Consider the following 58,648-nt stretch of genomic DNA (forward strand, 5'->3'; position numbering starts at 1 on the left):
TTTGTCATCATTTGAGCAATCGTGCATATCCAGTGGGGCCCTTTATTGGACCCTTATTGCTGGGTTCATGTTGGAGTAAAGGTTTCTTTTACAGGTTGTGTCTATAAACTAAGCATGTAAGTGAACAAAAACATTGATTAAAAAAAGGGTAAAAATCTCTTAAGTATAAGAAAAAGCTGTTAGTCATACACGGACGCAGGAATGTAGTTATTTTCAATAAAAATTGGACTCCGAACAAGGCGAAATATCTGAGTAGGTTTTAATAGCAAAATTGTTCTTATTTTTCTAACAGGCTAATGGAATGTCCTACCTGGATGTGTCTTGAATATTTTTGCTTCACAGTCCTGCTGCACCAGGCCAAAGTCTCAGAGGTGATGATTCTATTTGCAGTTATTAGTGCAGAACAACTCATGACAAGATTCTCAGACTATCTTCCATGGCTTACTGTAACATTAGCATAACTTCAGACATTTAAACCACTTTTTTTCCAAGAGCCAAAACATGGGATTTCACTAGCTCTCTGTTTTGGGGGGAGGGCAGAAGGAGAATCACAGTCTGGGGTTTGTATTTGCAGCAGGCTAATGAACTGAATAAAAAGTAGGTATTTCAGTAGCAGAACACCTTATGATAACTAACTTAGTGGGAAATGTTAAAGTCATAGCACAGCCCTAGATCAATTTGGAGGAGGGGAAAAGGCGACCGGGAAAATGGAAGGGAAGCAGCTTCAGACTCAATCCTTGGCTTCCAAGATAATGTATTCAGAAAAATATTGCATGAAAAGCCTTAGGTTTTAGTTCTTTCATAGATGTATATTTACCAGTTTTCACAAAGACTGCAGGAATACGATTATAAACAATAAATTAGGACTTCATGTTGCTATCATTTGGCATAACACAATCAGGCAATTTTTCCTTTTAAATATAAGGCAACACAAGCCAACACATAATTTAATCCGTCTTTAGTCAGACTGCTTAACTTTGCTAAAGAGTAATCACTAAAGAACGGTTTATAGTACACTTAAAAGAATTTAAATAATGTCATGGTGTAAGTGTACTATCTTACGCAAGGAATCAGAAAACGTACTCTGCTAAGCTTTGAAACCTAAATATTTGTTACAGCCCAGAACTACACGTCTAAATTAAAAGATACAAATAAATGTTTTCTAATTTTTTCCATTTACGAAAATCTTTAAGAATCTCTAGCCAACTATGACATCACTTCAAAACTTGTAAGTTTGTTGTGTGTTTTTTTTTTTTTTTTTTTTAAATTTTGTATGATGTCTTAAGATTTTAAATCATGCTCATTAAGGAAAGTTCAAGGAGCAAATACTTAAGGCTTTGTTTTTCAAAGGGCTGTGAGGGAGGCCAGTGAATGGCAGAGGCCAGTGGGTTCACTCATACACAATGCTACTCAAACCCACGCTACCAGGCGACATTCATACAGAAATATTACACTTAAAAGTTACAGTGTAGAGCAATATTTTTAGCCAGTGTACATATAAAGAATCAATGCATTTACTTTTTTTTAAATTCCAAACTCAACTGTGATCATTATGTTCAAGTATTAGTCTCACTTACAGAGATGAGAAACTTCCTACTTACAATAAATTTAGCTTCAAAAGAAGGGATGTTTCAATAGACTGAAGAGAATGAGACACTGAGGTTATCCAATAGTTAGTGTTCTATTGGTCACCAACTCATTTAGCTGCTTTAGGTGACGTGGGGAGGGAAGAGAAGTAGTTAGGCACAAAGAATCTGGGAAAAGAGTATTTTAAAAATAGCTTAAATGGTAATTCCCAGATATGAGAACTGTTCTATCATATCTATGGTGGTGCTTTAACATACAAGAATATCGAGTTGTAAGTTCCACCACGGCTCATGGCTAGAGCTTCATTTCATAGCAAATACCTTTCATTTCATTGATGCTGTCGGAACGTGAGAACGCCATGCCAGTCACTATGTGCCCTTACCTTTACAGTGGAGACGGACTTCTAAATATGCTGATCTACCCTGAAATTAATTCTACCTACCGGAGGAGCAACTGAACCCTTTGTGGGGTCGTCAATGGGTCTAGATTCCTGGAATAAAACCTCAATACAGCACTTTGTATCAGGAAATCCAGACTCCTAGCAGCGAGGGGTTCAGACATAGTTAGCTTTAAAATGGTGAAGTGGAAGCAAAGAGGGAAGGAGGCAGCTACTATTGCAGCTATGTACTCTACATCCTAAAACTGCCACTCCCATACCCTGTCCTCAACAATATGTCCAGAAGATCTGAGGGACTTTGGACTCTGGAGATAGACCAAAGTCAAAATGATAAACACAGAACTCTCTGCAAGAGCTAGCAAAAAGCTTCTTCCTATGTTAATGCCTAAATATATAACCCTAGCTAAATCCTTTCAAAGGTAGGCTTCCTTTTCAATTAAATAAGCCTCTAGACAGTGCAAATGGTCAATGTTTAATGCATTTAATGAAACAGGCTTTAGAGTTGAAACTAAGCCCTACTTCCTGACAAATTCTGTTGCTCTTAATCTGCAGAGGACATTTAGATGGAAATGTAAGCATCTATGCTAACTAGCTCTTTAAAGAGCTGGCTATCAGATGCAACTGTGAACCCTGCAGCAACTTAATAGTCCAGCAAGTAGTCACCAAGCAGAAGGCAAAAGCTGAGCAAAGAGGATTCTGTGGTGAAGAAACAGCTGTGGGGTGCAGTAGTGTAATCAAGTTATTTGAAACAAAAGACATGTTATATATTTGATGCCAACAGGAGAAAATGTGGATGTAAAGCTTTTAAATATACATTAAGTCTTGTTTCAATGATTATAATGATCACACAAGTTTGCAAATTAAAAATACTTTGCTTATTAATTAAAATTAAGACTAAACCTCTAATTTTGTCTGTGAAAGTGACTGCAGCCTATCTATACCCCGGGTGCTGAATATGAAGATTTCGACTATCAGTTGGTTCAGGCGCTCGGTTCATGGGAGGGCGATGGACTTTTCCCAGCACAGCCATACTCTGATCTCTGAAGCAAGCCTGCTGGAAGTCCCCACTTAGGTAATCCATGGTCTGCATCACACTATTCTGGCTGGATGAACCAGCTCCGGCTCTATAATGAGCTCCTGCTGCACAATCTAGTGGTGCCCCTGCTGGCTGTCCTCCATGAAAAGGCATGGCAAGGTCCTGTGAGCCAGAGCTGTCACTATTCGGTGTGGGCAGAATGTTATTCCATATGGGCTGGAAATAGTGCCCATTAGTATATGGCAAGGGTCCCTGCAATCCATTCACTGGTGGGGAAGGTGTAGGCTTCTCAATAGGAGGCTTTAAGTTGAAAGACTGGCCCATGCACAGTTCTTGAGGGTAGTTTGAAGTTTTACCAGGAAAACCTTGCCCTGCAATCTCTCTCTGAGGGTGCTTCCCCGCAAGTCCAGTAGGTCCAGCAGCATCGCCACACATTTGCTGGAGATGTGCAAGCTGATGCTGGTTCCATGCAACCGATTTCATTTCATTCTGGTATGCAGATGGCACCCTGTTGATGTTTACCATGGGTACATTAACAGAGGCAGAAGAAGGAATAGCAGCAGCATGATCTACAGGGTTTACTACACAGGAAGGCATGGGAGTAGGAACATTGTGAGTAGATACCCTGGTACTTGCATTGATAAGCAGGTTGCGACTTATGGGGCTAGGGTTTGCAATCTGTCCCTCACATACTGAGGTAGTGCTAATGCCAGCTCTGGCCTGGCAGAACTGGTTAATCTGGTGCACGATGCTGCTCAGGTCTGGTGGCTGGTTCTGCTGAAGAGTGGCAGCCATAGAGAGGGGAATGGTTGAGGTAGACACGGTCACATTCGGCGGCGCATCTGCATCCGGCATCTTTCTGCTTCCATGTAAACCTGGCTGCAGCAAAGTGTTTGCAGGGTGCTGCAGAGTCTGATGTGCCATGGTCTGAGGATGCTGCAGGCTCTGTGGCTGCTGCATATTCTGAGGGTGCTGCAAAGTCTGCGGCTGCGGTATACCCTGAGGGTGTGTTAAGCTTTGTGGCTGCAGCATACCCTGAGGGTGCTGCAAAGTCTGTGGCTGCGGTATACTCTGGGGGTGTGGCAGAGTCTGTGCATGCTGAAGGGCCTGCTGGCGAGCAAGCGCCTGGGGGTGGTTTAAAGTGCTAGGTGCAACGTATGGTGTGGAAGGGGGATTCATCATTGCTTCCGGCAGCAGACGTGTGCGTGTTCCGTCAAAGTCTTTGATCATTCCTTTAGCTGGAGATTTGACTATCGCGAGCAGGCCTGTTTTTGTGGTGGGCTGAGACGGGTAAGGACTATACCTCTGGCCTGAAGTATCAAGTCCATTCACAGTACGGCGTATGTGTTTCCTCTGGGGAACTTTGACGCTGTTTGGAAAAATTTTTATAGTCAGTGGATTGTTGGCAACCTTCTTAGCATAAGCATCCAATTCTGCTGGGGTAGGATACTGTGCAGATCTCATCTTCTGTGTAGTGTCCCCTGTGGAGAAAGAGGGAATCCGTCAGTACTGACCCTGGTAAGAAACCGCTTTCTCTCAGAACAAGCAAGTTATGGTAAAAAAGCATTCAAAAGATAAAAGAGCTGTATCTTCCCAAAACCAGTGGGCAAGCACCAGTTATCTGATTCTCTTCATCAGTGTAAACCAACATGACGCACCACTCAAATTCAGGCAAGACCAGCCTGAAGGCAGTAAAAATTGAACCAAACCATTTCTTAAACTAAGTTTATTCAGAAAATGCTTGTAATTACATTAATCCTCGAAGAGTAATGGACAAAACAGATGTGCCATTACAAACATATCAGATGGCCTGCACCTCGGAGTATTTTCTACTCAGGATAAGGTGGGGGAAATGCCACAGCCTAATGAATATTCTCTGAATTTAAATCTCCCTATCCCCCATTCTTAATCCGTTCTTGGAATCCTGAGCTTCTAGTTTAGGAAACAGAGAAAGCAGTTAGCGAACAGAATGGAAAAATGCACAGAATGTTGGTGTGAGCCCCATATAAAGTCACTTCAACTAAAAACTTCTTGAATTTCAATTTCAGCATTATTCTGAAATTGAGGCATTAAAATTTTTTTAAACTGTCGTCTTTGGCAAATATGCAAAGGTTCTTTGAGAAGTCTTTAGCAATTCTAGTTTCGCCAGGTTATATTGTATAATTCCCATTCTGGCAAAGATGCATTATTTTGTGCCTTTCAACTCTATCCATCCCTACCCAACTAATCTCCATATTCACTATGACGATCAGTTTGGGAGAGTATCCTAACAAAAAACAGTTAAAATCAGGGTACCACAACAGATCCTAAAGGCACAACTATCTACCACATGTGGACAAAATTATTCCAGACAGTCATCCTGTTCCATTTATTCTCATTTAGCAGATATCCACCTGGCTGAAGGTTGAGCACCAGGCTGTCATTTGTTCATTTCAGCAAAGGTTGTCTGAAAATCTAGGAGGGTGGAATGCACTTGTAGATTGCTGTAGTCTCATTCCACGCAGACAGCACACTTCCCTTCACAGCTATACTGGCTGCCTCTCATAAGCTACTGTTTTAAAAGCAATTTTATAAATCTTCCAATATAGGCTTGTGTCTTCCGCAATCCCATTCCCTTTTTGCTTGATTTTTCACCTTGCAGATTTTGTCCACCAAAAAAGCAGCTCCCCTCTAATAGAACAAGACGTTCAGCTCCTACGCATGCTCCTCCTCCACAGTTCCTCCACATGCTACTGCGGTGCTTTGCTGGTAGGGGGTTCTGCAGCTGACTTCTCCAGAGCTCAGCAGGGCCATTACCAGTGCGCTTGGTACCTCACTGTCCCAAGCAGAAGAGACCTAGGAACTACAGAGATCAGGCTGCTACCAGGGAGGCAACTCTCTGCTTGAACATATGCACTTGATTACAGCCGTTTGGAAAACAAACAACAAGAAGTTATCTACCAAGTACGGTTAAGATCTAAGCAGCATTACTAGCTCCCTTTCAATCACTGTCTACAGAGCATATAATTTTAGTCTCTAAAACTGAAGGCAGGGAACTGCTTCTATAAGAAAAGCTGCCCTTGGTTACTAAGGACAATGCAGGAGATGATGGGATAGATACCAAAAGGAGAAGCAGTTATAACGAAATTAAACATATCCTTTGTAAAATGGAAATATTTATAAGCACAGCATGCACTCAGCTATGCCAGCTGGCAGTTTACCTATCCATCTTCATTGGTTCTGAGATGTCTCTCACCATGGTGTTTAAGCACTGGCATCTACCACCCTCCCTAATAATAAGAGAAATATCAAATGAGTATTTCATTAACCTAAACATCCTCTTTGTTCTCGTGTCTCACCTCACCCTGCTATGCAGGTTCTAACTTCTTTTGACTGAGCTCTTGCATTTCTAATGAAGTCAGGAATGTCTCCAAGTTAGGCTTAGCAATGCTACTCCTCTGTTGCCAGGTTTCTGTCAGCAGCTCTCAAAACTTTGTTGACTTTATTTTTGGCAGGTTCTTCTATTCCTTCTGATCTTCTCTGCCTTTTCCAGAGATGCCTACCCTGGAAACATGCTAGGGCCTTGGCTACACTGGCAATTCACAGCGCTGCACTTGCTGCGCTCAGGGGTGTGAAAAAACACACCCCCGAGTGCAGCGCTGTAAAGGGCCAGTGTAATCAGCGCCTGCAGTGCTGCACGCTCTCTCGCAGTGCTGCACGCTATTCCCCTCGGAGAGGTGGAGTACTTACAGCGCTGCAAGAGAGCTCTCGCAGCGCTGGCGGTGCGACTACACTTGCGCTTCACAGCGCTGCCATGGCAGAGCTGTGAATCCGCAAGTGTAGCCAAGGCCTAGGTAATTCTGATGAAAGAGTAACTGATCAGGTTGAAGGGAATCCATGCCTTTCTGCACCATGGGTTATGTGAACTTGGCCAATTTCAGATAGTTTCTACTTAACGCTTCAAGACATCTTTCTTTTACATTCTATGGAAAAACTAGACAAGAATTTCAGAAGTCTAATATCAAACTGGGTAACAAATGTTATTAGTGATATAGTATATTGGATAGTTTGCCACCTTTCCAGTCTTGGGTGTACTTTGACAATGCATTACAAGGGAAGCAGTTAAAATATTGATCACATTTTAATATGCAAAACTGAACAGTTTGCGTCTATCATCTATAGCTCTGAATCCCAGAGTTCCTTAAATAGTTTTACTTTAAGAGTGAAAACAAGCCTCAGTTCAAGTTAAACATGTGCCAAGATGAAACCGGATGTCCCATCTTAAGTAACCGACAAACCATTTTTCATATCCCCTTTGAACAGGCCTCTCTGAAGTGAACAATCGATTCCCTCACTTTCCCCCTTCTCTCCTATGTAATTCTAGTTTACAAAGTCAATGCCTCTCTTGCCCAGAACTAGCTAAAACATCCATAATTTACTTAGGACTGATCAAGAGAACGTATTCCTGAGGCTCCCATACATGACATAAAATGTAATTATGTTACACCAGTAGTTTTTCTTCACAGTAGACTCTAATCTTTGTTGGATCAATTTGGGCAACAAAACAGAGAAAACTGTGAATAAGCCAGAAACAGGAATTAAGGTGTACTCAGGGGACTGAAGAACCAGTACAGGGATTCCAAGACTACAGTGAAGTAGTCATGGGGATTAGGTAGGATAGAAAAAACAACAGATTAGCTCAGTTGACTAAATGAATGGGAAAATATCAAGCATAATTTAAACAAAATATGTGTCTTTGCTGTCCAACATCCCCATCACTTGTGATCAGTTCAGATTTCTGTGCCAGTCCATACAACAATTAGATGTGCACCTCTCAATATCAGAAATATTTTCTTGTTAGCAATGGAATGTGTCTCTGCTTAATTTCAGTACGAAATTAACATTTTTCTTTATGTGCATTTCACATTAGGGCTTTAAACCACAGCTTTCTAACCTACTTATGGTTATGTTTTCATTAAAATTCATTAAAGTATAACAAGCCTTAAGGATCCTTACAATAATCAAATTCAAAACAAAAAAAGAAGAGCTATACCCAATTCCTGGGTAAAGCTCTCAACCGCTGCAATTTTTCTGTAGGTTTAATGAGCCTCCTCAGTCTTTGGGCAGGAGTTAATTTTAGCCTGTGGATTTGTCTTTTAGTCCAGGAATATAAAACCCACACTTAGTCTCAACTGTGGCTACTCCACCATCATCTCAATCAATCTTTTTCTTTTAAGGGCCTGAGGCACCTGTCTTTACAGCATCGGAAACTATGATCATTGCCCAATAAAAAGGCATTTTGCTTTTTTGACAATGCATTCTTTGCCTCAAGTATTTTGATACTGTCTTCGGTATTATACTTAAGAAGCAGAAGTAAAGACAGAATGCAGATAAGAGACCAATGAGAAATCCCACACATGGGTGAAGGACAAATTTCAGGGTTACTCTGTTTCCCTTGAAATCTTACAAAATTGAGTTTTTTTTTTTTTTTTTGCAAAGTCTTTAAAATATATATACACTGTTATCAGTTTCAAAAAAGACACAATATTCACATGTCATCTAGTAGCTCCTCCTCCATACAGTATCCTTAGGAAAAAAGCCCTTAATTTGGAGGTGGACAGAAAAGAAGGAACTATGTAGAGCTTTAAATAGAATGCAAGATCAATGTGATCCAGAGAGCTATATCTAGAAAAAATTCCTCAGGCTTTCTGAACGGCTATTACTAAAGGTTATCTGGTATAGTTATACAGTTTCTTAAGGCTTCTATAAAAAGCATGGGACTATTTCAAATCCTCTTCCCCAGCCATCCCCAAACAACAACAAAAGCCACCCATTGTTCATTAAAAATGCTTATTAACTCAGCTTTCCTTTGGCCAGGAGCAAGACTATTTATGCATATACTGGATTTGGAGAAATGCACCAAATAATCTTATACACATCTGCCGCAGAGGGGGCATCTTGATTTTCAATATAAATCAGAGCTAACTGGAACTGCTAAGCATTAGTGCTGTTTAAACGTCTGCCAGCTACTTTATGTGCTAAATTCTTTTAAACACAGTACCTAAACTCTTCACTAAAGGCTAGTCTACACTAGGAAAATTAGTGAGCAGCAAGCTAGGGTGCAAATGTATAGTGCACTAGCTACTCAGCACTAACTCCGTGTGGACACACTCATTGAGCACTTCTTGGACAGCTTAGCTTAATGCGCTTCCAAAGTGCAGTAAATTATTGTGCACCAAGACATGCAGAGAACAGCGAGAGTAAATGTGGGAGTAGCTACTGCAGGCTTTTTCCCTGTGTAGACAAGGCCTAAATGAGGTTATGGTAGTGCTTTCAGTCCAATGTTAAGCAGTGCCTGGAAAGAGCTGGCAATATCAAGTTAAGAGATGCTAGCCTGTTATCTTTAGAAAATATAGAACTAATGCAGTATGAAATTGGCCCACAATTCAGACCCTCATCTCACCAAACAAATATATTAAAAGATTTCACTAATTTGCCCTTTCAGTATGAAGTTTTCCAATACTCTGAAGTGATCTCCAACCAAGGAAGCCTTTTAACGAATTGTAGGTTTTCTTTGTGAGAAAGTTCTGTCCCCTCCCACACAGTTTTAGTCAGCAATACTTCAATTGAAAAGACAAAATTCAACATATATTATTAAGATGGAAAGTGGGGGAAAAAAAAAAAGGGGGGGGGGGAGAATGCCATGAGCTGGCAGTCTACTTGCATATCACATTGTGAAAGCCCCTTTCTGGGCACATTGTCTTGCTGCAACGACAGAAACCACTGCTAGAAGGGGCTTTGAGAAGTTGCCCAGCCCCTTCCACTGAGACAGGACAAATTATACCTAGACCCTCTCTCACAGGAGTTTATCTAACAGTTCTTAAAACCGACAATGATGGGGATGCCACAAACTCCCTTGGGAGCCTATCCCAGTGCTTAACTATCCAAAAATGTTTTTTCTAATATGAACCTAAATTTCCCTTGCTGCAGATTAAGTACTTTACTTCTTGTCCTACCTTCAGTGGACATGGAAAACTGATCAGTCTCTTTAGAACAGCCCTTAACATATTTGAGGACCGTTATTAGGGCCCCCTCAGTCTTCTTTTCACAAGATTAAACATGCCCAGTTTTTTTTTTAGCCCCCCCATATAGGTCAGCTTTTCTAAACCTTTTATTATTTTTGTTGCTCTCCTCTGGACTCTCTCCAGTTTGTACATATCCTTCCTGAAGCGAGGGGTCCAGAACTGGACATAGTATTCTATCCGAGGACTCACCAGCGTTGAATAGAGCAGGACAATCTCCTCCCGTGTCTGACATAGTATTCTGGGGTGTATTAACAGAAGTGTCCTATTAGCCTTTTTCGCAACTGAACCACAGTGTTGACTCACAGGGCTAGTCTGCACATTCAGAGCTCTCCTGTCAGCATAATAAAACCACCTCCACAAGTGGCAGGAGCTAGGTTGGCAGGAGAAGCTCTCCCGCTGACATAGACCTGTCCACACAGGCACTTATGTCGCTCAGGGGGTGGTTTATTCACCTCCTGAGCAACATAAGCCATAGCATAGTCATAGCCAGAGTCAACTTGTGATTCACTAGACCCCCACATCTTTTCCAACAGTATTACCACCTAACCAGTTATTCTAGATTTTGTAGTTGTGCATTAGATTTTTTCCTTCCTAAGGGTAGTACTTTGCATTTGTCTATACTGACTTTCATCTTGCTGATTTCAAACCAATTCTCCAACTTTCAAGGCTGTTTTGAATTCGAATCCTGTCTTCAAAAAGTGCCAGATTGGTGTCATCTGCAAAATTTATAAAAAGATACTTGCACAATGGAGTGGAGAGTATTAGTGAAAATATTGAATAGACCAGACCCAGAACAGACCCCATGGGATCTCACTAGAAAAAAAACCCCAGCTTGACAGCAAATCATTGACACTATCTTTTAGTTTTGCACCCACTTTATAGTAATTTAAACTAGATCACAGTTCCCTAGTTTGCTTATGAGAATGTCACGTGGGACTGTCAAAACCATTACTCTTAAATCAAGATACATCACATCTACAACTTCCCTATCCACTAAGACAGCAACCCTGTCAAGGGAGGAAATTAGATTGATTTGACATGATTTGTTCTTGACAAATCCGCACTGACCATACTTATAACCCTATTATCCTCTAGATGCTTAAAAATTGATTGTTTGATAATTTGTTCCAGTATCTTTCCAGGTACCAATGTTAAGCTGACTGGTCTATAGTTTCACAGGCCCTCTTTGTTCCCCTTTTGAAAGATAGGTGTTATGTATGCCCTTCTCCAGTCCTCTGGGACCTAATCCATTCGCCATGAGTTATCAGAAATAATTGCTAATGGTTCCAAGATTACTAAAGGAACTAGCTGAAGCACCCTAAATTTCATCAGGCCCTGATGACTTGAATACATCTAAATATTCTTTAACTTGTTCTTTCCCTAGGCTGGCTTGCAGTCCTTCCCACTGCTTGTTAATATTAACTGTGTTAACGCCACAACTGTTACTGCAATTACAAAGCACATTTGGGGAAATTATAAATACTGTGATGTAAGAGACACACGTGTCTCAAGAATTTGTTCTCTCCTGGGAGGCCCCACTTACATAACTAGCAGACGATTACCTTTATTCCTCAACATTCCCGTGCCAAATTGAATTAGCAAGTCATGGACCATAACATATTGTTTAGTTTGACTATAATTGGAGTGTAAATTATTTGATTTGAAAAGGTGATAGCAAGTCCAAAATCAAAAGCTAAACGAAGAGACATGAATTTCCCCCGTGTACAAGTTGCACACACTAGGGACAGGCTAAAGTACATTTCTGTAAGGAGATCTTTATACCCAGTTCTTTAAAAAACACTCTTGGAATAGTTTCTTATTTGCCACCCCAACTGTGGAATCAATTTGTGACTCAAGTGATCTCAGAAGGATGAGGGGAAGTGCGGGGAACAAAGAGAGGATGATTTAAACCATTCCCTTAAACTAACACTGGCATCTGAATAGAAGGTTCACCTGAAATATTAGTGCAAATGTCACAGGAACGAAAGAGGTTAGTGAAAGTGAATTTGTTTTGTTACCGCTGTACTCTATGCAAGAATTTTCAGAGCCACAGGAAAGACAGCAGGATGGAGAGAGAGCACTCTGAATACTGGAAATACTGGCCAGATTACAACTATTTGTGTTTTATCAGAATGTGATACAACCCTATATAAACAAAACAAACTTCAACAACTCTGCATTAAGAATGATTTAACTTCTATTGGTGCCTGCTTTTCAATTCAATTTGGTGAAAAGGAACCAGAAAAAATATTATATTAAGAGTCAAATAAATAGGCACAGTTTCACTGCCTAATGCTTTTAGTAAAGAGGCAAGAATTTAAGTGTGTTGTACTGGGAGGGCTAGCTGCTAATGCTTGAACTTTGATAGCTGTTTCTCACAACCATTATTGATGGATGCCTTGAAGGCACGACAAAACATAAAAGACAAATATTCAATAGATTTTCCACTGTACCTAAATGTTTGTTTCATAGCTATCCCAGTGCCAGATTTAACAATTAACCACACCCTGAAGGCAAAGCCTCACTCACATTTCTGAAGTCCAGTGTTCATCTGCGGGTAAGAGAGAAGCTGAAAGGAGAGGTCACCTGGTCCTGGCAGACAGGCCAGCATGGCAGACAGGCACTAACACAACATGGGGCATTCACTCCTCCGCACACTGCAACAAAAGAGAGACAATTCAAGGTTCTAATACCCGGATGAGTACGGTGATGAAATAGAAGCAAACAGTCATCCCTATGTGAAAGAGGGACCGGACCCATGGCTCACCGATGCAATTTAATTAGCAGTATTGTTGATAAAGTACATCTTATACTTATCTATAGAAACAATGTGCTTTCCAACGGTTGTGATGGTTAAACTGACATTTTAAAATGGCGGGGGGGTGAGGGGGATAGCTCAGTGGTTTGAGCATTGGCCTGCTAAACCCAGGGTTGTGAGTTCAATCCTTGAGGGAGCCACTTGTGGATCTGGGGCAAAAAAATCAGTACTTGGTCCTGCTAGTGAAGGCAGGGGGCTGGACTCGATGACCTTTCAAGATCCCTTCCAGTTCTAGGAGATGGGATAGCTCCATTAATTTAATTTAATTTATAATTGCACATCTGTACATCAATTGGGAAATGAAAAACGCTGACAACTCAGTGTTCACCTGTATTGGAAGGTTTCTACCATTTAACCTACAAACTACAAATTTTGGCACTTGTATTTGCAGGATTATTCTGAAGGGGGAAAAAAGTTCTGGATTTCCTATGACAGGCCCTCCTACTGTGGTTCTAATGAATTGCATTAAAAAAAAAAAAAGTTACCACACTGCTGTTCAAAGACAAGACATAAAACAGCTGTAGTCCTTGAGTAATGGAGAAAGCTGCACAACTGCAACCTCATAAACCCAGGCAATAAAGTTATTTTATCTATAAGCAAAACAGCTTCCCTGAAGGTTACAAGACGGACGAATAACCCATATCCAGAGTTATGTGGCATGTAGCACATTGCACAGAGGAGCAAAACTGACATACACTATGTTCCCTTTCAGGGTTACAAAACTCCCCTAACAGAGAACCTATACTGCCTTTTCAGCCTTGGATCTAAACAGATCAAACCTACTTCTAAAATGAAGGAAGATAGAAACTGTAGGTGCACATCAGCTATCTACCTAAAGAGGATAATTCTTTTATAAGCATTTATACCTAGGCACAGAGTTAAGAAATGGCTTTTTCAGCACAGATAACTCAGTCTTTAAATCCCTTCATAACACTAACAAGACTAGCTAGTGGGACTGACCCTGCAGACATATCTGCTTAGGTTTCATCCTGTGAGGAAAGCGGATTGTCCTGCACCATGTCAGGGTGGCTAAGACTAACCTGTGTTTTAAACCGTACTGTGAAGGTAACACAGAAAGAGGTCAACAAATGAAAAATGATCAACTATCACCAAGAAGCCAGACCATATCCTGTATATCCTGACTTTAATGGAATGCAGCAGCCCATTTATCAGCATGGCAGGTCAGAAGATAAGTGATGATGGGGTTTTGTTTGCTCCAGGTAAATAAAGTTAAAATAAATACTGGGGGGAAAAAAGTTAAACTGATATTCTTGCACCATTTAGAGAAGCACAAAAAGCCATGAACCCTCCTTAAACAAAAACAAGCACCTTCAGAAAAAGCAGCCTTCTATGCAAGGTGCTTGCCACTCCAACAAGATGCCTTTGGGGAAATAAAGGCAGTGGAATGCATGCACTTACTAGCCACCACACTAACAGGTTAATCCCTTTTGCTCCAGGTGCTGTTCTCTCAAAGAGCAGATATTTCACTGGAATTTCAGCACTGCACAGGTAAATTATTTAAGGGAATGATGAACTTGAAACCTGCTAACAGAAGGTAGGCCAAAATCTGGGTCTCCATAGGAATGTGTATGGGTGAAAAATATAGGCGGGTAGGACTTTTAGGCCTCGTCTATACATTAAAGTTGTACAGTTAAATTTTAGAGTGCCTTGTGTCAGTTCTGCTTACATTTATTCCCAGTTAATGTCAAACTAAACCAAAATATGAGTGTCCATGCAAACCGCTGCAAATCCCTAACTATACTGGTTTGAAATCACACCTTTAGTTAAATTGATGCTATATTCTCATGTTAACAAGATCTTAGTGATAATATCTAAAGCTCAGACTGTTCAAGATAGATTTTGTAGAAGAAAAAGTGATGGACTTCACAACTGAAACTAAGTTTTCTAACAAAATTCTTTTCAAGCAGTTGGGAGCACTTGAAACAAACCTCTACCCCTACAAGAAAACAATTGAGAACCAACATCCTGTATCCTAGCAAGGAAGTTTAGCAACTTCTGTGGTCTAATGGGATCAGCTATGGCCATGGCAGTTAGAAGAAACTTTAAGGGCATGGCTACACTAAAGAGTTTACAGCTGTGCCACTGTAAGCTCTCTAAATCAGCTGCTCTAAGCCGACGGGAGCTCCCCCTGTGGCTTAACTACTCTAGCCCTTGCGAGCAGCAGAAGCTATATCAGCAGGAGAAGCTCTTCCACCGACATAGCACTGTCCACACCAGCACTTATGTCAGTGTAATTTACGTTGCTCGGGGGTGGTTTATTCACACTGTAGCTGTAGAGTAGACATAGCCTAACAGTAGTGGGCAATGAAGAACATTTGTAGCATTCTATGTTGTTTTTATTTTCAAGAACCTTGGGCTATCAACAAGAAGGTAGAGGTTCTTTGGAGCTCCAGGGGTACCAGAGCTCCATGTGGATGCCTTTTTGGAGAGTACTACAAATTTCTGGATTGGACTAGACCAGTTCCCATTAGAACAATGGGACTGACATCAATGTTACACAAGTTGTGTGCACACACTCCATGACATACCCACCGTAAAGCACACATGCCCAAACAGCTTTGTGTTGAAGTAACAGTTTTCATAAATGAAACTGAATTATCATTTCACCACTACCATGCATTAAAGGCCATGTGGTGTAACCCAGAAGCATGGATCTTCACACTAAATTTTGTTAAAACAGAGAACTTTCTGTGGGGTGGAAGGGTCCCAGAACTTGGGCTTCAGCCCAAGCCTGAATGTCTACACCACAATTAAACAGCCCCTGTGCCCGAGCCTAAGTCAGCTGTCACAGGCCAGTTGCAGGTTAATTGCAGTGTAGACATAACCAAAGTTATCCATGTCATAACAGTTGGTCAATTTGTACAATACATTAACTTGTTTATTGAGCCAACTGATTGGTCAAAGGTTGATCAAAACCAAGCACCAGAAATCCTATAGGTTTTTCTCTGCAAATATTTATTTATGAAAAAGCTGTATCTTCATAGCATGAATACTTTCCAAATATTATCAGCAAGTCTCCCAGGTATATTGTCAACTAAGTTACATGTGCAAACAAGAGCCAGTTGTGAGTAGTGTAGAAGTGGAGCTCACCATATTTTGGGCACTGAAAGCCAGCATGACAATTCTATGCTACTGATTAAGGCAGACAAGCCCAAAACAGACAGCCCTTTGAAAGCCTAAGGAATTCACGGGCAATCCTGTGGCTCTATATTTAATCATTAGTAGATGGTAATAACTGCATTAAACTCATAAATCTTGCATTTTCTTTAAGACCTCTAAACCTGCACCTGTAATTTGTCTCAGCGTGTAACAAACTGAGTTCTCAATGGGATTTAAAAAAAACCTTCAGTGCTGGCACATCCAGAGCTTAAATTAATTATTTTAGGAAGAGAGACGTTGCTTGGCCTCTACATTTAAGAAACTTATTCACGAATATAAACAAAGCTGCAGAATTCCATGAGAACTTTCCTGGCATCCTGTGGACAGTTCCCTCCTCCAAATTATGCCCAACAAGAATGAAAGACAAAACAAGCATTCAGATGCCTTTTAATCCAAAAATGACAAAACCATTGTAAATTGCCACAGATTTTGGCATTCTTCCTTTATATACTTTTGCTGCTTCACCTGAGTAAGCAAAAGCTCAGATTCAGCAGAAAGTATCTACACTCTCTTTCCTCACTCCTCTATTAGTTTCACAAGCCTGGCATAACTGAGGCCTGTTTCTCAGTGAAGAGTAGACAATGAACAAAGATGACAGAGTTCCAATGCAAACTTCAGCAATGCAGAAGATTTTAATCAATCATCATCAGGTCCTGTAAGCACCTCATTTGTACTCTGTTAAAAATAGCGGCTAATCCAGGATCTGGTGCTCTCTCTTATTTCATGGTTAAAACAGCTCTTAGCCTCTAATGTTTTATGTAACAATTTTTGTACGTACTCCCTTAAAAAAAAAAAAAAAGCACCACCATATAAAGTACAAACTGCACTAACAATACTTTATGACTGAACAAGTAACACTTCCAAGAGTGAGATATGCAGAGGATTTATTTAACTGTTCAGTCTTTAAATAGCATTATAGTCTTAAAGTACTGTGACTCTTAAGAGCAAACCTCTTGCTAAAATGCCACTGAGCGCATCAATGCCTTACACATACCCACAGCTATGAACAGGATAATGACACATTAAAAATGTGAACAAGTGGCTAAGAGCAGCCCAAGACAGAATTAAGTTTAGAGTAGTCAGACTCCTATCATAAGAAAGCAGCACTTCCTTGGTGTCCAAAGCATACCAATTTACATAGTTAAGAATTCCATTTCATCTACAACTTACACAGAGCTTATGTTTGCTAAAAGGCTGCAAAACTAAGCTTTGCCTAGTTCATTCTATGTAGGAGCCCACAAGCTAAGTTACTCATTTTAAATATAGGAGATCTGTACATAGGACATTTGTGATGACAAAGGCAAAACATATCTTAAAGGAAGAGTTTTATTCATATGATAATTTTTTAAAAAATGAAAGCGATTTAAAAGAATTACCACCTTTTCTTGGTCTCCACTGTAGGCTGACTGCCAATAATGTAATTCATAATGGCCAGGGAACTAGTGGCTATTAAGAGAAGCAATGTAGGTGTTCTGGCTGTGCTAAGAAAACATATTATGGAGGAGCTGGTTATGACTACATAGTTAAAGTACAAAATGGAGCTTTAGACATGCTTCAATTTCTTTCCTTTTTTAAAAATGAAAAATACAGTATTCCCGCCTCCCGAACGTACTCTGAGAACACAATGAATATTCTAAGATTTTACAAGTAAATTCATTAGCTGATCAGTTAAAAATGAACTTGTCTTCTAAAAAATTAATTTTGTATGTCAGGGTTTTTTTTTGTCCTTCATGATCTCCATAATGGATTAATGCAAACACTTTATCTGTTATAATTATATAGGCTAGAGGCAGGGTCAGCTAACTCTTAAGTGGACCATTGGGACAGAAGCAACTCAACCCTTCCTCACCAGCTGAAATAAAAGCATCAATTCTATTGGTTGGAATGACTCAGTGGTAGGAGAGACTGAACTAGGCCCAACTGTCACGGTCTATGAAGACTCCAAGACTACATACTAGCTTGGGCATCAGGGCTTCCTTTGAGGCAGCATTGTTGGGGGAACTGAGGCAGCGACAGAGGACACAGTCTGAGCTTTCTTTGCTCCCTCCCAATGCTCTTCACTCGCTAACACAGCCCGCTAATTTGCAATTGACTGAAAGACTAGATTCACCAGTATATTCTGGCTGCTTTACACTGCTAGAGCAATGCAAAGCAGCTGTAAACCCAGATTAATTAGGTGCTCTGGCTGCTTGATGGATCACTAAATCTGCTCTTAAAAGTTAAATATAAAAATAGATTTAAAGCTGACACTACATATAATCAAATCACTAGCAGTCTCTTTGGGCTTCTTGTTCCCGAAATTTAAAAATATTTTTTTAAACGAAAATTCTCAGACAAAAAACTCCATTAGTGATTTTTTTGAAGCCAGAAGATAAAAACACTGACTCTCTAAAAATCAATCACATCTAATCTGGGACCACAACACTAGACTGCCATCATCGTAAAAGTGTAGTTATTATAGGACATCACTACAGGGCCGAGTTAGGGCTGTTTGGATGCCTTAACTGAATTTTTTTTTCAGCTTAATTCTGAATTTTCTGGATTTATAATGCTTTGGTTTGGACTAATCATGAACACCCCTAGTATGTTTTTTTACCATTAAGTTGCCAATATATTGAGATGAAGAAGGCTGAGAGTATGTATGGTTTTGTCTGGGTAGTAGAAAGCATTCTGTACCCCATTCCCAGAATGGACTCAACTATTTCAATGAGGAGTCCTTGTGGCACCAAAGGGACTAAAATTTAATTGGGCATAAGCTTTCGTGGGCTAGAACCAGTTCTAGCCCTCAAAAGCTTATGCCCAAATAAATTTGTTAGTCTCTAAGGTACCACAAGGATCTCGCTGTTTTTGCTGATACAGACTAACATGGCTACCACTCTGAAACCTGTCAACTATTTCAGCTGTCACAGGGCAAGGAGACCTACACTTACCTCGGTTTAGGATGAAGTTATCTATGGAAGGGCTCCATCAGTTTTAGCAACAGACTTCTCAGAGGTTGCCATAGTAGAACTTAACATTTCAAGAAAATTCTATGCTCATCAACCAGAAAATAACAAACTTCAGAGACAGCAGCTCTACAGGGGAACATAGATGCCTCTGGTGTCTTGTACAGCATAGAGTAAATTACTTGTTCTTAACAGCCCAGTGCTAGCAGTAAAGTCCCATTACTCTAATTTACAAATTCTGCCACTAATAAATAGATCACATGCTCAAATTAAAAGTTTTTGCTGAGAGTTCAAACACACCATACTGCCTGAAACTCTCACACAGGCAAAGGAAATGGTCCCCACAAAACTGACATAGGCCAATGAAATATGAGAAACAGGTCTGATTTAGAAAAAAGTAAGCTGGTGAAGTCTAACTTTAGACTCATGAAAATAAACATGCATGTTTGAAATTCCAGCATTAACTATAGACCTTCACAACTGAGGTCACAAAGCTCAGATTTGAGAAGGCAACAGAAACTACCCACACAAAAGAAAGCTCAAAGCTATTTAAAGTTTCCAGCACCCTGGGGTCCCTTAAGCCCTGTGAGGGCTTTAAGTACTTATGGCTCATGGATGTGCTTCACTTCTTCCCCTTATTCATATAGAAGCTGCATTAAATTTCATAAATAGTAACAATGCATTATGATTATGACAAAATCCCAAATACACACTGCATAACGAAGTTCAGCCTGTATAAAATGCTCCAGGACAAACTAGGGTTGTAAAGTTGCTTTGGTACAAGCCTATGTAAATGCCTGCTACAAACTAACTGCATGCAAACTGATTTTCATGCTCCTAGTGAAACTGTCTTGTTTACTCCCAGTTAAGATACTAAAGACAAAACTACGGACTACTGAAGACTGAGGCTCATTCCTTTTTGCTCTCCCAAAGTACCCCATAATATATATTTCAAAAATTAGACTATTTTCAGAGTAGCAGCCGTGTTAGTCTGTATCCGCAAAAAGAAGAACAGGAGTACTTGTGGCACCTTAGAGACTAACAAATTTATTAGAGCATAAGCTTTCGTGGACTACAAAGAAGTGGGCTGTAGTCCACGAAAGCTTATGCTCTAATAAATTTGTTAGTCTCTAAGGTGCCACAAGTACTCCTGTTCTTTTTTTAAATTAGACTATGTTCTCCTGAGCACATTCATACCAATTACATGGGCAGGAATTGTTTACATAATTCACACAATATTGAAAGGAAGAATTCTATATTTTCAAAAAGGTCAGGGAATTACAAATGTCAGTTTGAGAAGGCCAGTGACTTAAGAATCAGCATATTTAAGTAGTAGTAGTTAGGGGTTACGTTTTTGTCTCCTTTCATAATACACACCAAGTGGCACTGCGTTACATTGAAAGAGCATACACGCACACCACACACTATCCCCGCTAGCCAACATTGGTATTTATTACAATTTCAGTCAGTTTCATCACTTGATACAAAATCTAGATTGATATCATCAGCATATCTCCCAGACTTCCTGCTCGCCCCTTCTCCACCACCCCTGCATTTCTGGAAAGCCACAAGGAAACATTCTTGTGTAGGATCTCTGCTGTAACCTACTAGAGGAACAATATATTTGACATATCTAACCATTTTTCATAACTAAACTATCAAACCAGCACTGTATTCATATACAACATGCAAGAACCTTTAAACATTTTATAAGCAGAAAATTGCAAAGTAACATTACAGAGGAGGCGGCTTTTCTTGATACGGCAATAAATCACTCTAGCAAATTTATCTGGGGGTAAACAAGGAGAGAAGCAATGAACAGTGGAGAGCTGCCTTCTGTATGAGTTGAAGTGTCATATCAGCTTCTACCAATATAACGTTTTTTGATGGTCTGAATCAAAAAGGTCCTCTTCTAGATCTCTGTAAGAGGTTCAATAAAATCAATGTTGCTCCTTGCAGTTTAATTAAGACTTTGCTTGTAAACAATTTCACTTTTAGGCCGCCCACCATTTATAATGTTAGTCAGACAACAAAATTAATTAGCTTGAAAAGCAAGAAAGAAGAAACTGAAATGTATATGGGTCCACTTTTTGCCCTTTTCCCCAACCCACTGAAGGCAACACTCAAAACAGAAAACTAAGGGGCTTTAAAGTTAGAGTTCATGAAACAAACACTGGCAACATTACAATCCTTATGGACTTGAAAGCTATCAAGAAGGGCTACCTGACTTCAAATCAATATCTGTAATTTTGAACAGATGTTAAAAGGCAGCCAAAAGACTAAAATATCACCCCTATAATCTCATAACAGGTATGCATTACTGTGAATAGGAGTACTTGTGGCACCTTAGAGACTAACAAACTTATTTGAGCATAAGCTTTCGAGGGCTACATCCCACTTCTTCGGATGCATGAAAAGCACGAAAGCTTATGCTCAAATAAATTTGTTAGTCTCTAAGGTGCCACAAGTACTCCTGTTCTTTTTGCGGATACAGACTAACACGGCTGCTACTCTGAAACCTGTCATTACTGTGAATGACATCAGTACCATCAAATCCATTTTACTGTGATAAAGCAGCAAGCTCCAATATATGATTTTTGAATATAAAAAGCCATTTTAGGCTGGTCTTAATAGATTATTTTAAAATACAGCACTACATGTCTGCTGAAGAGTAGAACAGTAGGTTTTAATTGTAAAATGGAGTTTTACATAGCTTCTGGCCTTTGGTATAAATGAGGACTTAAAAAAAAAAAATAAAGAAGAGCAATGCGTCACTTCAGTTATTAAAATCCATCCAACTTGTACTCTAGCCTTGGGATAACCACCGCCAACAAACTGACTTGGAAGTAATTATCACTGCTATCTGCAATAAATGTTAATTAGACATAATTGAACTAAAGCCCTAATCGGAATGACGCTGTTGCTGGCAAGAAGCGTACTCCTGCTTGTACTCGGCAAAGGAAGCCGCTAGCAATGATGTGGGCAAACAGGAAATTGCTTGTGTGGCTTACCCATTGCAAATCAGCATGCAATTCCACTAGTGCCTGGTTAGTTGGGCCAAAATAAAGCCATTAACAATGCTTCTCACTAAATATGTTTTAACAAAAACCAAAACACAAAGGTGCAGAGTTTCTAAAATACGTAAAGTTTCAGTCTAACTTCATAACTACCTAGATCCAAAATGGCAGCACCCGATTAATTCCATAATGTATCTACTGACTATGTAGAAAACTTACTATCTTTTGAGTTAACCTATCAGTACTAAAAGTATCTGAAAAAACTCAATAGCTTGTCCTGTTATAGGAGTGGGCGTCTCTGATCTCTGCTGCAATGGAGCCAATTAACTGCATTTAGTGCTCAGACCCACACAGGTGGTTGGGCGAAGGGGAGCTTTTAGCTTAATTTCTGCTGGTTGGCCCATTTATATTTTGCATTTTTGTTAGCCAGACCAGAAAATGGTTCCACCCATTTACAGCTTACTTCCAATTTTAATTATTAACTCTCTTTGTCCTTCATCCAGGCATCTCAACGAACCTTACTAACGCTACTTTGGCCTCCCAACCACTCTGAGACAGGCATGAATTGCGCATATCCCATTTTACAATGCATAAAATCAAGACAAAAATTAAATAGAAGGAAGGCTGGTCTTGTAATTAAGACACTGGGTTGGACTCATGAGACCTGGGTATAAATCCTGGTTCTGCCATGTGATCTTAGGCAAGTCATTTAGTCACTCTGTGCTTCAACTGTCACTTATACAAGGGATGATCTCTTTCTTGTCAGGTATGAGAGGATAAGTTAAAGTTTGCAAGGTGCTCTGTACTCCAGTGATGGGGGCCCTATTACATGAACAGATCAGCTGAGGCTTTGGAGGCAGTGGCAAAGCAAGGGACAGAACATGGAAGTCTAGCTTCTCAATCCCCTCCTTTAGCCACTATTCCTCTAACTGCAATGTTTCAGAACAAGACAGCATTTCTCATCTCACATAACAAAGATCAAAGAGTAGGGTAGATAATATTCCCCTTTATGCCCACACCCCAAATCTATGGTTCATTTTAGTGGATTGAAAGCATCCATATTATGGGAAATCTATTTTGAGAGTTAATTTTGCATTTTTAAATATGCAATGTGAGCTGCCAGGCAACAAGATGTAGGTAGTAGCTCCTACCAGGTGTTGAAGGTCTATCCTTAGGCTAGGATAAAGAAGGGGAGATGTAGAATAGACAGTAAGCAGAATGACTACAGGGCCTGGCCAAGGCTCCAAAGCTGTATTTAGAGCACTCTATCACACTCGAAACAAATATGTTCTTGCCCAGTCTGGGGTTAAGCAGAGAGACTACTTGGACCCTGAAAGTTTGGAAAGAAATAGGAAAATCAACTTGTTTGTATCCAAAAAGTGGTCTGTATTAATTTACTCAGAATTCATTGAATTCCTCTTCCCTTTATAAAGGGACTTTCAAAACAAAGGCCTTCTAACACTACATCCATGTTATGATAAACATTATATGGAATATGGACCAAAGACAATAGTATCAACGTTATAAATATTATAGTATCTGTATGGACTAGAGATTGTATTTTGGCTCCAGGGGGGAGTTAAAGGAGTTTCCTAAAGGAACAAAAATCACTGGGGTGTAATTAAGGTCAGTAACCAGTTTGGAGAAGTCTCATCCCCCGGCGGAAACTGCATATACCAGTGTGATTGGATGGAGATGTCTGGCAAACAAACAACTGAAACCTGTATAAAGTGGCCATGTAAGAGTACCTGAAATACTCTGAAACCTGGCAGGGTCTCCATGTGGAAGATGGGTGACACCTGGTAAGTCAGAAATGCAGATAAGTTGTTTATTGTTTTAACAGTATGTTTCTTCTGTAATGATTTTGTTCTAAATAAATAATACTTTGCTTTATGATGGCAGGTTGGTCATTGGTTAACCCTGTCATTGCCTGAGAAAACAGGACTGCATGTGCTGAACCAAAGCCAACTTGCTATGGTGATTACAGGGAGTTGCAGGAAGAACTGCAACCTAACTCCCCAGTCTAGAGGGAGAGTGTTGTTGGACGCCATCTTCTAGTGACAGCTAGAAGCTTGAGAACTAAGGCCACGCCATCAGGGAAGCTACAAAGGGGGTCAGAGGTGCCGTCGACTCAGGAACGGTGACACACGTTACCCACCAACGAAGTTTAGACATCCTGCAGTGGATTGTGATAACTGTTTCATAGTGACCAACACTACACAGAAGTTTTGAAGGAAACTGTATCCAAGGTAGTGCTGTAATGTAGGTAGACAGAGTGCAGTTACCAAAAAACAGAATTTGGCCAGAACACTAGGCTAAATTCCCTACTCTTAAAAGATGTCACAAGGGCTCTTCAATGACTAATATAATATCCTAGGAAAATGCCCTCCAGATTCCTGACCAGATCTTTGAAACAACAAAAGGCATCCATCTTCTTCAGGGCAGGGATCATGCCACTATTTCATATTTGCACAGCACCTACCTACCAAGTCGTGGAAGCTATTGGAAGCTAAATAATTCCATAACAAATGGATTAAGATTGGTTAAAGTGTAACATCTGCCCAATGCAAGCCTTAAAAAGAAAGAAAATATCAAATTATGGGAAACCTCTTAACCGCATAATTCCTACAGAGCATATTTTCACAGACAGTGAAAGATTCTGCATCGTCACAAGGAACGTATTCCTGCCTGCAAGTGATAAGGAAACATACTACACATTAATCTCCCTTACAGTATAATGCAAAACTCAATTACAACCCCAGCAACATTAACAAACATACGTGCAGAGGTTAACTGGTGTGTTTATGGAAAAAGCATGAAGCTGTAATTAAGGATTGGTACTTTATTGTAAGGGACATAGCTGTGTTGCATGTAATATTTCTTCACTCCACTTCCAGAGTGGAAACTCCTAGGTCCCAGTCTCCCCTGCTCTAACTACTAACCACTCTCCCCTCTAAAGCTGGGAACAGAACCAGGAGTTCCAATTCCCAGCATTCTATTGGTGTCAAGCAAATAGTTGTGTAAGCCATTAGTAAACAGTGTGTGATATTTCTCTCTAATGGCTGCTCCACACACAAGATATGTTACTCCTGTAGTTGAAGGAACAGAGGATTAATGTGGTGAATTGAAGGTCATATTGGGAGTAGGGCGGTCCTGGTGGCTGCATATGACAATCTGTTTGTTCCAGTTTTTTCTTGTAAAAACTCATTAACAAAATAAAATTTACTCAGGGTGACACTAGCTTGGCCTGCTTTGGGTAGCTTCAGTTTACTCACCATAGGTTTTGGGAAATGGTAGCCATCCCGAGTAAGGAAAATTATGACTATAAGATGACAGTTAATTAATGACTATTTTCCGGTGTTTAATTACAACCAAATTTCTTCAAAATGTACATTCAAACCAACAGGCAACAAGTTTTAACTATATGTAAAGTGTGAAGAATAACTCAGCCATTTAGTAGCCAGAGACTGCAGAAGGAAAACACTCCTGGTTTTTAAATTAATTTTAACTTAAACCAAACAGATCTAGTTGAAAATAAACAGAAAATCCAATCTTTATCCACAGATTATGTACTGTAAATGTGGGGAGGAGACACTAGTCTCCATACAAAACAAAATGAAAAGCCAAGTCCAGCCTTACTAAGAAAGGTGCTCCGGCACATTTATAGTACAGCAGGCCCGATGCATGCTGGGAAAGGACTTTATAGTCAGTGCTGGGTAGATACCTGTGACACGTGGACATGTTCAATAAGCGGATAGTTGCTTCAGTATTAAATTATGTTAGTATTGAATTTAAGGTCCCAGCTGCCATACAACTGTGTAACCCAATTATAATGCAGTAGTTTCTTGGGTGGGAGGAACAGTAGATTTGTGATTAAGATACAAGACTACAGATCTAGGTTTTATTCCTTGCTCTGCTGCAGACATCCTGTGTGACATTGGACGAGACACCCTCTCTACAGCTGTTTCTCCATCTATAAAATGGGGATGTTCTAGGAATTATTTGGGAAGTTCCTTGGCCTGCATTATACAGGAAGTCAGACTAGATAATCACAGTGGACTCTCCTGGCCTTGGAATCTATGAATCTATACTTTATTACTTCACAGGGCAGGTGGTGAGGCTTAGTATTTGGACCATGCTTTGAGACCCTCAAATGGAAGTATTCTCATTAGTAGTAAACTTTGCTAGACACCTGCTCCTCAGAGGTCGATACAAGAGGGGTGGACCAACACCAGGAAGATTTAGGAGCAGCCTCCTGCCTTCAGCTATTGGGAAGGGTGAAGGTACCGAGTGTCCTACCAGGGTGTTAGCCCAGACCTATTTTTCATATCAGCCTCCATTAAGTACATTTCTGAGAAACAGGAAGGCCACCCTTTAAAGCTTCTGAATGGGAAAAAAGGGCATACACACACACACACACACTCAGCCATACACCTACCACCTCCTAGCTACCCTGAGCAAGGGTCTCTGTATTTGAAACTTTCCCCAGGGGCAGAACAGACCTGCTTCTTCTTGCCAGTTTTGCTGTTACCCACAGTTCAGAATAGTAACAGAGAAACTGCCCAGAACATGCAAGAGACTTTTGGAAGCCTTAAGTATTAGCAGAGCCAGAAATTTCTGTCTGCAGACTCAAGGAGGCAGAACTTCAGATTATGACCTGATGCAGATTCTCATTAGAAAGAAATCTGTGGTTGCAGAGAGAAAGCTTAAATTCTTCTGAAGCTTTCCCACTTAGCAGATAAAATTTCCTACTTACCTTTGATCAGTAGTTTTTTCAAGTTCTGACGACAAATTACGTGTAGACAGAATCAAACCATGTTGTAACTACGCTATAACCTGGAAAAGGTGGGCAGGGTGTGTGGGACCAAAGCCAAATAGTGTCACATTTGACAAATGCCCCAACATCATAATTGCAGCTGTAGCATAGATATGACAGGACTTCAGTGCAGTAATTCGCAGAACTCCCAGTAATTTGGGATGTAACAAACCAAAGAAATTAAGACCACTATTTTACATCTCCTACAAAGAGAGATGTCTCCAGAAACATACAACCTCTTAGTCGTAGGACTATGCAATGGCACTGGTCCAGTATTGATTGAGAAAGAGTGCCACTTATGGACCTGCCCCCGAACCACTACAGTAAAAGTCGTCCCGGTTAAGGTTGTTTCATTGCTGATCAATTAGGGAACATGCTTGTTTAAAGTTGTGCAATGCTCCCTTCTAACATTGTTGGGTAGCTGCCTGCTTTGTCCACTGCTTGCAGGAAGAGCAGCCCGTTTCAGCTAACTGGTGGGGGCTTGTAACCAGGATGGACCGGCAGCCCCCCCCATCAGCTCCCCGCTCCCCTAAGTTCCCTGTGCTGCAGCCGCCCAGCAGGCTAGCAATCAGCAGTTCAGCTGTCCCTCCCCGCACTGCCATGTGCTGCTCCTGCCCTCTGCCTTGGAGCTGCTCCCAGAGACTCCTGTTTGCTGTGCAGAGGGAGGGGGCGCTAATGTCAGGGTGTCCCCCTGCTTCCTGCACCCCGCTTACCCCTTCTCCATATAGAGCTGGGAGGGGACACAGACGGAGAGAGCCAGAGAGAGCTTGGGGCAGCAGCTGCTGTCTCAACTTCCTGATCAACTTAAAAAGACAATGCACTTAAGAGTGGGTCAGTTTACTTAAAGGGGCAGTGTGCATCTCTCTCTCTCTCTCTCCCCCCTCCACACACAAGGTGTCTCTCTGTCGGCTATGCTGTCTCCCCTCCCTCGTATTCGTGATGCCTTGTGTGAGAGGCTACAACAACGTATTGAGGACTCAGCCGAGTGCTAGTTCATCATTTAGCAGCAAGGCATTCCCTGGGAAATATCCCTCCCTCTTCACCACCTCAACCAAGCTTCACAATCATCATAGCTGTGAACAGTATTAAATTGTTTAAAACGTATACTGTGTGACTATCTATATAATATATAGTTTTTTGTCTGGTGAAAAAAATTTCCTTGGAACCTAACCCCCCCCACACATTTACATTCATTCTTATGGGGAAATTGGATTCGCTTAACATCGTTTCACTTAAAGTCGCATTTTTCAGGAACATAACTAAAACGTTAAGCGAGGAGTTACTGTATCTCCTAATATTAACCTCCAGGCAAATCTGACCATGAAGAAACTGACCTGCCTGAAAAACACTCTCTCAAGGTGGCGGAAAGTTAAAATCTTCCACTTTCATTTAACTGCATTCATATGGCTTATAACTATGTGATTGATAAAAGCTCTACAGAAGTTATAATTAATGTTTTTTCTTGGAAGACATGCTCAACTCTTTGGCACTGGTACCTTTAATGAAAAGCAATTATCAACTTGCTTTGACTAGATGAATCTGCCTCTTTAATGCAAAGAGAAAGACTGATTAAAGCAATATTCTGGAAAAGTAATGCACACAACAAAATTCAAGAATGCTGTCAAACGCATTTCTGATTTTGAAAAGGACGACACTAATCAGAATTTTTATCCAGCCTGGCAGAAATATGTGCTTTATGGTTTTCCTGGAGCTCTTTCACCTATGATGCAACTCAGCAGGAAATTAACAGATGTGCCCTTACACAACTAAATTTAGAATTGTTTTTTGGGGCATTAGAAACGGAACCCAAAATTTTACATAAACCACTTGGATGGCAAAAATCTCTCACCTCTACCTGCACTACTGAGCCATATTCAAATGCATAGTGAATTACCATATTTGTATAATTCAGTTTGGCCTATAGACTGCTTACAAAGTAGACAAAAATAAAGTGCTTAGAGACTATTGAATGCTATTTTCTTAAATCTAATGTTGCTTTCTACAGTTGATATATGCTAAAAACTTTCATTTAAGAGAAAAGGCTTGACATTAAAGCAAATTTTATGACAGTATTAACTACTAATGTGCTTAGCCAACCTTCAGTAGGCAAGTTAAAGTCTCAAATCGAAAGCTTTATCACCAGAACTGACTCACTATACGTCCAACACAGAACTTTATATTCCTTATATTGACTTGAATTTAAAGGCTAAAATATTTCCATTAAGCATGTAAGTCTGTTTTCCACTACTGAAGAGTCCTGCTCTTTTTCCATGTCTTACGGCATAGCTAAGAGACAGCATAAATTACATTTGTTAATAAAGAGGAAGGAACAAGATGCAGTATTTCCTGGGAGTAAGACAAAAGGTGCTCAGGTGCTGACTCTCAGAGCAGATCAAGAAATTGTAAAATTGTAAAACTAGAAATCAGAGCAGTTCTGAAAAAACTTCCTCATACTTCATACAACACAGTGTGAAAAAATGTGATGGAACTGAATCCTAGCGATACAGACTCACTAAACAAATCAAGGTAGCTCAGATATAATGTGGGATAAGCTATTTTCAGAGGAGTGAAGGGAAACTGAAGAGGTAAAGTAACATTTTTTAAATGTGTTGTCTCCACTGATCCCCTCTGACAGTGCATGACCCGCCAACAGAACCCATTTCAAAGCAAACACCAAAGGAGTGCATTACCTATATTACCATAGCCCCTGGGAGCCCCAATCATGGACCAGGACCCCATTGTGCTAGGTGCTGTACAAACACAGAACAATAGGACAGTGCCTACCCCAGAATGCTCCTATCTAAGTAAAAGACAAGAGACAAAAAGATGGATACAGACAGACAGGGAAACATGTTGCTCCAGCATTCTGGAGCCCAAGGGCACATCTTTTAAATCTCTAATAGAGGGGGAAGAGTCAGTGGGGATCTGCATAGGGAACAAGTTCAAAACACAAGTAGTACTTCAATAAGTAACCTATTATTCCTTTGTGATATTGGTCCCACAGATTCCTCTGAGAGATACTAGTTAGTGGTGACAATCCTTAGGAGAAGGGCTGAGTACTGTTAATTGAAAAGAGCCGTGAACATTTTCTCCTAGAATGAAGCATTCAATGGGATTTGTGATAAATACTGACAGAGTGATGCTTTGGAAAGGTGGGACTCAACTGTAGGTATCTCAACAAATGGCACTCAACAAATAGATGGTAAAGAAGCTGCTATCCACTCCTTCCTAGAACGAGCTTTAAGTTCTCCTCATACAGGCTCTTCAGTAAGCACAGACCATCTGTATACAAAAATGGATCTGTTTAGAGTGCATCTGGACTGAAAAGTACTGGCTCTTTTCTCTAATTATACACCATAATAAAACTGAGGATTAAAAAAAAAAAAAAAACAACTTTCTACTGCCAAGGAAATAACCAACAGCCTTCTTCATATTCAAGGGGCACCATCAAGCCTAACATGGAAGATCAAGAGGCTCAGCAAAGTGTTTGCTTTAAAGGAAATTTGGAGGCCACCAGAGTCAAGATTTTGGGATAGGATTTTAGAACTCAATCCTTACAAAATTTGCACAAGGACAACCTGTCACCAAAACTTACGGTTATGAATCTCTCCTGGCAATTGCTATAGTTGGAAGGAAAGGATCTTTCAACAGAAGTGCAAGAAGGAGCAGGTATCCTCATACAATTGAGAACCAAGATTTTAATCCCACATATTCCCAGGTAACGATTTTGAATATACACATTGATCAAACTTGGTAGTGGGGATGTGAAGTATTTGTCTACACAATACTGACATAAATCGAAATGTAGGGAGAAGATGAGGCTTGGGGTCCATTCTCTCAAGGCAAGAATGGGGGGTATAGTTGGATGTGGGGACTTCTGCACTTTTGTTTCGAGGATGCTGGAGCACAGTGACAGGCACACATTCCTCCAACAGCTAGCTGCTTTGAAATGGGGTCTGTCTCCACGGATCAGGAGACGCGAGAGTCAGGTCATGAAGAAGAAACCCTATTCCCAAAGTATTGCACCAGTACTGCAATTCTCTAAATGCCAGGTGTTCCTTGCCCATTTCAGCCATCTGAAGGACAGGTTAGGCAAATCTTCTGTTTTTTTTTTACAATCTGATCTTAACACTCCTGTGCTGTACTTTACAGACAGGCCCTCGATCCACAGCACATAATATCTTCACTTACATAAAAAGTACTCTATGATCTCACACCATTCTGTTTAGAAGACTTTTTCCTTCCTACAGTGAAACTCCAAGTGCCGGCTTGGTTTTGCTGGTGACACAGGAGACTGCATATGCTCCATTTGGAGAAGCACACCTCGTGATTTTTTTTTTTTTAAATATACTGACCTCACTTTAGTCAAGACTATTTAAAATCATTTTCAAAATTTCAGTTTCAAGAGGCTCACATTAAAAGCTACTGCAGAAGTTATATTGCTTTCATTTATGCCTAAAATATGTTTAACTCATAAGGCCTACTAAGTTCCTCGCTTAACTTTTCATGTGCAGTTTGTAATATAATTATGCAACAGACTCAGATCTCATTTCAATGTGCAGTCTATAAATGTTACTAAAATGCATTTAACAGTCAACAAATCCAAAGCATTTTCCACTACTGCTCACTCTTCAATTTTCACTTACAGTAGGTCAAACTCCTATCATGCAGAATTTAAAGGAAATCTTCCATGCAAAAGGAAGATAGCTCACGCAGACACATTCTTATTTACAATAAGATTAATATCTTTCACGGAAAACCTATTTAAAAAGAGTGCCTTAGTATTTTATTTTTTAACAGGCCTGTTAAAGTTTAACCATGTTGGGAAACTGCTTTTCTTTGCTTTATACTGCCAGCATAAGACATTTACATAATACACAAAACATATATAATTACTTTCCTAAATTCTGCTTCAATGGACTTTCACCCCCAATTTCACAGGAAGATTCTTAAATTGGGAATTTATTATTTATGCCAGTATTTTGCACTGTCCTATTTTCTCAGACATGTTAGATAATACTTTTTCCTCAGTTTAACAGTTTTCAGAAGTTAACCCTAAAAAACTGCCCTAGCTAATTTAGCCAAAATATAAACACTTCAACAAGCCAGAAAGCAGTCAAAATTTTAAAATAAGGAATTTTTACTTCATCTTAATCTATGGTCAAACAAACCGTATACTAAACTGATCTAGGAAAGATGCTAATGACATTGTTGTCTCTTATTTATCACTGGAGACCTAATCTAGCACATGTCCATGAAATGATGGCTCTGTGACACCAGGCGCTTTAAAATTGGATCACTCAGCAACATATATATATATATATATATACACACACACCCAATTCTTGAACAAGCAATTCCAGGCTGCTTTGCCAGCAAATTCTGGCCGGTATAGTTTGAAAGTGCATAGTTCTGGCACTCACAAAGAGCAGACCTGTAAAGGACATCTTGAGGATTAAACTGATTGAGATGCAATGCGCCTAGCAACCATTCATTAAGAGAGTTCAGAAACAGGCCAGCAATCTATTCCACCTCCTTATCTGAGCAGTAAACAGATAATAGTCTCCACTGTGTCCTCTACCCTCTATTTCAGACACATTGTAAACAGCTTTCTCAAACGTTAAGCCTCCTACAGTAAAATCTCATGGAATAACCCCCTCTCTAAACACACACAGGATTTAATTTCAGCAAGTGTCTGACAAGCTTGAAACAGCTAAAAAACTATCGTAATGCAAATCTCCATGTGAATGTATTCACAGTTCTGCTTTGTCCACTATTCTCTCACCTTGAGCATCAAGAGCCCATCCCCAACCTTAAAAACAACAAACCAACATTTAATCATGCAAGGTTTTGGCACTGCTACCCCAATCGTTGAAGGAAAGGAATAAGATTGTTATTGAGTTTCTCAACTTCTGAAAGGAATCAATTAATATTTCTGAAGGCTTTGATATAGGTTCTCTCTCAGGGAAGAGAACAAAAGTCACTTTTCCTCTCATTAAGCACTGCTGCTCATAAATAACCAGGACAATAGGAGAAAATTAAACCAGCTACTTCAGTCTCAGTAGTGCAATGTGTGTTTCAACCACTTAGCTATAGAGATTATGGTAAGTCATGATTTCACATAATTGTTTCCTCATAAGTAAACATTTGATGGTTTCCTATTTTGCATCTAAGTTAAATGATAGAGATTAGTGTAGACCTCCTATGATTATATAGCTGAATGTTTCATCTTCCGAGTACAGTTTTGGGGAAATCACTGACATACAGCATATTACTACTATTACATTTTTAAGATAAAAAATTAAACAGAAAATAAATTAATGTCATGTAATACATTTTCATAAAGGTAGGGTGGCTGAATACTCGCACAGATGAAAAATGTGAGCCCCATCAAAATTTGTGACTTTACTTTTATTAGGAAGTCAAAGGTACTTGAGGACTCAACTGTTCCTATGCAATTCAATGCCTTATAAGTGTCTCCAGCCGACACTGCCACTTCACCTACTCAACTAAATCTCATATTTAAAAATAATTAAAAAAAGCTTTTAAAAACCCAGTGTTGCAATAGCTGCTGCAATGCTCATTTGTGTTTTAGAGTTAACAGTTAACAGGCTTCCCAAACATTGCACTTTAATACACAAAAACTGACTTCCTATTAGAGAATGAAAAACATGATGATGCAACAGTTACTAACCTGGTATCATGGGTGGTAAGAAAAAAATTCATCAAACGTATCTGAAGGAGCTAGCAAATGTAGCTTACTTTCTTAAGCGGAAGATCTCAGTTAATTAAGAACAGACCTTTCTGCTTTAAGTTCACAGTTTTTGTGGCTGTACCTAAGCCATGCCAATGCTGTGATAAGAACCTACTAGTCTCTAATACAGCACCATATCACTACCTGCCTTCTGGTGACAATGATCTTTGGAAGCGTTGGTTCACTTACTAGAATGAACTCCGTATCACTTTAATTAATATCTCCAAAGTGCCTGAAAAAAACTGATATTCAACTCTCTTAGCATTTTGCACCTGATATTAGTCATGCCAGCTCTTGACTAATCAACATAAAAGATATACTTGTTCCACATGTTTAGTTGGAAATGCCTAATTACAGAAAGTTTACAATCAGCATAGCCACCTAATTAGCACATGCACCAGCTGGTTACAAAGCATTAATTTTAAAGCTTTACATTTGAAATCCATTTAGGAATTATTTTAAGTGTCAAAATCAGCACTACCCTGATTTCTGCTGGATTCAAATGCTCTTCTTTGTCTTACAGGATAGCTCCAAAGTTATGATACGGTAAGGTCGCTTAGGCCCAAACCAGAAGTGAAGTATCTCAAATCTGCTTCACTTGCTAAAGCCAGGTTCAGGCAAAACTAGATGGACAGTACAGAATGCAAACCAGAAAATCAAAGCCAAGAGTCCTGTCTACAGAGAGAACAGGGAAAGTTTAAAACGGGATGGGTTTAATTGTAATCCTTCCAATCAAAATGAATAGGGTCAAATTAAATGCGGCGAGAGGAGGCATTTCACAGATGCTAAGGAATAGTCCATTTGCCTGAAAGGAGGAGGAAGCTACAAGGAAAATCAGGGATCACCGGGTTTCTGCAGCAGAAAAAGGAGAGGAAGTCCATACACGCAGTGGCCAGGGAGGGACTCCTCCAAGGCAGGCTAAGCTCTGCGTGGCGACCCGGCCGCTCGGAGCCCTGCCCCAGGGGGGTCTGCAGGGAGCCCAGCCGTCTCTCGGGCGGGCTCGGTTTTACCCCCATCCCCGGGGCCGCATCCCGAGCCGGACAGGAACCCGCCGCCGGAAAGGGGCCCTTGCAGGCCGCCGCCCCCACCCTGCACCCCAGGCGTGCGGAGCAGAACCGGGCTGCACCCTGCGCCGGACCTTACCGGGGCGCAGCTCGGAGAGGCGGTGCAGGCAGCCCCCATCCTCGGGGCCGCGGGAGCCGCGGCGGCTGCACCGGGCTCGGCGCTTGGCATCCTCTTTGCAAACTCAGCTCCCCGCAGCTCGGCTCCCGCAGCGCCGGAAACCGGCCCCGCCCCGGCCCTGCCGGATGGCGGCCTCCCGCCAATGGCAGCGGCAGGCGGGGCCCTTTGTTAGCGCTCCCGGAGCGGCGCCCGCTCGGCCGGGCTGCACCTGCCGCGGGCCTTTGCGCCGCCCCAGCCGCGTCCCTCCAGCCGGCCGGTCCAGCGGCGAGCCCGCAGCCGCCCCCAGCACTGCGGAGGTGGATTGCCATCCGTTCGGGGTGCCGCTCCCAGGCCCTGCGCGGACTCCTGCAGGCTGTCGCCCCCGGGCTTTTGGGAAAGGGGGCTCAGGGCCCTCCTGCATTGGAAGAGTTTAAGAGCAGTTCTGGAAGAATGGAAGAGTTCATTGTTGAACCAGGGAAGGCTGGATGCTTGTCAAGATAACCCTGAGAACGCGAGCCCCGTGGGCACTGACTTGGTCCTGTCTTCTTGAGTCTGGGGCCAGACAGCTCCTTCGGGGCTGCCCTTACTCTGAGCTTGGCCCCACAGCCCAGTGCACCTAGCGCCTCTGGTCCCTTTCATTGCTGCTGGGCAGAACCTGGGAGTCTGCGCTGACCCTCTCAACAATACAATTAGAAAGCTCTTCACTGTGGAATTGCTCATGGGGAAAGGGGGCTTAAAACCACAAACGGAAGGAGATTACAGACCTGTTCCATTCTCTTCAAGCAGGCAAAAGTAGTGGAAACCCTTCCTTCCTTCCCTCCCTCCCACTCATTCCCAAACACACAAAAGATGGGTAAAGTAGCAGAGACCCTCCTTTTTGGCAATATTCAGAAGGTCTGGGAGGAAGGGTGCAGACTCCCCCTTCCAATTTAGTGAGGGGCACACACTACTAGCCAGAACGGATATGAAAGCTGGACCCACTGGGATCTGGAGCACGAGGTCAAAGCACAGCTTAAGTTAGGCCTGGCTGACTCCCCCTTAATGACAGAGGGGCATCCAGGCCAATCCTGAGCAGAGGTGCAATTCGTTAGATCACAACAGTTGGAGTAAGGCTCTGGGCATAGGCCCCCACTGTGGAGTGAATTTTTCATTCTATTTCTTTTTATAGAGTGGTTTTCATTTTAGTTCATGTTATTTCACATTTGCAAAAAACACAAGATTGTATAAATAAGCATCCAACAAATGTTTCCAATCTTGTGCATTACATAGGAAGGGACTGAAGGTTCAACTTCATTAACATTAATAGGAGACTTGGGCTGAAAGATGGACTAAAGGGTAATATGATCAGTACTTTTAAAGCAGCACACAGAAAATTTTCCAAATTATATATCTTATTTATAGTAAAATATAGTGATCAAGGCACAAGCTTCCATCTTGATCAACAGATGCAAAGGAAAACAAAATTGGTTTGTTATTAGAGTCCACTGGAAATTAAAGTATATTATATAATTAACATTTTAACTGTTGAAGATGATTTTGTAATGGTTACCTTTTTTGATTGCCAATGCTTTCTAATCGTTCAGCCTACTATTTCAGTCCTAATTTGACTAGTCAAATCTGAAATAGAATTTGACAAGTCAAATTAGGCCTCCTGCTGGGAAGTATTAAAATTGCAGTCCCCCATTGAGACAACTATCTCTTTCATTAAACAGATACTGAATCGGTAATGCATTCCTAAATAAATGCTTTAACATTCTTTGCCATTGTCATTTAGTAAACATTTAGAAAGTTTAATTATTGAGTTTTCCTTAAAGCATTTCATAACAACACAGGTTTCAGAGTAGCAGCCGTGTTAGTCTGTATCCGCAAAAAGAACAGGAGTATTTGTGGCACCTTAGAGACTAACAAATTTATTAGAGCATAAGCTTTCGTGGACTACAGCATCCGAAGAAGTGGGCTGTAGTCCACGAAAGCTTATGCTCTAATAAATAAAACGTGCCACAAGTACTCCTGTTCTTTTTGCATAGTAACACAGCTGATGCATTAAGAGGCTTCCATAAATACTTGTATCAGCTCTAATCTTCTCGCAAAACCTGAGGACTCCAATAATGCTCTGCAATTCTATAGCACCTTCCAACATTAATGAAATAATCTTCAACACTCCTGTGAGATATGATCATATTGTACAGCTGGAGGACCAGAAGCACAAATAGATGAATTGCAGAGTCATGAGGGGCTGAGTACTTCAGGTCCCACAACGTCAAAATATGGGGTTCAGAATCTGGAAATCAGGGTATGTTCCCCTCTCTACCACTGGACTTGTGGAGAAGGTGCAGAGACCTACACCAGGTCCAAACTCACATGCCCAATGCTATACAGTCAGTGACACAATGAGAACTGAACTCTGATAGACAAACTTCCATACCTGTGCATTAATCACTAAACTGTAAGTGACTGTTATAATGGGAAGTTACTCCTGCTTAATTTTGGTTTTGATATATTTGCAGGTGGCTGGAGGACAAATTTATTCTAAATTTTCTTTGAAGTAAATGTGATATTTGTTGAAAAACTTAACATGCATAAAATTAGTTCAACATTTCTCAAAATACTACTGTAACCAACAGTTGGAATCTGTAGCAAATATATGATGGAAATATACCTTTAGGTATATTTACTACCTTATTTTCTGTACCATGTGCATAAAAATAGAGTTTTAGCTAGGCCTTCAAAAGCTACAATTCATTTTTTCCAGTTCCAGGTGTTCTTGACAGACTTAACTCTGAAAGTTTACATGTGCAAACTCTCATCTAGATTAAATAAAAACATATCTTGCACCAGTACTTAACTTTTTTGAAAAAGTTAAGGAAATTAATGTTTCCCAAAAATAAAATATTTTAAAGTCCTCTATATGACAGTAATATACCAGTAACAAATCAGGAAGCTATATATTCTTTAAATGGTCTACAAAATTGGGAAGGACATGATAGTTTCCTCCCAGTAAGAAAAAGCAAAGTCGAGAGTAGTATTTTAACTGGTAACCAAAACATCTCTACCCACTCTACTCTATTCAGTACTAACAAAATTAAGAGATCAGAGTGCTTCATACAGAGAGAATTTTTTTGAACAATAAACATTACACTCTGTTCATGCCCTTATCAGACCATTGGGCACAAGCTGATTTCTCTATCATTGTACCATAGTTCTAACAGATCAAGGTTTTCCTGCATAAACTGTCCAGGGTTCTAGGAGGATCTGTGTGACCTTCCCTGAGAAGTTAGATTCATAGCACTTTTTGAAAAACTGAGGGAAAAACTCCTTTGTCCTAGCCTATTACATCTCCCAGAACAGGTTGTCAATTTTAAGGATGTGTTTAAGATCACATAATGGCTACCATATTTTCTTACACAGTCACTGCACTTCCAGCATCAAACTTAATGGTATGAGATTTTAACTGAGTATGTATTTGGAAAGTCCCAGTGGTGTAAGACATAGCTTATGGGAAAAAACGAAAACACTAAACTTTTAGTATGATTTTCACCCATACACCAAGTTTTGTGCATTTTCATAGGAGATACTACAACAGAATAAAATCAAATTTAATTGCCTTTTAAATAACTGCAACAGCTACTTTAATTTTGTTTCAACAGCAGTAAGTTATTCATAAATCAAATAGTTCACATGCTAGCGCAGAATGACAAGTAAATAGAGCAGAACACAGTCAAGCAGAATATAAACCCTACATATGAAAGGCAATTTTTCTTAAACATGGTGCACAGCCATTTTACAAATGTTACAAATAAACTACCAAGATGCAGGCACGCTAAGCCTTAATCTTCATTAATCCTGGGATGTCAGACAATTCTGGAACATCAAGGGAGGAAAAAAACGTACTGATGGAAAGATACCTTGCCAAATTGGACCATGTTAAATGGGAGTAAGTATCTACAATTCCTCTAACAACAACAACAACAAAAAAGCTTTCAAAGTAATTTCTAAATCCAAACATTTGAAGCCTTTACAGGAGGGGAAAAAAATAAGTGGTATGAACAGAAAGAACATGGAAAATTAGTTAGAGATACTTTTGTTAACCTGCTTTGGCCTTTTCATGTGGTTGGTTTTCATAGATATTAGTTCACAAGTGCTCACAGCTGTGGGGAATTTAATAATAAAGAAGATATGAATTAAGAGCTCTAGTAAGAATACATTATCAACTATGTACAGATGAAAAAAAAAGAAAGCCAGCATCCTGGAAGAATTTCCAGTAGTTGAAGATAAAAGCTAACTAAATAAGAGTAAACCTCTGAATTGTGAGCAATTTGGCAGACTTAAACGAACAACCAAATATCCTCTCAGCACTGAAGCCAATGCCTTCTACTTGTATTTAAAATGGCACTGTTCTCAAAAAGCACTGGCGGACTTAGTTTCCATGCAATCCTATTATCTCACAGAATTGGGGAGGGGGAGCAAATACAGCCATAAAGAAGGAAGACAATTATAACCAACATAAAGCCAACATTAGACTCTCAGATGGTTCTACACATAATTTTTCATCAGTTAGGGGAGATTGCATTCAATGTATCTTCTGATTATTATAGACATAAAACAGAGAAAAGAAGGAACCTTAAGATCGGTGCAATTTAAGAGATGGTACCAAGAGAAACAATGACAGAACAAATGGATGTTTTTAAACCATTGACCTGGCTGAATGGAAAAGTGATTGGATAATTACAAAGGACTGTCCTTTAGAGATGTTGTTCCACTGCATATTTGCCATAGAATACAAGCGGTGGAAATTTACTTCAGAGATTAGTAATACTGTCTCACTTTTAAACTCATATGATGCTCTTTCCTTTCCACAGTAATTTTTATTTAATATGACTATGGCTTAACTTGAATCTTGGTATTAAAATAAAGATAATGCTGGATTATAAATAGTCTTTTGGAAAGTGCTGTATGCTGTGCATTCAGGGATGGATGGAGACAACACAATATCCATAAAGGATAAGACTGCAATATACAAGTCATCTCAAATGCATGCTCGAAGTTTTGAGTGTGCAAGCAAGAATATAGATGGCATGATACAGCAAGTCATGTTGTTATACAATGGTAGCAGAGAATGGAAGAAATCCATTACTGAATACTGAAAAAACAAATATGCTCTCTGATGAAAACAGGTAAAAATACATGAATACAATGAGCTTTTCATTCGTTGTTCCTCTGGAGGTTAGTCATTTTGCTCTGCCAGGAACCCCATGCCCACCACACACGAGATTATTTGTGGGGAGCTGAACTTGGTTATTATCTTAGCAGTGAAACAAAGAAAAAGGAGAACACCAAAGTACTTTACCTCTTCTCAGTACGATACATTACAGATTATATGAGAAGCAAGATTCTAGGGGGGAAAAAATTGATACTGGACTCACTATGAATAGAAAAGCACATCACCTCACCTACTTCCACTTTCTCTCACATAGTTCCAAAATTAGAAACAATCAGAATCCTACTGGAAACAATATACAGCATCTTAATTGGGCTGCCTGTACTAAATACGTCAGTAACGTATCACTTTGCATATCATTTTTTGACTTACTGGTTTAAAAAAAATAAAAAAGCTTACTTCAATGGTTAACCTTTTTCTTTGTAATGCTACTTAGCCATTGTGACAAAATAAGAGTTTCAATTTTTACTTACACTGCAGACTTAATGACGCTGAAGATTTGTTTCACTCACTGAAGACAATCTAACACATACAATTCTATTAATAAGCATAGGAACATGCTTAATAAAATTCTACCTAGAATTATGTTGAAGATTAGAATTTATAGTGTTACATTTATAGTAAATACAATTTCTAATAAATTGTCCTAAAGTAGATCCATTTACTAATCTATTTAGGTGTTTTGATTAGTTTAGTTATTTATATAACGTATATGGATGCACTTAAATTTCATTGTTCTATATTCAAAAAGCACAGCACAGTTCTTCAAATTTTACAGAAGCTATTCTATCTTAATTTGGGTCAACCACAGTAGACCATGCCAATTTAGAATATTGTATTGAAAAATCTCTCCTGCCCACTCCCCCCCAAACATAGATAAAGCTATCCAAGCAAGACTTATTCGATGTCAAAAGCAGACCTTAACTAATTAAATTGTGCCCTTCAGGAGTTATTCCACAAACCAGGATATCTGTATTTTTTCACATGTTCTGGAGAGGCTAATTTTCAGATATGTGATAACAAGATTCTGAATATTATGAGCACAGGCAATTCATAATCCCTGTGCACAAGAACAGAAGCATGTTTGTAACAAGGTTATCTGAAATACAAAACGAACAGGAGGCTCTGAAATAATGAACAGATATAAGTATCCTACCAGTAGTAGAGAAATGGTGGCAGTAAGTATTCGATCCCCTGCACCTCAGTAGTTTTTAAAAGATGCATGTTTCAAAAAGCGTTGTTACTAACACTAAATATAACAAAGCTTTTGAAAAAGAAAGTAGTATGAAGATTTAGCCTTCACATTGATTGATTTCTTCAGCTCAGTCTGTCATACCCAAATTCATGTGGTGCCAGGCAAGCATAACTGTCAGAACTATTCTCACTAGCATAAGTCAGTATTTGGAATAGCAATAAGACTCTTTTGGGAGAGGTTATCTTTCTTATGAAGAATGTTATCCAAACTCCTCTCAAACAACATGCAATTAAATATATATATATATATATATATATATATATATATATATATATATATATATATACTGTATACTCCCACATCCAGATTGCTAGGCTTAGAAACTATTACTGGGAAAGTTAAAAATACCACTGGGAAACGGGAATATTATGCCACCTCCCTGCCCCAGTACAATTTGCAAGTATTAACCCCATCAATTTACAGTGTGAAAAAAGTTTAAAATACTTATGCAGTGCTCTGAAGATGAAAGGCACTGTAGGGGAGATTGTGAAACCCTTATTCATATTACATCATGAGTAATCCCACGAAAGTCAACTGGCCTATTTATACACTCAGGTACTACTCAGTGTGATAAATATATCACAATATGGCCCTATATAAGTATTCAGTTACACCAGATACTACCATCGTCTGTGGAAAAAATATGCACTTTAAGCATTTATCTAGTAACCCCAGCCATTTGATCACTAATCCCTTGGCAGACAAGTTTTTGGGATATGTTCTCAGTGGCATTTTTGGAAGTTCCATAAAGCCCAGGATGTGGACTGGGTGGTCCTTGGAGTAACTGAGTCAGGCAGGAAACACAAGGCGGTCCCCAAAAGTCCATTTTGCATCCTTACATTTTTATTTTGGGAAAGTTTATGGACTGTAACATCCAGGAGGTCAGACTCAATGATCACAATGGTCTGTCTGGCCGTGGAATCTATGAATCCACCAACCTGTTAAATTAGTTATTTCTCTCACTATTAAGAGTTGGTCCATCCACCAAGAGAGATAAAGCAATTTATGGAGAATGCAGAACATCTTGGTTGTGTGGATTAGTTGGTGGGTGTTGGGGTGCAGGAGTCATTTGCTCTGGCACCCTCATGCGCTGTCCAAAAATGACCAGAAGTCAAGAGTGGAGGAGAGGTTGATGAGAACAGAAAAAGCAGAGTGACAGAAAAACATAGTACTCAGTAAAGAGGAACATATTGCAGACCTTAAATCCCTCATGCAGTCATGAATGTGAATACGGAAGAGTAGACATGCTAAGGCATGTGCACATTTCACAGCAGGCTGCATTTCTGGAAAATGCAGATACTTCATGGTTTGAAAGAACCTGATTTCACCTCTTGAACCTCTCCCTCAGCAACAGTCGCCAATGCAAATGTAGGTAAATAGGTATCTACTAGATGAGAACTTTAAACATAAATAAAACTCACTTGCCTTACAATTATAGAAAGCATATACAGCTAGGGAAAAACATTCCTAAGTGGGCATTTACCAACCTCTTTTTTCAGATGTTATTAGCAGAGACGCTTTTGGCAAACTGTTCTACAGATGAAGCACTGTGGATCTGATTGGAATATGGAGAGAAGGGGGAACCCACACCAGGCCCTTATGCAAAATGCTATTTATTTTGCCAGCGGTATGTTGTTTACTCCACTGAGAAAATTCACAACATGATGGATAGAGCATTAAAAGCAAGGTCATTATTTAATGTCAACATTAAAGCGGTACAGATTCCTGTAAGTATCTTCAGGCAGTGTGCGTAGTCTTATCTCAGGATAAAATAGATTTTTTTACACTTTAAAATCCATGTATACAGCAATTTATATGAAGAGTAAAAACTGAGGAGATGCCAGCATCTTCCAGCAATAATCTCTCCTATGTTGTTCTTTAGACTTGTCTATTTTTGCTCATTTCTTGTTTCAGTGATACACATCCTTTTCTCTTCTGACTCTGTGGAAGGACTTCAGTATAATTCAGTGCAGTTTCTTCATATATTTTCAATTTTTCATACCATTCTTTCAAGTAGGCTCATAAATTTGAAGTCAATTAATCTAATGCTCCCCCAGCTCTTGCTTTCTCTGACTCGGTCAGTCTTTCCCTGAGAGATGCCAGCTCTTTAGCCTCTCCGTCTTAGACTATATCTATTTAATTTCTATTATGAGAACTGTGGTGTAGATCCATTTACAGGGAACTCAAAGAGATAGGTCATTGTAAGAAAACACACACAAAAACATAGGTCCATCTCTTGCTGAAAGTCTCATCTCCCTTATCTCCCAATCTGTCCTGTTTTGGCCTGGATCTTCCTCTCCTCAAAAATATGAATGTTACTTCAGGACAGTTAATTCTCCAACTGACCCACTAAAGGAAGTCTGGCTTCCTCCCTACCCTCCAACATTCATTTGTTCTTCTCTCTCTCAACAGACCCTCTGATACTACAATTACATTTATTCTACTTATAAAATACATTTCATATTATATACATTATACTTCCCCAGATTTACCACCACACTGAATTTTCGTAAGAGCAAAATATTTATTGCTCACCTAAAGTTACGAGTCTTGGACTGACAGCGCAAGTTCTTACAGCAAAATAAAATGTCTGATCAGAAACATACCTATTCATAGATTTAAAGGAAAGAAGGGCCCACTATGATGATCTACTCTGACCTCCTGCAGAACACAGGCCATGGGATTTTACTCAGCAATTCTAGAACTAGAAGACATTTTTTCCTATCGCATACCTGGAAACTATCAAACCCAGTATGCCTAATAAGATTTACCCTATTACAGTGACATCACATTGGCTCTTGTGGAAATGACATCACAGAGGAATCCAACAGAGCAATAAACTATTAAGAGAACCTGTGTTTTTATAATCAGAGGAAAAAGTACTTCAGCAGAAAAATATTTATTTAGAAACCTAACGGTTTTCCATGAGGCTTCAGTGGCTAATGAAAGGAAATAATTTATGTCATCTTAATAAACATGAACAATAAACTATTGTTATTAAAGCCCTGGTGTAGCAGGGCTATGCACAGCCTATAGCCACAATTTATTTTAAAAGGCATACAGACTAATTTAAAGCAGAGCCAACAGGAAAGCATACCACATACACCTATAAAGCCATTCAGGTCCTGCTCTGGAAAATCATGTATTGCATACCCAAAGGCAGTGAAATAGTTAACTTGCTGAGTGGGCCGGAAACAGACAAGTAAACCTCTGCAATGCGAATGATTTTCATTATGGTTTGGTATTTATTGTACATACTTTTCCTGCCAGGAAGCTTCAAAATTTGCCAAATGGAAAGAATTTACAAAATCTTGATTAATATGAGCCTTTGTGACTCATACTTCTGCATTACAACATGAGTAAAGATCACAAACCACTTACATGCTTTATCAGGAATAAACGTGCATTAGCACTGTTGTACAGTAACTAATGATTCCCCTTCCTGTTCCAAACCCAACGAGAGTAATTTTTTATTACAGTGCTGATACATTAGAGCAAATCTAACACCACATTCCTTGGCAAAAGGACATTTTATAGTTAGTAAAAGTGGTTCAAAACCACCCTCTCTCTCTGCAAGGACTCAAATGTGTGTACACACCTCATAAAAAGGCTCATGAAGGTCCTCCCCTTTCTTTGCCTTTCTAAAAAAGAACTGACCTCTCTCTTCCTGAAAGAATCTGGGACTAGTTCCCCAAAGGCAGACACAGTAGTCTCTGCTAGGAAAGAACCAGAGCTAACCTATTGTGTTCAGTCCCTGAAAACGGTACATGTGTCCTGGACCTGGTCAAGAAGCCATTTTCTTTCTGAAAATATCTTGTCTTGGATTTTCCTGACTTTGTTTCTTTTAAAAAGGATCAGCTGAGCCAGTTCCCTTGTTCCAAAATTATTACACACACTTCTAAAACATCAATCACATAATTGGGAAATACAGTTTCTTACAAAGGGGTGGGTAGGACCAAGATTCTCCTTTCCATCCTCTAACAGTATAATCCACAAAATTATACTGGGGAAACTCACCCACATAATTAGAGGAAAACCAGAATAAAGAGGTGTTTGCATTGTGCTGTGAAGGAAGCAAAACTTTTACCCAAGTCTCTACAAGCACAAATTCCACAGCTGAAGGTTCTAGATTGAGAATGCCCTGGCTCTGACAAATCCACATTGGTGCCTAACAAACAAAACATCCCTGGTAATCACAGCTGTGACTCAGATGAAAACACTGGTGGTCACTGACATAGATCACACTTCAATTAGGATTCTAGATAATGGACAGGATATTGAATTAAACCTAGACTTGACTTAGCAGCTATCATAGACAATGGAGCCAGTTTATCCTGCCTAGAAGTGGAACACTGGATTCTGAACAAGCTGAATCTTCTGGGTGGTCTTTATGGTCAGTTCCAGAAAGAGCATGTTGCAGAGGTCTACCTAAGGTGGCAAAGGCAAGATCACCATGGCTAGGTTCATATCTGAGGGGAAAGGACAGTCTTTTTGTCAGTCAAAGAATTGTTATATTTCTGATCACTGATGCCAGGTCTTATCCCACAAACCGATGAGATAATATGCCACTTTGGACAAGTCACATTTTATCAACTCTCGCTAAATGACATGGAACAATCCTCAGTTTTTCATTATAGCTCCTGCCACCGTGGCATTTTACCCCGCTTAGGGAATCGTGTGTAAACTCTAGTCCAGCCTAACTGGTTCCGAACAGCGTTACGGTTTGCCAGTGTGAACAGTTCAATAGTCTGCTCAGTGAAAGGTAACAATCCGCACTGCCGCCCTGCCGCCGGGAGGAGTTTCGAGCACGAGAACAGCCCGGTCGGGACTGAGCGGGGGCATGGCAAAGCAGCCCCGGAAAGCCAGGCCGAGGGCACGCAGCCCCGATCCCTTTGTCACGATGGCCGGGCTCCTCGCTGGCTCCCCGCCTCCCCACGGCCGCTGCTGTCAGCCCCGCGCCCCGCCCGGCCTTGCCGAGCCCGCCCGCCCGCGGGGTGTCTGCTCCCGGGGACCCGCCCGGCCTTGCCGAGCCCGCCCGGCCGCGGGGTGTCTGCTCCCGGGGACCCGCCCGGCGAGAGCGAGTCTGTCACCCGGGGGGGGGGGTCCGACTCCTTCCGCCCCCAGCACGAACAGCCCCGGGGGCGAGCCAGGCCCGCGGCCGCCGCTCTGTGCCCCTCCCTGGGGGCCACACGGAGCCCGGGAGCCCAGCGCGCGGAGCCCCCTCCCCGGCCCGCACTTACTCTCGGTGTCCCTGCCCGGGCCTCATGGCGCCGCCGCTCGCTGCTCCCCGGCCCCGCTCTCGCTGTGGTGGCTGCGCCAGGCCACCGCCAGCCGCCTCTTGCGCATGCGCTCTCACCGCCCAGCGCGATGCCGGCTGCGTCCTGGCGCAGGCGCGTTCCCCGCCCCTCGGGGCCCGCGCAGGCGCACTTCATAGCCGGGGAGGGAGGGGTCCTTTAGTTTTGGTCACTGTGGTGTCCCCAGACGTGCCTGACGGAAACGTGCGGGCGCCGAGCAGCAGCTCCCTGAGCCCCAGCCCTAAGCCCGACTCGCCGCGTCCGTCCGCAGACTGCGGGTGCTGGGGCCAGACTCCCCTCCTCCCCCCGCCGGGGTGGCCATACCGCTGCCTGCCCTCGCCGTGCTCCGCCTATGGCCGTTGTCACGGCGCCGAGGCGGGCGCGAGGGCCCTGGCAGCACCAACCCCCTCCCCCCCCCGCACTCTTTCTCTGGGGGGGGGGTCTCAGCAGCGCCCAGCGCAGCCCCACCCCCAGCTCGGGCTGAGCTCCTCGGGGCGGGGCGCTGAGTCCAGGCCCTGGTAAAACATTGCCCGCAGCTGCTGGGACTGGGGGGCTCTGGCAGCCCCTGGCTCGAAGTAGTTGCCATTAGATGCAGGGGTTACGGTTTGGTTCAATGGCTCTCAGCACCAACACCCCCCCCACACACACACCCATACAAATTGTCCCAGCAGCCCTGCTTGCGTGGGAACGAAGCTGCCCTGGTGATTTTTGCCCTACCGTTCCCTGGAGCTAAGGCCTCCCTTCTCCATAATGCATTAAAGCAGGTCTACGCCCTGAGCCCTTCGGCTGTGGCGGAAGAGCAGTATAGGGTACAGAGCTCCTGGGAGGGACACAGCTTTAACAGCAAAGCTGTGCTTTGTAGCAGTATAGGAAAGCTAGCCCCACCCCCGAAACAGGCTATACGGTAAAAGTGCAGCTTTGGTAGCGTACCTGTGTCTACACTAGGGACTTCTGCAAGTATGACTTCAGTGGTCAAGGATTACACCCTAATCAACCTATGGCTGCAGAAGCTCGTAGTCTAGACATGGCCTTAGAATAGATAGATACACCACCAGCCTGCTATAGAGGGAAGCTCTGTGCTGGTGGGAGCGGATGCTGAATGACAGGGGTTGCACCAAGGCCCTGAAGATGACACTAGTTGGCACACCACCTCATCCTGTCCCAGTGTAAGGGGAGACAAGGGGAGCAGCAAGGAACTGCTTGTTGAGATTCAATTGTTTATGCTGTAAATAAACAGCTTCTCTTCTCTAGGGCTGATAAAGCAACAGGTTTTTTGTTTCTTTTTGGTATTTCAAATACTTTTCAAAATGCTTAGGAACTGCCTAGAGGTCAGACCCTACACAGCTCTTAAGGCAAAAACCTCTCCCCCTTTACCTTAGATTATAAATCTTGTCATCTGTGCACATACACCACTACGTACACATAGGCCACACTCAGCACGGGGACCAAAAGGTGCTACTGTAGCAAACCTCGTTGCCTACTCTGTCCCCATATCTACTCTGGCAACATCAGAGGACCCAACCACATCAGCCACACCATGAAGGGCTCATTCACCTGCACATCCACTAATGCTATATATGCCATCATGTGCCAGCAATGCCCCTCTGCCATGTACGTTGGGCAAACCGGACAGTCCCTCCACAAAAGAATAAATGGACACAAATTGGACATCAGGAATGGTAACATACATAAGCCAGTAAGTGAACACTTCAATCTCCCTGGTCATTCTATTACAGAATTAAAAGTCACTATCATTGAACAAAAAAACTGTTTGTGTCCGTTTCCCCAAATGTAAAATGGAGAGAATACAAACCTACGGTAACAGGAAAGGGAGGTGGAACCTGTTCCATATAGTTTACAAAACACAGCTTTTTTGGCCCTTGGCGTTGACATTGACATTTTGGTCACAGGCCCAAGTGACATTGAGAGAGTTTAAAAGCTTATTTAAAACCCATTTCCTAATATGCTACTAGGCCTATATAGGCAGTGGGAAAAACCTTTCAGACAATACTAAGGTGACAGAACCACTCTTACATGAGGAATGAGGCTGAAGGGTTTCTACCCCGTGTAGAAAAACAAGGTGACAGATAAGTTAAGCGGAATATTTAGTCTCAGGTAAATTGAGGGCTTGAGAGCAGAATTCATCACTTTAGACAGCTAACAAATTGCTACACCACATGCCATCAAAGAATGGAGCAGGTGCAGCCCATCCAGAAAGACTGACAGTTCACACCTTTGGAAGGAAGAGGAAAGGGAGGGCATCTTTTAGAGAAAGTAATGGCAGCCTAGCCTGAGAATGCACTGCCAGCCAGAAGGATGTAGACTGTTGCCACTACTGTTACTAGGAGCCAGGGAATTCAGTCAGCATTAAACGTTAGCAATCTTGTCCACACTTTGTTGGGACTCTCCTTGACAGCACACCTCCCTCCCAACCAGCCCTCAGAATTCATTCCTTACACCCAGGGGGAACTGCGGTTCTTTGCTTCCTTCCAAGGTGGCTGGTCTACTGCTCTCTCTGGCTGTTTCACCTGCCTCTTGCCCACTGAGGCAAGTGAATGCTCTTCCTACCTAGCAGTGAGATGAGGCTTGACTTCCTATTAAGGGCTTGCAGCACAAGTAATTGTAAGTGCACGTTACAGGGGGTCACTTGTGTTTCCATACCAGGGAAAGCCAGGACTCTGCTCTGTATAGCTGATATGGCACTTACTCGCATATCATAAATAATTACGCCTTGCTTTCTCATTTCGGTCCCTATCATTGGCTGCAAAGCAGATGCCCCATGGGAGTTAGTTACCAGCATTGATATATGGGGCATTTGTCCACTCTACAGGCCTTGAAGTCAGTTGCACGATCGGTTGAACAGGTGCATCCTCCCTAGAAGGTTCTGCTCAGACGTGATGAAGTTTAGGCTTCAGTCCAAGAAAGTGTCCACATTCTTGTCCTTGTAGAAGAGGGAGGAATGGCGCATGCACTTGCCAGCCAGCGTAGAGCTCAAACCTGCCACTCCATCATTTTTGGTTTTATTTCATAAGTGATGATTTACTGATCCCCTTTGTACCATGACACAGATTCCTCTCAGGCTGCTGGCACCAGGAAGAGACCGCAGACATGCCAGCCATTGACTGGTAATGATGTAAGATCCTGTCCAATTTTAGTTGCATCTTTGCAACCGTAGGTTGAGCCATGGGAATGCAGCTAGCAACACTGTCATCTCTGCCCTCAGCCCAATGGTATTTTCACACTATTTAAGTGAGAACGCATAGCATTTGTAGAGCCCAGGGTGACACAGGGCTCTCAGTACAGCTGCTACTACCACCATAAACATTAGGTGCAATCACTTACTGTAAAATAAGGACATTCTTAGACAAACAAGGTCAGTTAGAAAGTTACCACCCGTTCAGAACCTTACCAATAACTGAAATCAAACCTCAGTCTGTGACATGTAAGCGTTTTCCAAGAGACAAACAAGACTCCTAAGCTTTTTCTGAAGACTATCAGCACAGCATCTAGATGCCAGGCATTACTCCTTAGCCCAGTAGCACCTCACTCCATGAGTTACTATCCCTGTCATCTAACTGCAGTGTCACCTGACCTCCAGGTTCCCAACCCCTACGGACACCTGATCACATGGCTGCCTAACCCCATTATCATTTCATCCTGTCGTCTCCTAACTAGTACAATGGCATTTGTTAGCTTAATACAATATGAAGAGCCCTGACTAGCCCCCTCCATGCCCATGTTCCCTTCCCAAAATCAGGAAGAATTAAAATATATCTGTGCTCCAGAAAGACAGCACTTTCCGTAGTCTGGGTCTTCAGACAAATGCTAATGGTACCTTTCATATGAGAACTGATTGGCTGATGTCTAATTAATCTAATTGCCAAGCCTTATTAATGAGCTACTGCCTCACATTTAAGACTGAGCAGGCCCTAAGCACCGTCTCTCACTGAGTCAGTTGGGTAGTTAGGCGACTAAGCATTTTCACACACACTATTTCCATTTCAAGGAAATACATTTTGCATTGATTCTCCATCACCTCTCACTCCTAGAGACCAGCTCCAGGCACTGGGCTCTGATCTTCAGCCTGGAAAATCACTGAAATATGCTTTGTGGCAGCTTGAGACTGACCTTTGTCTGTCAACACTCCACAAAGGAATGATTTCCTCATTGTATCTGACATCAAATGAAAATCTTTTGAATCCTCAAAGTTCGCTTACCTGTCTTTCTTCCCTGCAAGGTGTCACCTTCAGAAGCACCTGCGAACAATCCACTGCTATGGAAATGTGATCTAAGCTCAGCTGGGAAGAAAGAAGATACATGAAAGATTCCGACTAAAATCAGGACAAAAACAGATCCCAGGTAGCAGCTGTCTCCTCTGACTGACAGAAAGGGGAAGAGAAACGACTGCTTGAGCTGGGACCTCATTTTATTGTCAGTGGAATATAAAAGCCAGTTAGAAACATTCAAGGAACCAAAATATCCCCTGCATGGAGGGAGAGAAAGTCAGGCTATTACCTCACTATCTGAAGGCAGCTCACTGTCGCTTAGAGATGCTCTTATCTTCTCCATGGCACAGTCTTGAACGGTTCGGTGGGTTTCGTCAGTGCCACTAAAGCATCCCCTTTTCTTTGGAGAGGGAGAAACTGGCACTGGATTTCATGAGAGGTTTGGGTTCAAACAGGAGCTGGGAGCTCCCAGGGGACCTGAAGGATATCCTTATTTTAATTGCCTGGGCAGCTCCTTAAGTGCCTCCTCCCGCAGGGCTGCTTGTAAACACCACAGAATGTGAAATGTAGCTAGATGTCTCAAGAGATCTCGTACCACAGGCAAAATCCTTTAGAAAGTCTAGCTTTGGGAGCACACAGAGATCCACAAACCAGACTGTTAGCCGAATAAGGGAGTCAAACACCTGATTTATATAGGAAACCCATACAGCAGGGGAATGATGAGTTTAGATCGGGGATTCTCACAATTTTTTTGGTGACCTCAGAGTGCGGCCACCAAGTCTTGCTGGTGTCCGCTCTGACAATTTTTCCTAAAATACTTAATTTCAGAAAAAATAAATATGCACATATACATGTCCAAATCATTGTAATTTATTTAGGATTTTTTTTCCAGACTCAATAAAAATAATGTACAGTTGTCTCTATTCTTTACTGGGCCTAAACAATAGAAACAAACAAGGTGCTTTGTATGTTCTTGTCTTTTTTCTTATGTCTTTTGCTTTTTTTTGGTTGCCCCCCCCCCCTTTTTTTTTTAAAGACATGCTAGTTACTAAGTCTGCTGTGAAAAGTGATATTAAACATACAAATATCACCTTTCACAGCAGACTTACTCAGCCCCGACGAGCCTGGGGACAAATTAAGCACTGGATAGGGAGGCAGCAGGGGCCAGGGGCACTGGAGGGGGGAAGTGACCTTGTGGCCAGAGCTCACTACGGTGCGGCCGGGGAATGGAGCCTGAAGCCTTGTGGCTGGAACCTGCCACCCAAGGGCTGAGGCCTGACCCCACCAGCCCTGGGAAGGTGGGGAACTTACTGGCTGCCTGCTCCTCCAGCTTGTGTGTCTCCAGAGGTGGGCAGGACCCAACCACTGCTGGTGGCCCTGCGGGAGGAGGCTGCTGCTTCCCTCCCTCCCCCCATTACCGCCCAGGAGGCTGTGGCTGCAAGAAAATTCTCTGGTGGCTGCATGCGACCTTGGTGACTGCATTTGAGAAACACTGGTCTAGATACAGATCTATAATATGCCAGTCAATCCATCTCGGTGCCAGTAAACAGCTCATCTCATCTTTGTCCCCAGAGGCTATGCCAGTCCATGCCACACCAACACAGCTACTGCAAGGGCAACACAAGGCTACAGACTGCCACACAATCCAGATTTTACTCTCAACCTCCACGGCTTTCAGTCCTGACCTGCGTCACCTGCTACCAGTCAAGGCCAAGGTCCCTGCCAGCTCTGCAATGCACTTCAAGCCTAACCTGCAACATCCCTGCTTCTCCAACCTGGGGCTTCTCTTCAACTGCCTCAAGCTAAGGTGGGCACTCTGCAAACAACGGGACAGGCAGGGCCTCCTAGTGACACCTAGTCCTCACTTGACCCCAGATCTCTACAGGTGAAGTTGGTGCAATAAAGCTGTTCTAGCACCCAGTCTCCTCCCACCGACTGTGCCACCTGGCCCCCCAAACAGGCTGAATCCTCTCCCCACATTCTCTTCCCCAGTAAGGTGTCACTAGGAACAACAGTAAGGGATGGGTGCCATTTTAGTCTTGCCTTGCCATGACAACACACAATTGGGGAAGAGTGAGGTAAGCTGCTGGGGGCACCTTTATACGAAGCTACTGAATATTCAGTTGGTAGCCAAATACAACCTCTTGAGGCCACGCTGGACACACCTAGAATCCCCTGGGGCAGTGCAAAGGGAGCAATGGGAGTAGAGAGCCTGTCAGTGGATCCACTTTCCACCCCATGCCAATTTGCTCTAATTGCGGCTTCTAAAATCAGGCAGCTCCTTGGGAGGCACTTCCCTTTCCCCCAGCCTCCTGCAGCAGCCCCTCGGGTATATAGAGCTTCATATTCAGACAGCGGCCCACTGACCCACGCTCCCCTTCCCTGCTCTCCTGACACTCCGCTCAGTCACAACAGCAGGTGCAGCCTGGCCCCTCCCCCCCATCAACATCCCACAGCCTTCTGGTGAGTGGGAGAAAAGGGCGATAAGGGAGAGAAAACAAGACAACAAAAACGCTTGCAAAATAGAAAAGAGGAGAATGAAGAGGCCAAGGTGCCAACTTCGTTGGGGAAGGGAGACAGTATCCACGCATCTATTGCAGGTGCACTCTAGTTGGGAACCACTGCAGTTAGCCAACACGTCCCTCTTTGAGGGTGACCAACGGAGTGATTCCCTCAGCAATACCCACCTGCTATCCCAGCTACACTAAAAAGGCATGACAGGCTCTATTTGCAAGCAACATCCCCTGCTCCAGCCCCCGTCAACAAACATCTGGCTCCTAAAGGCCGTTTCCATGATCCCTCATTCACTCATCTTCCACAGCCTGCAGAAGAAGGGCCAGGACACAGCACGACGTGCTGCAATCACAGGGACGATCAGCACGTGAGTTGGGCTGGTGCAGCCTTTTCAGCTGAACGCCACCATTCCAAGTTGTACCGCTACTCGGCCTTGCAGCACTGAAGACATGAGACGAGGGGAATACACCCGATAACCCTTTCTTTGCCAGAAGACAGCAGTTCTTTTGAACTTTAAAGGACAGTTATATTTACAAAGCCACTTTCAGGCCAAAGGACCCCCAAGCACTATACAGGCAGCATTCACTTGACAGTACTCACTCAGCCTACTCATCGCTGAGTCTGCAGTTTTCCTAGAACACTAATTACTGTAGAAGTCTTTTAAGCTCTTGCCTGAGGGAAACTGGAGAGTTACTTCTTCACAGTGGACATTAATGGTCTGGGGAGTATTTGACAGACCAGTGATCATATCACTCATGCCCACTGAGGTGCAATACAATATATGCATCTGGACATGCATGCAGGTGGCACCTGTTTGAGACCTTCAGAAATGACTCTGGCCTTAAAGATTCAATTTTTGCTCTTGCCTCCTCCCTTCTCTCTCCACCCCATATTCTGCCACTGCAGCATCATCATTTTCAGCATAACATCCAGCCACAGTTGTTTGCTTTTGGCAGTACAGATAGTGGGCAAGTAGTCCAAAGGGGACAAAAGCCAAGAAGCAGCAGAGGGAGCAAAGACAGATGGCTCTATAAATGCAGCACTAAAATTGTGTGTGTGTGTGTGTGTGCGGAAGGGGGTGGTTCCCCAACATCCACTCCAAGTTCTCGCTGGATAATCTGTTGGGGTGGGTCAATGTCTGAAGATTTCACCACATTCCAACATTAAACTCATTGCAGTTCAGACCCCCACAAAGAACATATTCTACTTTAATTCTTCGGTTTACTCAGCATCCCTCTCTATGCCCGGGGGGATCTCAGTGCCCTGATATTGCCAGGGGGCGTCAGCCCGCCAGAAAGGGGCGTCTCCATGTTCTTCAGCAAGTCCATCGCTTCATTAGTGGTCAGACAAGAATTGGTAACATCTAAATAAGCAGCTCATTTCTTCAGCTTCACACAGAGCTTCAAGCGGACGTCGCACAGGAATATGTTCATCAGGTCCTCACCGGCCTCCTGAGCAATCCTGCTGATCAGTTGGCCTCCCACACCAATCAGCATCTTCTGTACCACAAAACAGAGACAGAGGATTATCACATTCACCTCCCTTACGTCTGGCATTGCCACCTAACTGCAGGGAGAGGCAGCCCTAGAGAGCAACGTGGTGACTGGGGAAGCAGATAAAGAGGATGTTTCATTTCAGTGTTTCTCAAGCTTTTTGATACCAGAGATCAGCTTGCTGCCTTCCTAAACTGTGTCAAGGAGATCTCAGGGACTGGCGCTGGTCCACAGACCGGTCGTTGAGAAACACTGATTTGGAGCATCCCTGAACCCTGCCTGTAGGGTATCTGTCACCACAGAATAGTGCAGGCTCGTGCCCCATATGTAGAGAAACTGAGAAACCAACTGCTTGGCACTGGGAGGCCTGTACCCTCTACCTCAGATACAGGGAGCATGATCTGTGCCAAAGGGGAGAGAGGCACCTTGAGTGACTGACTGGCCAACTCACAGATGAGGCTGGCGCATGCTGTGCCTTCATGCTCTAGTCAGAAGGTAAGGAAGGTTCAGAGTAGACCCTGTCTAGTACATAATGGGAGGTTTGGCCTCACTCTGTCTAGATGTACCACAGGGTTACAGATATTTAATGCACTTTACGCTGTGCCTCATCTGCAATTCACAGCCCAAGGGACTCAGTCTGTACAGCAAGCCTAGCGCAGGGCACATTAGCCTATAGCAGAGAACTGGCTAAATGTGACTGAACTCCATGGATGCACGAAGGATCCTATTCCTGCACTGGGTCTGCAGACCCTCCTTTCTAATGCCCCATGGACTCCCCCAATCAGCGGCAAAAGAGCAGAGAGATTCTCCCACAATACTCACCACATGGGTCTCCTTTTGGACCAGCAGGTTCTGCAGGATGATGAGCTCCCCACTCGGCCCTTCCTCCCACATCTCCGTCTTCTGCAACATTAGAGCACAAACCCAACCACTCAGCAAACCCCTCAGAAGAGCAAAGTCCCCTGCCTCCAGGCCCCAGAGACTCCTATTCCCAGCTGCCTGTCCTCCCGTGGCCAAGCACACATGCACAGCAGGCATCAAGAGGGCCCCTCTCCCCAGTGAAGGGCTTGGGGATAATGCAGTGCCACATGCCCTCCAATGTTAAACCCAAAGCTTTAGAGGTTTCAGCAGAGTATTGTACCAGGAAGGGTCTCTCTCATCATATGGACACTTAGGAAAGGCTGCTCTCACTGAGCTACTTCCTACCTGAAGCACAGTGTAGGGCACTTCCTGTGGCAGATACTCCAGGAGCTTCCCCCTAATGACATTATCACAGATCTCCTGGGGCGACTGGCTTGTCAAAACCCTGCTGTGGTACTCCCATCGACCTGGCTTGGCTTGCATCAGGAGGTACTTCTGTCGACACAAAGAACAGGGGCAGTTAAAGGGGACCCAAAGTCACCAGTAAAAGTCCTAGGTGGAAATAAATCAAAGATTGTGCTCTTAAGTAGTCTGACATGATACAGTTCCCTTGGTCAGATGGCACCCCATCACCAACCTACCAGGGACTCCTCAGGGAGCTGCAGACCGCAGGCCAGGAGAAAGGGGACAGGTCAGACAAAGAAAGGCTATTTGGCTATTTCCTCACACGATATGAGGCTCACTATAACTAAGTTACCTAGGGTGACCACAAGAATGAGAAGGTGCAGGTCACAAGGTATAATGCAATTATTTCACGCTAATTTACCTTCAGTGTCTCCACTGCCTCTCCATGAATAGCGGCTAGCATGAAGATCTCCTGGAAGTGCGGCCAGCCTTTCTTGTTCTTTAAGTCTCTAGATACCTGGTGGTTTGCAATTTGCGCTTTCTCTGTGCCCTCCAACATATGATCAGAGTTTGATGCCCTCATGTTACAACTTGTATCTGAGCCAGAGCCCCTCTGGACTTCACTGGCATCCTGGAGATAACCAGACTCTTTGGATGTATTCTCAGACAGACAAGTTTGGATGCTTTGAAGGGGACTGTTTCTGGTGGAGTCTGAATGCATCTTAGACGTAGATTTCACTTTCAGTTTCTTTCCATTTACCACTCCCTCTGTGAGCTCAGTGACCAGGTCCAGCAGAAGGGCCTTTCTCTTCAGCAGATCCACCTGAAATAGAGAGATTGATCAGGAATTTGTTCCAGCTGGAACTGGGACAAATGTAACTGTCTCAAGTAATAATCCAAGTCTTGAGGTGAAAGAGAGATGAATCACAGCTGTAAGGTTGGCACTATTTGCTGCAGGCCTAAAGTCACCCCTTAGTAAGTTACAAAACACTGGAAACCTTCAGATAGATTGATCTCTTCTGTGGCATTTGCCAAGAAACCAACATTTAGTTTAACCTTCAATAGAGGTATCAAGGAAAGAGGCCCTGTATGTAATGCCCAAGCACTAACTCACTGTAGAAAACAGAAGACTCGGACCCCTCTCTCATTTACCTTGTTCATGACCAGGACGCTGGGAATCTGTGGGAACTGAGAAAGACACTGCAGCACCTGGGGACTCAGATGGTTCTGTGTCCAGCGTTCTGACACATCCACCAAAACCAGAACTGCCAAACAGAGAGAGACATTTGAAACCCCTCTTGGCAGACAACAGCCTTTAATTGCCCCTCAGCTTGTGGCCTCTTTCTTCAGATCACTGCCTTTCTTACTTCCACAGCAGCGTGTGTATGTCTGAGTGTGAGTGTAGATAAAGTGCGAGTGTGATAAAATAATGCACTTTTCCACATCTTCTCAGTGCCATACAAACTAATCCTCAACAACCCAGGCCAGCCCAATCATCCACACTACCTCTTTAAGCGGTGTATAGGTGTACCATACTCTTCCCCAGTTACAGATGTGGAGAATTCCTGTATGTACTTCCCCGCCACTCTATCCCCGCACACCCAGGAGCTGCCATTGCCCCTATACTGAGTGGAGCAGCATTCGGATACCAGGACAATGGCAGCCATATAAGTACCCACCATAGACACATCAGGATTTGACTTGATATAGTATGAGAATTGGGTTCCCACCTAAGTCTGCATGTTTCATGCTGTCCCATGGATCATTTATCAGGGATTTGTCCAGATTATGCCTGAAAGACAAATATCCATTATGGAAGTACACGTGCATCTGCTCATAAACTGCCTCCTTTTCCACACCATGACACAGTGGAAGAATTTCACATTCTCTTTTCCATTTCACATTCCCTTTTAGTACCCAGCTAGTGTAGTGCCACCTTTTGACCTACATCATATCTCTGAGAGTGCAGTGCCTAGCACAATGGATTCTCAACAGAGACTGTGGACTCTAGGTGCTACTGTAATGCTGGTAATTGTAAGGTAGTTCAGAGACAAGAACTGGGCTCAAAGACCTTCTCATTCTATGAACACCACACCTCTATCCCAAGTAAGTACCCATTACACCCCTTTCATTCTGTTCTACAAGCTCCTACAGTGGAACTCATGTTCCGGTCTCCTCAAACCTTGCCCACTTGGATTTTCCATCTACCCACATTGAGAGAGATACCTTTTGGCTTTCATGGGGCTGATGAGGCCAGGTGTGTCCAGGATGATCTAGAAAGAGAAAGCCAAACCAATAAGGATCGCCCTGTAATTACTGACAGGAAGCTAAAACTCATGTTTGTGCAATTGAAGTAGACTGCAGGGGGTAAGCAAAATGCTATGGATCATCTGGGTAATAATGCCTATTGCTGATAGTTACCTTATCACATGTGGAATACCTACCAGCTGAGTGTCTTCTTCTGTGATGACCCCACGGGCTTTGCAGCGTGTGGTGTGCACCTTCTTAGATACTGGGAAAACCTGCAGGAAACAAGTCAGATGTGTACAACATCTAAGAAATGTCGACAAAAACGATCTGTAACCTGGTTCTCAGATGCTGCAGGGA

At 42.2% G+C, this 58,648-nt stretch overlaps 2 protein-coding genes across 4 annotated transcripts in view; both read right to left on the reverse strand.

Moving 5' to 3' along the window:
- Window positions 1-242: 242 nt before the first annotated feature.
- On the reverse strand, window positions 243-46,579 carry FAM222B (family with sequence similarity 222 member B). 3 transcript variants are annotated; one of them, XM_054008521.1, is made up of 3 exons: window positions 46,489-46,579; window positions 12,614-12,741; window positions 243-4,501 (listed from the first exon to the last, which is right to left on the reverse strand). In XM_054008521.1, the coding sequence occupies exons 2-3, from the start codon at window positions 12,693-12,695 to the stop codon at window positions 2,916-2,918; spliced, it is 1,668 nt and encodes a 555-aa protein (XP_053864496.1). In that variant the 5' UTR covers window positions 12,696-12,741; window positions 46,489-46,579; the 3' UTR covers window positions 243-2,915. The 3 variants fall into 3 exon arrangements, with proteins under 3 accessions (XP_053864496.1, XP_053864497.1, XP_053864498.1); XM_054008522.1 differs by lacking the exon at window positions 46,489-46,579 and adding an exon at window positions 34,758-34,862; XM_054008523.1 differs by lacking the exon at window positions 12,614-12,741 and having other exon boundaries at window positions 46,489-46,564.
- Window positions 46,580-51,616: 5,037 nt separating this feature from the next.
- ERAL1 (Era like 12S mitochondrial rRNA chaperone 1) overlaps window positions 51,617-58,648 on the reverse strand; it is a 9,762-nt gene continuing 2,730 nt past the window's right edge. Inside the window, exons 4-11 of the mRNA XM_054008232.1 lie at window positions 58,486-58,563; window positions 58,268-58,314; window positions 57,772-57,833; window positions 57,194-57,306; window positions 56,463-56,864; window positions 55,982-56,131; window positions 55,598-55,678; window positions 51,617-54,781 (exon numbers count right to left, since the gene is read on the reverse strand). Coding sequence (XP_053864207.1) covers window positions 54,659-54,781; window positions 55,598-55,678; window positions 55,982-56,131; window positions 56,463-56,864; window positions 57,194-57,306; window positions 57,772-57,833; window positions 58,268-58,314; window positions 58,486-58,563 — 1,056 coding nt within the window. The 3' untranslated portion in view covers window positions 51,617-54,658. The remainder of the gene's footprint in view (window positions 54,782-55,597; window positions 55,679-55,981; window positions 56,132-56,462; window positions 56,865-57,193; window positions 57,307-57,771; window positions 57,834-58,267; window positions 58,315-58,485; window positions 58,564-58,648) is intronic.

This window comes from Malaclemys terrapin, chromosome 18, assembly GCF_027887155.1.
Source record: "Malaclemys terrapin pileata isolate rMalTer1 chromosome 18, rMalTer1.hap1, whole genome shotgun sequence".
In the NCBI taxonomy this organism is placed as follows: Eukaryota; Metazoa; Chordata; order Testudines; family Emydidae; genus Malaclemys; species Malaclemys terrapin.

What these genes read in the sequence shown, in the direction of transcription:
- FAM222B (XM_054008521.1), bottom strand. Translation starts at nt 12,695, where the DNA reads ATGCTGGCCTGTCTGCCAGGACCAGGTGACCTCTCCTTTCAGCTTCTC. An exon ending in GAACACTGGACTTCAGAAAT is followed by an intron (nt 4,502 to 12,613) that starts GTGAGTGAGGCT and finishes CTTTCTCCACAG; the next exon opens with GGGACACTACACAGAAGATG.